At 39.9% G+C, this 69,588-nt stretch overlaps 1 protein-coding gene across 1 annotated transcript; it reads left to right on the top strand.

Annotated features, from left to right (window-relative positions):
- Positions 1-12,974: 12,974 nt before the first annotated feature.
- On the top strand, positions 12,975-46,468 carry TIPARP (TCDD inducible poly(ADP-ribose) polymerase). Its single transcript, XM_053599941.1, has 6 exons — positions 12,975-13,172; positions 16,046-17,006; positions 33,263-33,431; positions 35,425-35,585; positions 43,547-43,825; positions 44,508-46,468. The coding sequence occupies exons 2-6, from the start codon at positions 16,087-16,089 to the stop codon at positions 44,953-44,955; spliced, it is 1,977 nt and encodes a 658-aa protein (XP_053455916.1). The 5' UTR covers positions 12,975-13,172; positions 16,046-16,086; the 3' UTR covers positions 44,956-46,468.
- The last annotated feature ends 23,120 nt before the right edge of the window (positions 46,469-69,588 follow it).

Below are 69,588 nucleotides of genomic sequence, written 5' to 3' on the forward strand. Positions count from 1 at the left end.
GCTCCAGTTATGTGTCTGGTGCCCCAGCGGCTGAGCTACAGGCGCGGAACCTATTTCTTTAGTTTTTTTTTTTTTTTTTTTAATGAGTCAGGGGTTTCACTCTTGCTCAGGCGAGTCTCGAACTCCTGAGCTCAAGCAATTATCTCTCCTCAGACTCCCACAGTGCTGGGATTATAGGCGTGAGCCACTGCACCCAGCAACATGGTTATTTTTCATTGAGTGTTAGGTATACAATGAAATTTGGATCATTGCATAGTTTGAGACCAAGAAGAATGTTATGTTTCTCAAAAAAATATTTACATAAGCTTTTAGCAGGAGTTTAAGGCTAATGGCAAATTCTATATCACCTTTATCCAGTCAGTAGGAGGTTGGCCTATTCTCAGTTTACCCTTACTCCCAGTGTAATCCTCAGTGCCCTGGAGCTTCCTGAAATTTCAGTTTTATACCCCTATCCCTGCTAGTCTGTTAAAAATTCTGTTCAGATGCTCAGCCACCCCTTTGGGAAAGGTAGTTCTAAGTACTTTTCTCATCTCTACAAGTTTTCTTCTTCCAGATCTTGTTCCCTTAATTCTTCCTCGTCATGTTAGCTTTCCGAATGACTTTACAAATATTTTGTCCAACTTTTGTGGTTGTTCTTGGTGGGACTGTTAGCCGGTATTACCTAATCCATTACTGGAAGTTCCCTTTACTGTAGATTGACTTTTTTTTTTTTTTTTGAGACAAAGAGTCTCACTATGTCACCCTCGGTAGAGTGCTGTAGCATCATAGCTTGCAGCAACCTGAAACTCTTGGGTTTAAGTTTTCTCTTGCCTCAGCCTCCCCAGGAACTGGGACTATAGGGGTCCGCCATAACGCCCAGCTATTTTTTGGTTGTAGTTGCCATTGCTGTTTTAGCAGGCCAGGGCTGGGCTTGAACCCACCAGCTTTCGTGTATTTAGCCAGCACCCTACTCACTGAGCTACAGAAGCCAATGTAGATTGACTTTTATTTTTTTATTTTTATTTTTTAGAGACAGAGTCTCACTTTGTCACCCTCGGTAGAGTGTTGAGGCATCACAGCTTACAGCAACCTCCAGCTCTTGGGCCCAGGCAATTCTCTTGCCTCAGCCTCCCGAGTAGCTGGGACTACAGGTGCCTGCCACAACGCCTGGCTATTTTTTTGTTGCAGTTTGCCAGGGCCAGGTTTGAACCCACCACCCTCGGTATATGGGGCTGGTGCCCTACTCACTGAGCCTCAGTCGCCACCCAGATTGACTTTTAAATATCAAAATATAGTCATGTCCTTTTCCTGATTAAAATACCTCAATGACTTTCATTTTTTCTTTAGAATCTTTAATTAGGCCCGAAGGTGCACATTCTCACATCAACTCCAGCTGCTTTCCCTCTTGCTATTTTCCAGGCTCTCTTTTGCATGGTGCAGTCTCGCAATTCTGGCTTTGAGCTTGCCGCTCCAGCTCCCTGACCACTATGAACTGCTCCCACCCATTTTTCTTTCATCTAATAGATGCTTACAAAACATCAGAGCTCAGCCAGAGGTTTCTTCACCAGGAAAGCCTTCCTTGGGTCCCACAGTATAGGTCAGGTCTCAGTCATGCACCCTGAACTTCTTCAAAGTGCTTATTAAAGTTTATAGTTATATGTTGACTAGAGTGGTTATCTGTGCAACAGGCCTTCTTACATAAGCTACATGAAAGCAAGGATCTTGTCTGTTTTGCTCACCAATGGATTCCCAACAACTACTTGCAGCAGGCATTCAACAAAATAGAGGAATAAATAAAATTGTGTCAATCAGTAAGTTCTTTCTGGATTACTTATCTGTGTCACTATCCCATTTATTTCCACCACCAGGTCCATACCCAGGATTCTGTCAACATGGTTAAAATTTCCCGGCTTTTAACTTGGAAGCTGATAAAACAGTTTCGGTTTCCATTTCTCTAGTGGGCAAGTTGATTTCAATAGAGAGTTATTTTTAACCAGAGAAACATTGGTTTGGGTGACTTTGCAAAACTTTCAAATCAAGAGGTTACCATAGTTTTGATGTAAACACGTTGATACTTGAGAACAAGCCGTGCAGATCCTTGATTTCTACTTCAGCTAACTCTGGACAAAGTAAGAAATAACAGGCAAGAGACTCGGGCAGGTGATGAAGTCAAAATAATGCACACAGAACTCAATATTGGGAATATTTTCTTTTGCTTAATATAGATTTTCTTGGTAGTAAATTTCCATCTGTTTTGCATTTGAAAGAAAAAGACAGCTGCTTTTTTTAAAGTCTGCAGGCAAGAAGCCAATAAATAATGGGAACTCTAATTGATTCTATAAATTTTTGTTTGAAGGCCAAATTTAGGCTTACATCAGTAGAAACTGGCATGAGGCTGTACCAATTTATTATTTTCATTTTTTAATATGGTTGACCTGTCTATTTTTCTTTTTTTAGGCTTACACAAACATCAGCTGTTTCACTTCTTTAGCCTCAAAGTCATTTCTTATTCAGTCAACTTCCCTGAATGGGGTCATGAGTTCACAGTTGGTTAATGGGAACTTTAAATTAGTTTTTGTTTATAGAGATTACAGTTTACTTCTGCTAGAGAGATACGAAATGAATGGACACAATACGGGGCAACGCCTTCCTTCCAGACTTCGTGAAAATAAATCTCCTCTACAAACTCAGAATATGCCCTACTGTTCTTGTTTTAAAAGTATGTCTTTTCACTCCCTAATTAACCTGTATGTCAAGTGGAGGCACCGGTGTGTTTACTACGTAGGTTTAGAAGTGGGGACAATCTTTGATGTGATAGCAAGCAGCTGCAACGTCTCCCCTAAACTCTATACTTCATTACACTATCTGGCCACCTTTCCACTCAGATATCTAATATGTCTCAATTTCAACTTGTTCAAAACTATATTCTTCAGTGGCACCCGTAGCTCAGTGGGGAGGGCGCCAGCCACATGCACTGAAGCTGGCAGGTTTGAACCTAGCCCAGGCCAGCTAAAACAACAATGACAACTACAACAAAAAAAATAGCCGAGCGTTGTGGAGGGTGCCTAAATCACAGCTACTTGGGAGGCTGAGGCAAGAGAATCACTTAAGCCCAAGAGTTTGAGGTTGCTGTGAGCTGTGACGTCACAGCACTCTACCCAGGGGGACAGCTTGAGACACTGTCTCAAAAAACAAACAAACAAAACAACAACAACAAAAACTATATTCTTTTTTTTGTTTTTGAGACAGAGTCTCACTATGTCGTCCTTGGTAAGGTGCTGTAGTGGCACAGCTCACAGCAACCTCAAACTCTTGGGCTTTTTTTAAGCGATTCTCTTGCCTCAGCCTCCCAAGTAGCTGGGACTACAGGCACCTGCCACAACACCTGGTTATTTTGTTTGTTTGTTTGTTTGTTTGCAGTTGTCATTGTTGTTTAGCAGGCTGGGGCCAGTCTTGGTGTTTGTGGCTGGCACCCTACTCACTGAGCTACGGGTGCCACACCCAAAACTATATTCTTATTTCTGGTTGCTCCCCAATGCCTGTTGCTCCTATAATCTTCACCATTTCAATAAAGGACAACCCCATTCTTCTAGTTGCTCAAGCTAAAAACTGAGGTGTCATCCCTGGCCCTTCAGCTTCCCTCACACCCCATATTCAGTTCAACAGCAAATCCTCTCCGTTCCACCCTCTGCATGGGTCTGGAATCTACCTCTTACCATTGTCATAATCCAAGCCACCATAATTTGGGCCTCCGCTACCAACTAATCTTTCTGTTTTCAACCTTTTCGTCCTATAAGGCTCTTCTCCCCCAGCAGCCAGAGTGATCCTTTTAAAACATAAATTACATAGATTTCTGTCTCAAAGTATAGTCCAAAGTCTTTCCCATGGGCTTAAAAGGTGTTAGGAGATCTGGCCTCAGGCCCCTCCTGGACCTCATGAGCAGCACTGTCCTGTTCAGTCTACTCCACACTGGCTTCTGTGATTTCCCTGCCACATGGTGAGCTTGCCTCTACCTCAGAGGCTTCCCACGTGCTGTTCTATCTACCTGGGATGCTCTTCCCTTACTATCCTCATGGCACACGCCTTCATTTTCCTCAGGCTTCTGCTTAAATGTTTCCATCTTAGGGAGGCCTCCTCTGAACAGCACAGCAAAAAAGCACATCTCATTCCCTTTTTCACAGCACTCTCTAACATCTTATGTGTAGTGACCACACATCTCGGTTTATACAGGACAGTCCTGGTTTCATCCGTATTGTCCTGACACAATTGTGAATGATTATTCTCCAAGTGTCCTTGTCTAACAAGGTATGTGGTTGTCCTATCCTTAGCCATGTTTATTTTACAGCTTTCATCACCACCTGACACCCCCTCTCTCATCCCATTAGGATGTTGGTAAGAGTTGATCATTTATTTTATTCTATGCTGTATCCCTATCACTTAGAAGTTCCTTGAATATAAATGCTTAATAAATATGTGTTGAATGAATAGATGAGATCATTGATTACCTGATACATGTCAAGGACTCTACTGGGAATCAAGGAGGAAAAGACAAATAAAACACACTTCCTATTCAGTGCACAGCCCACACCCCTGCCGCCAGATGGATCTTGTGTAGAGACTGAAAATATATATATATATATTTTAAAGTGGCTTAAGTGATTCTCACATATAGGTCAATTTAAAACCCTATGACCTAGGATCTATCTGCCTAGTGGAGGAATCAGAGATAAAAGGCAGGTGAGCTTGAGAACAATCTCCAGGATATTCTAGGATGTTCATCAACTAGGATGTTAAGTCTGCCAAAATCACCATACTCAATTTACACACCAACATGAAACTTTATGTTATGTACATGAGCCTGGGCACGGTGGCCTGGCCAGGGCTACAAACGAATTCAATTCCTAAATTCTATTACTGTGCTGGGAAAAAGTTTTACTGTAGAATATTGGCTTTGTACCACCTGAACAGCAAAAATGAGGCTCGACACCCACAGGTCAGTGGTTAGGGTGCCGGCCACATACATTGGGGCTGGCGGGTTCAAACCCAGCCCCAGCCTGCTGTGATGCCACAGCACTCTACCCAGGGTGACATAGTGAAACTCTGTCTCAAAAAAAAAAAAAAAATGAGAACTATTTATGGCCCAGAATGTTTCATGACAATATGAGAAGCAGGAAAAGGAAAGTCGTTCCACAGAGAACTGGGTCTGGGAGTGGATAAAAATGAGCTCTCAGACACAATTTATTTTCTTTAGGGAAGAGCTTTGTAACCAAATCCCTGCACATAAACTCTAATTATATCCTTAGGATAAATTCACACAAGTAAAATGCTGTTAACTCTATGATCTCTGCATATGATTATCAAGATCTTTAACTTTACTTGGGAATTGACTTTTTTTCAAAGTACACGTTTTTATTATTTTTGAGGCTTTTTCTATCTATTAGATTTTAGATGTGGCTCAGACGGTAAGGCGCCGGCCCCATATACCGAGGGTGGCAGGTTCAAACCCGGCCCCGTCCAAACTGCAACCAAAAAATAGCCGGGCATTGTGGCGGGCGCCTGTAGTCCCGCTACTTGGGAGGCTGAGGCAAGAGAATTGCTTAAGCCTAGGAGTTGGAGGTTGCTGTAAGCTGTGTGAGGCCATGGCACTCTACCAAGGGCCATAAAATGAGACTCTGTCTCTACAAAAAAAAAAAATATAATGATAATAATAATCGTAAAAAGATTTTAGATGTACTCCAAGTAGAAACAACTGAGTTTCTTAACATTCCAATCAATACTACTTGTAGATACTTTAAGAAATTTGCTACCAGTAATCCTCTCCTCTGAACATATAGCCCCTTCTCTACACAATGATCCCTTGGTATTATCAGAGGATTAGACTCAGCGGCTCCCAGAATACCAAAATCTATGACACTCAAGTCCCTTATATAAAATGGTATAGTATTTTTGCATAATCTGCACACATCCTCCTGTACATTTAAAATTATCTCTAAATTACTTATACTACTTAACACAATGAGGCTGCTATGTAAATAGTTGTTGTAGCACAACTTTATTTTGTGTTATTTATTATTGTTGTATTAATTTTTATTTTTTCTCCCAAATATTTTCCATCTGTAATTGGTTGAATTCACAGGTCGGTGGAACCCTGGGAGACTGGGGCTGACTGTGCTCTTGGCACTTTGCATATATACCTCTATTTGGACATTTACCATGCTGTGGTGTGTTCATTGTTTTCCTCTTTGGCCACACACCTAAGCCACTTCCCATCTCCTGTTGTTTTAAAAGACTATGAGCTCTTAAAGCAGCAGTACCTAAGGAATTTCTTCAAAGTGCACAATCTCTTGCCCTGTTTTCTGAGATGCTGATTCAAGAAGCCTATGGTGGGGCTGGGGAATTGGCACAAGGCTTTCCCAGGTGATTCTGGATAGTCAGTTTACATACTTTACCATAAGAAACTGACAGAGAATGGAAACTGTCTTAGTCACCATTGCATAACTAGTGCCAGATAAATACGTATTGAATCAATTGAATGAATAGTCAGCATAACATCTGGGACTTCTCTGAGGGAATCATCTCACAGAGAGCCAAAACCAGTTAGATCAGACAGCACTTTCAGTACGTGTTATGAGAATTGCTCAGAAGGCCTAAAGCTGAAGGGGATTAAAGAGGATACTTGGCTGTCATGAATTCTGTGAAAACAAGAACAGTTCAGCAGATAATTAGGAAATTTGTGAATGCAAATCTTAGATGACTGGCATCGTTTGTGATCTAGCTTCAGCATTTTAGAAGTCACCCTATTCATACTTTGTTTAGTTTTCTTGTAGGTCTTGTAGCCTCACCTTTTCCAGACAGAGGCTCTCTGCTAACTCATGAGAGGCAGAGAAAAAAGTGAATTTCAAGAGGGAGGAGATTATAATCAAGAAATAGTTTTTAAACTTGGAAATAGTCTGCAAGTGAATATTCCATTACCTTATGGAATTTCAAGTTTACATTTATCAAAATATGTTCATGACAAGCTCTAAACCAACTTACCTCTGAGCGTTGAATTAATTTATTCTTAATTCATACTGATTAAATTCCCCACCTTTAGCTGCTCTCATGTATTTTCTAGAGACCTTTTCCAATCTTCTTTTACCAACACCATATTTAAAACCTACTTGAAGAAAATAAATTACAACCAAAATCTTATCTAGCTGTAGAATCCCAAGAGTGCAGAACTCTTTCTCAGGGAACTACAAGGTCTTTCTTCAGGTTGGTTCCAGGAACAGGCTCATTAGTGACAACATCAAGACAGCATTTTCAATAATAGGTTCTATATGTTTAAAAAACAACAGTAATTCGGTTGCCTAATTAACAGTTTGACTTTTCTTTCACTATAGATATGAGATACGCATTGCATATATGAACTTTTGAATTAAAAGAATAAACTACCCTTAGATACACAGTGCAGCTTGGACTTAGCACTCATAGATAAGAACTTGTCATTCTGCCATTCATGCAAGTTGGTTGGAGTCCCCATGTCATCTCAGCACGGTATTGCTAAAAGACAGAGTCTTTATTTTCAAATCTCAAGTCTTTCATTGTGCTCTCTGAGTTTTATTAGTTACTGTTTTCTTCTTGGTATAGCAACCAAAAATGATTATCTTTTACCAGAGGCTATTAGGAAATTAACTAATAATTATGAAAATAAAAAGCAACAGAATATTGATATGTACACTTGGTATCATTACTGTTAATGAAAATGAAAAGTGGAGGCCTCAGATCACTTGAAATTTATATATATACACACACACTATACACACACACACACACGTTGTTGTTGTCGTTGTTGTTAGAGACAAAATCCTGCTCTGTCACTCAGGCTGGAGTGAAATGGCTCTATCATAGTCTATCACAGCTCATTGTAACCTCAAACTGGCTTTTATATTAATAAATTAATCCTTGAACTTATCAGTCATGTTAAGGCAAATCTTAGCAGACAAGAATAACAGAAATTACCAATAAGTGGTAACTGGTAATTAATTACCAATTAATTATCATTTGATAATTAAAATATCTCCACCCTATGTCATATTTAAAAAGTATAAAATGGGCTCGGTGCCTATAGCTCAGTGGCTAGGGCACCAGCCACATACACCGGAGCAGGAGGGTTAGAACCCTGCCCGGGCCTGCCAAACAACAATGACAACTACAACCAAAAAATAGTTGGACGCTGTGGCAGGTGCCTGTAGTCCTAGCTACTTGTGAGGCTGAGGCAAGAGAATTGCTTCAGCCCAAGAGTTTGAGGTTGCTTGATGCAACAGCACTCTACTGAGGGTGACATAGTGAGACTCTGTCTCAAAAAAAAAAAAGAGTATAAAATCGCTGAGGGCCATATATAAAAGTATACACATGCATATACCATATATATTGTAAGTATATATGTCTTCTGTAGTTTTGAAGAGTGTTCAGGAAGGAGCCACATCTTATTTACCTATGTGTATTTATAATATTTAACCCAGTGACTTTTTTTTTTTTTTTAAAGAGACAAGGTCTCTCTCTCTGTCACCTGTGCTGGAATACAGTAGCTCACTGCAGCCTTAAACTTAAGGGCTCAAATGTTCATCCTACCTTAGATTTCAGAGCAGCTAGAATTACAGCCTTGAACGACAGTGCCCAGCTTAATCCAGTGACTTGAAAGTAGTATTCAGTGAATAAATTATGGGGAAGAAAAGTGAATTGACATGTCCAATGACAATGAACTAGATAAGCAAAATATATTATAGTACTTGGAATATTCAACATCTATTTCAGGCCAGATGTGGTGACTCAGGCTTACAATACTAACTTTGGGAGACTGAAACAGGGGAAATAACTGAGGGCAGGAGTTCAAGACCAGCCTGGGTAACACAGCAAGTCCCCATCTTTACAAAAAATTTTTGAAAAGAATTAGCCAAAGGTGGTGGCATGCACATGTATTTGCAGTTGCTTGGGAGACTGAGGTGGGAGGATTATATAATCCCATGAGTTTAAAGCTTCAGTGAGCTGTGATTAAGCCTCTGTACACCAACCTGGGCAACAGAGCAAGACCTTGTCTCTATTTAAAAACAAAAAACCCAGCTATTTGTTTAAAAGACTATATTTTGTTGGGTTTTGTTCTGTTTTGTTTTGAGAGTCTTACTTTGTCGCCCTCTGTAGAGTGCTATAACGTGACAGCTCACAGCAACCTCAGACTCTTGGACTCAAGCAGTTCTCTTGCCTCAGCCTCCAAGTAGCTGGGACTACAGGTGCCCGCCACAACGCCTGGCTATGTTTTAGAGACAGGGTCTTTTTCTTGATCAGGCTGGTCTTGAACTCTTGAGCTCAGGCAATCCACCCGCCTTAGCCTCCCAGAATGCTAGAATTACAGGCGTGAACCACCGCTCCAGGCCTAAAAGACTACATTAACATGGAAAGCTGTTTGTGATACAATATTAGGTAAAATAATATGAATGTACAATATTATAATGATAGAAAAAACTTTTAATAAGCCAGAATATAAGGGGTGTTATTTTTTCTCTCTACTTCCTATTTTTTAATAAACACGTTTTTAAATCTTATAATAATTTGGTATATCAATGGAACTAGTAGGAAATCTTATAATAATTGGTACATCAATGGAACTAGTAGGAAATGCTATAAAGTTGATATATTGCTTTGTCACAGCTCTTGTATTTTGAACATACCAAAAAATGTTACCTGGTAGAGCCTACAGGTAAGACTAGTTAGGAGAAAATTTACGATAGTTTATGCATTAGCCAAGAAAATGTTCAGCTAACGGAAAACAGCTTAACAAAACTGGGGCTTATTTTTTCAGACACAGTAAGTCCAGAGGCAGCCAGTCTAGGACAATGTCATGAATGGCCCATGTTCCTTTGATCTTGCTTCCCTAGCACCCATAGCTTTTGGTTTCCATCTTCATATTTATCACAACATGTTCAGCTTTGTTTTGTCATGAGATTCTATCTCCATGGAAGGAAAAAAAAAAGGAAGAAAAGAAAGGGGTGGCTGTATATTATTAAAGGAAATGCTTTTCTAGAAATTTTGAGCACATATCTAGAACTATATCCCATGGCCACTCGTAATTGCTTGGGATCTAGGGAAATGAATTTTTCAGCTAGGTACATTGCCACCTCTCTTTCAAAAAAAGATAGGTCATATCTGAGATGGACAATGAGAAAGGTATCTTTTCTGGAGCAATAAAACGCAGGCAGTCTGAGGGGCCTAAAGCCAAGTGCTATTTTCCCCTTTGAGGCAATTAACACTGAAAGCAGTAGTGGAGAGGGTTGAGAAACTACCTAAAGTTTTAAACCACCTCCAGGGGACTGGGTGGGGGGTAAAATATTTGAGTTCAGCACCTGAAGAGGAAATTTTTTTTTTTTTTTTGCTGGGGCTGGGTTTGAACCCACCACCTCTGGCATATGGGGCCCGCAACCTACCCCTTTGAGCCACAGGCGCCGCCCAGGAAAGTTTTTTTTTTTTTTAGAGACAGAGTGAGACTCTGTCACCCTCGGTAGAGCGCTGTGGCATCACAGCTCACAGCAACTTCCAGCTCTTGGGCTTAGGCGATTCTCTTGCCTCAGCCTCCCAAGTGGCTGGAATTACAGACGCCTGCCACAACGCCTGGCTACGGACAAGAAAGATTTTAAGGTGGAACTCTGAAGAGCTATCCTGTGGAAGTAAATTTTAATTATTCCCTAATTGGATTCAAGTGATAGGCCCCTAATCTAAGTAACCTCTCAATGAACCACAATTCCCAATGTGTAGTTCTTCCCATACTGACTCTGAGCTTGGCCATGTGACTTGCTTTGGCCAGTGGTATGCTACTAGGCATGATGCAAGTAAAGGCTTGCACAATGACGCTCGTACTCTTGGAATGTCCCCTCTTGCAACTTCAAGATTACCATGTTGTGAAGAAACCTAAATTAGCCATGTGGAGAAGCCATGCAGCCCACAGCCTTCTATCATTGTGCTCCAGCCTTCTTAGCTATGGCTTCCATCTTCATATTTTCCACATTATCTTCACCTTCATTTTGTCATGAAACTCCATCTCCACCCTCAAGTCCCAAGACATATGGCCCTAATTGAGCCAGGCCCCCCTCTGCTCAGCCACCCTATCTGAAGCCCCAAACATCATGCTGCAGAGATGAGCTACCTCCAATACATCCTGAGTGAATACCTGAGCCAGAAGATCTGGAATCATGAGCAAATAAAATAATTATTGCTTTAAGTCATTATATTTTAGGGTGATACATACACAGCAATAAATAACTGAAACACTACTAAAAGAATAAAGAATGTATAACAAATAATTGGAAGAGAATAGTATTAAAAAAATAATAAGGCCAGGCACAGTGGCTCAAACCTGCCTGTAATCCTAGCACTTTGGAGGCCAAGCCAGGACTGCTTAAGGCCAGGAATTCGAGACCACCCTGAGCAAGAGCAAGCCAGTATGTCTACAAAATATAGGAAAATTAGCAGGACACAGTGGTTCTTGCCTGTCGTCCAAGCTACTAGGGAGGTTGAGGCAGAATCGCCTATGCCCAGCAGTTTAAGGCTGCAGTGAGCTACCATCACATAACTGTACTCTAGCTCAGGTGGCAGAGCTAGATCCAGACTCAAAAAAAAAAAAAATCTAAAAGAATGAATGGACAAAGAACAGACTAGATATGACAAATACAAAGCAAACACTAAGATGGTAGATTTAAACTGAAATATTTAGATGTAGGCAGTTCTATGTGTGAGAAGATATAGACCACGATCTTGTCTCAATATAATTGTTTTTTTTATTATATTTTTTATTTCACATTAATGTGAGGGGAAAACTAGGTTACAATGTTCGCATTTGTTAGGTATGGTCTATCTTGTTCAATATAATTTTTAAATGTGAAGATTCTTGTCTTTTACCTATTGTTTTCTGAATTCCACCCTTATCATTCCCACCTTAGTTTAAAGGCCCTGCCTTGATGAAATTTGAAATAAGCCTTCTGGGGAGACACCACCTTTAATCTATTCGTTGCTGGTGTGAGCACCCAGTCTGGTTTAAAACAATTTAATAAATGGTTAGGACCATAATGTCTATTTTACCATCACTTCTCTATTTCTACAGGCTTCCATGTCTGGAATACCAGGAGCCCCCCCCCACCCCCCACCCCCACATATATGTAGGGATTATATGAACCACTGAAAATCTATTCAACATACCGAATTACAATTCAAGGCATTTTGCATTCCAGAAAATGTCAATTTCACATGTGGTGTATATTTTAGAGGTGAGTCTACGGTACTCGTCCGGGCTGACGGAAGGCTGTAGCCCTACGTCTAGTACATGCCTGGCACGTAACAGGCGCTCTCTAACACATTTGCTGAATGAATAAATTAGTCACTGTCTTGTCTGTGGGCTTTAAATCACGTGCACACACACTTCTCTCGTTAAACCCCCTAAGCTACGGTTCCCGTCCGCACAGAGGCGGCGGCGCAGGTGCGCACCGTCCCCCATCCAGCTCGGCAGGCGACCGCGTCTGGCGGCCACGGCGGAGGCAGCCGTTTGCCTTCTCGCTGGGACTTGGGGCGTCCGGGGCTGGAGGCGTCGCCGAGGAGGCAAATAAACAAAGCCAACCGCACCGAAACGGGTCGTTCCGTTTCACATCCTCCCTCGGGTGCCTAGGTCTTCTCGGAACAAAGTGACCCTCCAGCTGTCCCAAGGCAGATGGAGACCGCTCCACGCAGCGCGCGCCCCGAGACCCGCGTAGACCCGGACCTCTCGGGGACCGGCCGGCGGCCAAAGGACACGCCCCCTCGTGGGAGCACACGGCCACCGCACGCACAGCCCGCGCGCCTCCCCGCGAGCCAGCGCGCACGCGCACGAGGTGGGTGGGCCTCCTTCCCGGCACCCACTGAGCGCCCAGCCTCCTCACCCCACCCCACCCCCCTCCGCCCAGGCTCCGCCTCCGGAGGCGACCGGAAGCCACTTAAAGCAGAGCTTGAGGTGACAGGCGAGCTAGCTGGAGCTGGAGCGCGGTCGAGGTTTTCTGCACTCGGGCGGCGGAGTGGTCCGGGTAGCCGCGTCGCCGGCCCCCTAGATGCCGGAGCCCGCCTTCGGCGCCGAGCTCCGGCGCGGACGCTGCCCACGACGCGGCTCCCACGGTCGGGTCTCCAGGGCTTTCGTTCAGGTAAAGGGTCCGGGTGGGCGCTGAGGGGATGGCGGGAGCCGGCCTCGCGGCCCCGGCCCCGGCCCCGTACCGGACCGTGCTGGGCACTTGCGGATAATAAGGGCGATTGGTTTTGAGACGGCCGTTTCGCGCTCGGGTCACTCGGACCCCGTCCACTGCAGGGTGGGATCGGGGTGGGCGCCTCAGTCACTTAGCGCCTCCGGCAGGTGTGTAAGTCACACCGGACGCTGAAGGACTCGCTGGGGTCGCCGGCGTCCGCCCCTTCCCTGCCGGCCGGGGCGGGGCAGAGCGGGGCGCTCGGAGGCGCGGGGCAGCCCTGCCCGGCCAGGAGGAGGGCGCGGCGGCTGCGGGAGCCTCCTGGCCGGCTCCGCGCCCGCTGCAGCGAGAAGTTTGCGGGCTGTTTGCTCCTGAACTTTAAGGGCGCGGAAGTTTTCGCCTCCCCGCCGCCGGGTCTCCCCGCGCTTCGCCGCTCGGCTCCGGGAGCCGCCGGACGCCCCTCGGGAGGTGGCCGAGGAGGCAGAGACGGAGTGAAATGGAGACGGCTCCGCGAGGGCGTGCGATTGGTCCTAGGAAGGCCGGGCCGCGGGCTTGGGGGCGCCGGGCGCCCGCGGAGGGGGCGGGAATGCCCGGGAAAGCTCGGGATCGCCCGGCCGGGCGGCGCCGCGGCGGCGCTTTGCCAGGTCGGCGCGGCTGGGGGCTCGGAGCCGCGCAAACCGCCACGGCCGGCAGGAGGCGTCGCTCGGACCCCGGCGGGCGCGCGGTTGGGGCGGGCCGTTTCCACCGAGGATGCGATTGTCCGGGAGCGCCGGAGAGGTCGCGGGTCGCGAGGTGAGCGGTCTCGCACGGGGTCGCCTGCAGCCGTGGACCGGAGGAAGTGTCCTTCCAGTCTTTATTTTCCTGCTGTGCCAACTGATAGGGGAAGTAGGTTCTGATGGGTTCGCCGCTTCTCTAGTTTTCTGCTGCTTCCTCCCAGTTTTGTTTCCGAGTTTGATGAAGGGTAATGACAATAGGGAAAGTTGCACGCGCGTCTGTGTGTGTACACACACTGATAAGTAACATTGGCTTGGTGTCTGTTTTGCCTGGATTGGTGTGATAGGAGTGGTTGGTGTGTATGTGCGTGGGGGAAGGCACAGGCCGGTTTGGTGTGGTGGAGAGGGAATACCACAATCTGTGCCAGTTCTGCCCTGAGGCAATAGCACTGAATGATGAATAATAACGCCTGGCTTGGCTGCTTTCCACTTGATTTATGTCTCATGTCAGGTCCCTCCTTCGTGAAGCTTTCCCTAACACAATGCCAGCTCAAACTGAACTCTTTTTTTTCTATCTTTTTCTTTTGTGCTTACGTATACACTTTGTTATATGCCCTGCTTTGTATTTTATTTCTCTGAGTGATTATTATACACTTTTTTTGAAGTTCAGATATATATATTTTTATGAAGTCATTTTTACATACATCATAAATACATTTATGCCATTATGGGATTCGATGTGTTGATTATTTGTACAAATTGGAGTGCTCACATCCTACTAATCAACATAGCTTTCACCCTATTTACCCAATTACAGCATTAAGACATTTGTGTTCTACACCTGATAGATCCAACTTGTACTTGCAATGTTATTCACTTTTTACACATAGATTTATGACTTTCTCCAGTTATGTCTTTAATATTCATTATGGAAGAGGGACTCAATTTTAGCTTTTTTTGTTGCTTCATAAACAACAAAGAACTAAGCATTTAATGTGCATTTAACCTTCAATAATTTAGCCAACAAAATATTTTTGGGACACCTACAGTATGCATTGTGTGTGGCACTGTACTGAACACCTAGGATGCATACTTAACTAAGTGATGGGCTCTTTTGGTCAACTGAACAAGACAGAAGAGAATTAATTAATTGCTTATCACCATTCCTTTCTCACCTGATACAACCTGAGTAAATAAGTTGCAATTTTTTCAAGGAGTCAGATTCTTGAAAGCGCTTTTCCTGTCTCTTTCAGTAGTTCATTAGGAATCTGAAGTTTGGCATGAGTTTTATATTCTTGTGTTATTTTTTTATACATGCCTTCATTTGCCTTTGTAAACATTTCTTATGTATCACTTCTGAAGATGGACTTGGAGGCCCTTTCTGTGTTAGGGAGTTGTGTTTGGTTTCTAACACAGTGTGTAGTAGTTGTTGCTGATGTGGCTTCTGTTGCTAAACACACCCTGGTTTTTCTTAAGTGGTGGTAATTTTTCTGGGGATATCAAAAGTAGACCCTTAACATTCTTGAGGAACATATTAAAACTTATGGAATATAGAAATGCTTAATAATAGACTTCTCTGGCTTTCTCTCATATAATATTTCAATTCAGAGCCCCTGTTTCCTATCCCTACACCCTTCACTCACCATTTAACTTTGAAGTTTAACTTTCGTTTGATAAACCTTCCCCCCCCCACACACAAAGAGACTGTTTTTGTCAACTCATGAGACAGGTGGTACGTAAACAACTGTGATGAGAACCACAAAGCTGAGTAGAGATGTGGTTTCCTCACTGTCATCATCTAGACACAGTTATTTCCACCCTACCACCCCCCCCCCCACTTAAGCCTTACAGTGAAAATTCATACCCCAGCAGAATTAGACTCTTTATACATATTAAGGTCACAAATAAGTGCCAAAGACATTTTCTTTCTTCTTCCTTTACCTGCTGTAGCCTTGGTTAGTTGGAGCCTTGATTTCTCAATAAAATTTAAAATTGACCTGGAAAGACTAAATACAGCAGAAGAGGAATGATTTCAGGGCCAAAACAGACCAAAACAAAACATTTTAATGAATGATCTCGTTGTTGTCAGTTTGTAAATGAACATCTTCCTTCCTTTCCTACTAGGATTTTTAGACTCTGAAGAGCAATTGGAGCTAATCCACATCATGGAAATGGAGACCACAGAATCTGAGCCAGACTGTGTAGTGCAGCCTCCCTCTCCTCCTGATGACTTTTCGTGCCAGATGAGACTTTCTGAGAAGATTGCTCCATTGAAGACTTGTTTTAAGAAAAAGCAGGATCAGAAAAGATTGGGAAATGGAACCCTGAGGTCTTTGAGGCCGATATTAAACACTTTGCTAGAATCTGGCTCACTTGATGGAGTCTTTAGATCTAGGAACCAGAGTTCAGATGAGAACAGCTTACATGAACCTATGGTGAAAACAGCCCTGGAAATCAATACATCATGCCCACCAGCAGAAGACAATATGTCTGTCCTTATTCCTGATGAGACAAATGTTGGGGGCCAAATACGAGAAGCCCATCCTTCCACTGATGCTCCAGAACAAGTGGTTCCAATCCAGGATCACAGCTTTTCACCAGAAACCATCACAGGGACAGTGGCAGATTCTACACCAGCGCACTTCCAGGCTGACCTTTTGCACCCAGTTTCAGGTGATGTTCCTACTAGTCCTGACTGCATAGACAAAGCCATGGATTATGTTCCAGGGGTTTTCCAAGATAACAGTTTTACAATCCAGTACATTTTGGACACCAGTGATAAGTTGAGTACTGAACTCTTCCAGGACAAAAGTGAGGAGGCTTCCCTTGACCTGGTGTTTGAGCTGGTGAATCAGCTACAGTACCACACTCACCAAGAAAATGGAATTGAAATCTGCATGGACTTTCTGCAAGGCACTTGTATTTATGGCAGGGATTGTTTAAAGCACCATACAGTCTTGCCATATCATTGGCAGATCAAAAGGACGACTACTCAAAAGTGGCAGAGTGTATCCAATGATTCTCAGGAGCACTTGGAAAGATTTTACTGTAACCCAGAAAATGACAGAATGAGAATGAAGTATGGGTATGTATTTATAACAACTTGTAAAACTTTTTAAGTGCTGTAGAGAAGAGAAAGTAAAGCTAAAAGCTTAATGTGGAGTAGTTTCTTTCAGGACTAACAGGTTTTATTCTTTTTTCCACTGTAATTCTTTTGGCTTTATGCTATCCTGATTTTTCATGGTGGTTGAATGCAGGCTATTTACCCAATCAAACAATGAAGGTTTTATGATTTGAACAATTCAGATGTCACTCTGTTCAATACGCCTGTGACTGAGAAGTTGCACATATATTGAATGTTGTGAATCAAATATTAATCACATATGAGAAGAAAGTTCGTAGTGAATCTCATTGTAACATAAATAATGAATACCTAATTTTTCTGATTTTAAAATTCTGCATATTGAGTAGCTGCTATTTTTAAAAGGAGAATAGTCTTGTTGGAGATTTTTGTGGCTGTTTTCATTTTGAATGGTGTAAACACTTTGTGGATGATTCACAAGTTCTTCCCATACTTCTGAATCTTTTATTAGTTTCCTTGAAACTTTTTGCCATTAAGTTTATTTTATTGATAAAATAAATAGTTCTACAATTCAGAGTATTTTTTTAAAAACCTGGAAGAATCTTTTAACAATGAGTGAAGGGAGGATTTATGTTAATGGGTATGTTTATCATAAAAACAATTTACCCTCAACTTTCAAAAATATGTATACATATAATTCAAATCTCTTAGTATGGGTGTCTTAGCAATATTCACTGACAGAATTTTCTTTAATTGAACTTTAAAATGAAAATAATAGTTGCCACGTGTAAAGTTAATGCAAAAATGACTAGATAATAAGTTTTAATCTTTATATTACTGTAGTGTATATGTGGTATTAACCAAGAGTGAGGATTAAAATTACATGGAAGAGAAGAACATTGTTTCTTTCTATGCTATTTGATTTGGAAGACCATGAGGTCAACCTGATAGCTTTACAGATAATGAATTGCCTGGTATAGTACCAAGATGCATGACACATATGTGGGGGAAAATACAGACTATATAGCAACACAAAAGGACAGGAGAAGAACTTCTTGAGAGTCATCTTTGTGCGTAGATAGTTGGTTTACAGTACCCAGATGCCTGGAGAGTCAGCAAATGTGATTATAAACCAGTTGCAGGTCATCTTATTCTATGAGTCTTGATATTGACCCATATTCTGACTAATGCCAGTGCACTTTTTAAACTTCTCTTGCTTCCTTTTAGTACTGGATAAGTGGTTTCCTTTCAGCATTTCAATATTTCAGTTATTTAGTACATAGGTCCACAAGTATTTTTAGTAACGTAATTATCATGAGACTAGAATTTTGCATCTTGTGTTTTGAAGGGGAAGTGTGGAACATGAAGAGAAACAGTATAAAGCCCGAGTTCAAGGGTATTACATAGGAAACCCCCTGGTGTAAAAGTAAGGTCATATCAAGAACTATAAATGTGTTATCTTGATAATAGAATCTTGAATGCATTATATCTTGCTTGCGTAGCAAAAGTTTTATAATAAAACTCAGTGCTCTTATTTTTTTTTTAAACCAGCATTGGAAGAGGGAAAAAATGTTTTCCATTTTATTTTACAAATCCTTTTAATAAGATGTTGTCCAGAATTTTTTTTTTTGCTCATGAGCTAGCAATTGTAATTGCTGTGTCAAGGGTAATTAATTTTATATACTCTCAAAGCCACTCTAATCCCTCCAACTCCAGATTGCAAAATTCTGCAGAACCGTGGCCTTATACTTCACTCTTATGAAGCAAATTTCCAGTCTGCTGAGTACTTCAGCATCTTGGTACATTAAGTTTCTATCTGTTTGAATTGGTCAAGAAGAAACTAGCAGGATTATTGCCTAACACATTACATTCTGTTATTATGAGCAAGGCAAGCCAGTCATTTTAATCCTAGAAACTGCAAGAACTCTTAGGTCAGCAGCATATTGGGTATTTTATCCTTCGGTAAGATTATTTTGCTGAAGAATAAACAGATACAAGCTCATAAGCATACATTGTTGGATCAATTATAAAGTAGTTGCAGTGAGTGTTTGATTTCTATATCAGTTTTAATGAAGTAAACTAATGTTTACCTGACATTTGGGAGAAGAAAAGTATGAGTGAGTTATTATAATTACTATTGCTGCCACTACATCATTAGTAGTAATAAGTGATCCTGGCCTGATAAGATATCACAAAGTATTGACTGTTAAATTAGTACTAAAATGAACTTCTCTCAGGACTACAGGAAGAAATGTTGCAATGTTATAGATAGCTAAGTGTCAAAAATTAGGCTTTTGGAAAGTTGACCTGTGGTCATTGCAACCTGGTTTTCCTTGTATTCCAAAGCGATGTTGTGTTTCCTGGCAACAAGATGCAGATAACGGCATGTTGAGCCTTGCTCAGAGATTCACAAACAAGCTGGAGCAGCCCAGGTTCACATGGTTACCACATTATTTGGCTAAAGCTATTAATCTCTGTGGTCAGGCCTGTAAAGCTGGTCTATCTGTGCAGATTGCACATAACCAGGAAGTGTGTGTTCAGCTGTGTATATGTCCAAGTCAGACCCAGCAATCTTTGGATTCAGGAATAATGAATGGCAGTTGTTTATCCCAGTGTTCTCATAGTTTATATGACTTGACAAATTATTATATTCCATGTCTCTAACATCTTCATTGTGTGGGAGTTGGGGAAAGTTCATAGTTCTAGGTCTATGGCACAGACAAAAGCATAGTTTCAGATTGTGCAGATAAAATTTGTTATTTTGCTTTGCAAATCTATTGGATTTAACATCTAAATTAGATGTGTATTATTCATTTTGTACTCAGGAATGGATTTGGAAAGGAAATTGAGCTAGATGAGTTCACAGGTCCTTTCCAACACTTTAGTTATGATGCTAAGATACTAAAACCACATTGCAGTTTGACTGTGGCTGGGTTTGAACCCGCCACCCTCGGTATATGGGGCTGGCGCCCTACTCACTGAGGCACAGGCGGGCGGGTTTGAACCCGCCACCCTCGGTATATGGGGCTGGCACCCTACTCACTGAGCCACAGGCGCTGCCCTCTAAAACCACATTAAAAAAATTTTTTTTTTCATTAATAATGCTTATTTGGTTCATTGTAATGAAATTATGATATAATCTCACTTTGCTTTCTCATTCTGCTTTTGTACATCTACAAATGTTCATTGCCAACATCAACTGGATACTAGTTGTGTGTCTGAACTCCCAAGATAGAGATACTGAGGCTTCTTTTCTGAACATGGGATGGGCTTGGAGAATTTCCAAATTCCAAATATGCACTTGAGAAAACAACATTGAATGTTGTGCTTTCGGTTAAGAAAACAAAGTCTCCAACATTAGGCACTCATCCTTAATAGAAGATGATATTGGATGGCAGAACTAAGCACTTTTAACAGAGCCTCACTTACTAGTGGAATATTATTGTGGATAATTGAAATTATGGCGGCTGTGCAAATCTCTCTTTAGCAACCAAGATCACCATTGGTTTCATATTACATTTGTACATTCGTTTTAAAGTGTGCCAACGGTCTACTAGTTATTGCCACCCATCAAGAAAAGACACTCTGCAAACCTTATTTTGGAGATTATTACAGATGACACTATGACTAATGATTATTTCTAATTCTGAATTTATAGAGAGTGCAGTTGAAAAACCTTGGATCTATGGTTAAATTTTTTCCAGAGGACATGTTCTCTCTTCTTGTGGAATTAATCCTTACTGATAAAAGAGGGAGCTTACTTAAGGCTTAAGCCTAGAGTATTATCATAGTCTTAGTTGCTGAATGATTTTTGATTTTGATTGCCAATTACTCTAAGTCTCTCTCTCTCTCTTTTTTTTTTTTTTTTTTCCAATCGGTCCAAGGGACAATGCCATTAGATAATTAACAGAAACTCGTGTGTAAGAAGGTAAGGAGAAACTGATAACTAATGATAATAAGAAAGCGTATATCATTATATTCTATATGACTTGGAGAGTGAATTATTTTAACTAGACCAAAATCCTGACTGAACTCTCCTGGAATAGTTAAATTAGCCAAGTTAGCGCTGGCCTGCACAGCTGTGATGATGTATGAACTAACTCATTATGTGTTATTGATAACACTGGAGAGAGGCGAACAGCTGAAACTTACTATGCCTTGAGACTTTTTGGTATTTCTTGAATATACACAGCTGGATGAGTTTGAATGTATTTAAAAAATTCCTGCCTAAGAGAAAGAGAGAGCTCCATAAGCAAGAACTATATTTGAAGTGACTTTCAAAATGTGTTTCTTGTTCTTTAGGATAAAGCAATCCAGTGAATTATTTTTTTGGTACCTCTTTATGCTGCTATTTACATATGAAATAAAACTAATTGGCTTCTGTCTGTACTAACCCAGAGAAGTGACTGAGTCTGTGTAGAGTTGTCATGGGAATCAATAGCAATCATTCATTTATTCCCTTTCTGGTTTTTCATCAATAAGCAGAATATACTTTCTGAAGCAGCTGTCACCTGGCTTTAGGTTAGGGTTAATCTTTTCCTGATGTACGTATGGTAATGAAAATGAACCTTGCCAAAAAGCAAAGATTTGTAACTTTTAAATCAGACAATTGGAGGAAATAGTTTATATGGTTATCTGGCAATCCCTAAAAATAATTGCATGACACATTATGTCTTTTATCATTAAAGTGAATCCAAAACTTTTACTTTTTATTATAAATAAGACCAAAATAAGAAATAGAGATTTTTGTATTCCTTATCCAAAATGCTTCAGAAATAGAAATGTTTTAGAGTTCAAATTTTTTTTTTCAAATTTTGAAATATTTGAATTGTACCAACTAAGCCTCCAAAATCCAAACTGATTACTTTAAACATCATCTCAGTGCTCAAAAATTTTGAATTTTGGAGCGTTTTTGATTTTTGGATTAGGCATGCTCAACCTGTAGTCACAACTTCTGCACATAATGGGCATGTTAAAAAGACTGCTTTTGACTAGATAATGCTTCTGTGTCCCTATAAATCTATTTCCTGTTGCACTATAATTTTTAGATTCTAGATTTATTATCTTCCATAAAGCAAAGGTAAATTTCATAAATTCTTCTGTGTATTTTTAATCATGGTCAGTGATCCTCAGTTTTATTCTGGCCTTGGGGGCTGTTTCTAAAGGTAAAAAGTATATAGCCTATTCAAGCCCTGGCTATTGTAGAAATGCTGCTGAAATCCAGCCTTTTGAGACTGTAATTTTAACATGCCCTCTTTTATTATCACCTGATTTGATGATGATTCTGGATCCTCTTAACTTAGGTCAGTGATCTTTAATAATAACCAATCTCCTAGTTGTGAGTTGCAGTTACCTTTTTGTGGAAAGAAAACAAAGTACATGTGCCTATGTTTTTTTGCAAAGGAAAAAACAAATATATTTCAAATTGAAAGATGATAATTCAGCTTTTTAAAAGCTAGTTCAGATTGAACACGAAATGAAAGAAACTTTTTACCGTAAAAGTAGTAGAATGTCTTTTATAGTAACTCTGGGAATCTTAAGATAAAGTGGGTATGAATGACTTTGTATCTTTACAAAACACCAGAGTGCTGAAAGTTGAGCCATTTTCTGTTTCATTCTGGGTTTAAAATTATTAGGTATTAGCCTAGGATCGTGGGTTGAACTCTACTTTTTGCAGGCCTGTAACCACGAACTGTACAAAGAAATAAAGTACTTCTGAAGTTCACCATATCTAAGAGGAAACAAGCCGCATTTTGGATGTGAGGAATTTTTTTAAACAAAACCAAGTATTAAAACTAAGTATTGCTTATTTTTATATTTATGGATTATTTATGGCAGTGTTTTCTAGGGACCAGGAATTATGCTGCACACAAACTCACCCTTGTTTAAAATTTCTCCCTGCAAATGTTAACCCTAATCTAATCCAGTCTGACACATTAACTGAAAGCCTCCAATTTTTAATATAGATAATTCCTTGTGTTTTTTTTTTTTTTGTTGTTGTTGTTTTGTTTTGTTTTTGTTTTTTGAGACAGAGCCTCAAGCTGTCACCCTGGGTAGAGTGCTGTGGCATCACAGCTCACAGCAACCTCCAACTCGGGCTTAAGCAATTGATTCTCTTGCCTCAGCCTCCCAAGTAGCTAGGCGCCAGCCACAACGCCCAGCTACTTTTTCGTTGTAGTTGTTATTTGGCAGGCCCAGGCTGGATTCGATCCTGCCAGCTCTGGTGTATGTGGCTGGCGCCTTAGCTACTTGAGCTACAGGTGCCAAGCCTAGATAATTCCTTGTTAATCAGGGAATATGAAATTATAAGTGGTAGGTTTTGAAATACATTTTGAAATTTTTGAAAATTAAGGATTTTATGTAAAATAAATTCCACTTATTTAACTTGGTATCTTGTAAAGATTTATATTCAGTCTGTGAAAAGGACCGTATTGTAGACAAGGTAAATGTAACCATCAAGTCAGGTCAGAAACTCAAATTTTAGAAGTTGATGACATTAATAAACTTCTAATTGTCACGTAATTAAATTTACAGTTTTCCTTACTGACCTACCCGGTACTGTTGCTAAGACAAGCATTAAAAGACACTTAACTAGGCATTCCTATTTGCTGTTTCCACACAACAAAATGTGTCTGTCTCCTTGATCTTTCTCTACTCTGTGGTGTTTACTTGTAACACCCACTTGACCAGTAAAGAACCTTTGCATGGTCATTACAATGAGAGGGATAAGCTCTTACAAGAGTGAAAATACTAGAGTGACTGTTCTTTCATGTTCTACAGAAACCAGTGGTATATGTACCACAAAAAATTGTGTAAGAAATGTATTAGAATTATGTGACTAAGTAGTCTGAGGAGTTCAGTAAATTTGTATTCTTTATGCAAATGAAAGTCCCGTTTTGGTTCTGTTGCTTCTGAGGAGAAGGAAGGATTTGTGAATAGTCTTAGGTTGAAACATAGCACTTCTTGTAATGATTAGAAAATGTCTAGTTTAGGCTACACTTACAGAAATTTCTATTACATTAGCTTTTTTTCTTTTTGGATTAATTAATGGTTTCTTAAATTCTCCCTTCTCACTTGATGTATAGTCATTGGGGGACCTTTTTGGATCTAAAATTTTGCCAGCACTGAATAGTCAGTGAAGAATGGCATGAGTGGAGGCCCCAAGGGTGAACTTTGCTTGCAGTAGTGAATGTGCTTTCAGAACCTTGTCTGCACTCTGTGATCTTCACAGTTCCTGCAGCTGATCAGGGTGTAGAGAGGGCAAATAGTATAAAGTACTCTAAATAATTTCCTGCTGTGTTTGGTCTTTGGTTTCTGACTGTCACCTGGCTTAGCTCTTTCATTCCAGGCATTTCGTGAGTAAAAATAAGCACAAGAGAAATACTAGGTTTGCCTTCTCCAGGGTTTAATTACTCATCCTAATAAAAGAAAGACATCCTTGAATCCGGGTAGAGTATGTAAAACAGAAAAAACTTTTCTTGCTTGCTTTCTGATGTTTGGATTATCCTAGCTGCCAGACATCAAAAGCAGTGTGTAAAGTGTTCTGCAGTTAATTTGTAACTAAAAAATAATTTAGACTATCTTAATCGACAAAATTGAATCTATGGGAGAAACTTGGCTTTGTAGAATCCATCTCTCCCAGAAAAAGTTACTGATTTAAGACTCCTGAAAGATTTTGTGATCATAGTTTACAAAATATAGACCAAAAAAAAATTCTTAGTGCCTTTTCTGTAGAAAATCTTTTTTTCCAGAAATCTGTTCAAAGAACTATCAGGTTGATGAATTCTCTATGTAGTGTGTATGCAATCAAATCTCTAGTTTGTTTGAAAGCTGCTTACTCATCTCTGAGTTCTTAGCCATCAAAGAGTATATTTCTAATTCTTCCATTGATCGGTTAGTTCATCCGGGCTAATTGGGGGGGAAAGCCAGGGCTAAATAAAAGAAAATGTTTAATAAAAATCTTCTTAAGGGAGTCATTTGTAATTTAAAAGTCAAACCAGAAATAAATGAAGCTAATAGGTTATATTTTAGTAGGGATTATTACAGAGTATTTTTATGATAATTATTTACAATTAATATTTCATTTATATATAAATGAGTCCTGAATTGTATGAGGTTATTTGAAAGCAATTTATTTAAGTAATTTTAGGATTTACATGTAGTATTGATTTTATATTTACATAGAAAGCTTAATGAACAAATTTATTTTAGCCCTTGGGTATATGTGAAACTTAGTAAATGTGGAATGTAAATGTCTTAGCACAATAACTAAGAAAATGCCAGGTAGGCTATGTTAACCAGTGTGATGAAAATCTGTCAAACGGTCTATGAAACTAGTGTATGGTGCCCCATGATCACATTAATGTACACAGCTATGATTTAATAAAAAAAAAAAAAGTAATCAGTATTTGTGCCTTGAATGCATGGCAGATATTTTTTATTGTCTACTTTAAAGTATTATAGAATCTTAAGTTTTAAAAATATTTCACTTAACAGAAGGGTTATTTACTCGTCTTTGTAAAAAGTCATTAATTGCATGCTACGAAGTTTTAAAAAAACTGGTCTGTGCTTTCTGTCCCAGCTGTTCTTATAGAAATTTAATTTCACTTCCTCATCAGGTCATGATTGAGAAGGACAGTTACCTTCTATGAGTCTCAGGACATCTGACTCAACTTGCATCAAAGTTAAGGCTGTGTGACATTTTGGGTACCTTCAGGGTATAAAATTTAATCCCATGCCTCCATAAATAGATAACAGTGAGATCTTTTGATCTCATAAGTATAGTTTATATTTATGAAAGATTTTAGATGTATCCACATTTTACTAGGAAGTTTTATTGTGTTCTTTGTAGTGTGTAATAAAAAACAAAAAGTCAGCATAACTGTTTTAGTAGATTCTTTTCCTTAAGTGAATATTATGATTGGCTTTTAGTGATTGCACTGGGGGCAGGGGATGTCAATGTATGGTATTATTTATTAGCAGTCATTTAGATACATTCATGTGGACATATCTTAATGTCAAAGCTTTTCAAGAGTAAGCTTTGTGGTATGGGTTTGTTTAGTTCCCCTACAGACTTTTGGAGAATATACCATTACAAAAGCTTAAAAATTATTATGTTTTCATTTAGATAACTTACTTGACTCCCTTTCCTCTCCTGTCTCTTATTCTGTTTTTCATTTCACCATGTTCACTTATTGAATAACTTAAAGACCGCAGATTAGATGTCTAACAATATGTAATTTAGACATGGGGTTTGGCATGTGATTCCATACAGCATCTCTCTAACTAATTTGCTGCCTTCTCTGAAATTCACCTTTTCCCAGAATGCTCTAGAAGGGACCAAAGAAATGGCACATACACAATTTTGCCTGATGATCACTTTTTAAGAGTTGATCCCAAGAAGTGCATCGTATCTTAAAATGGGGAACATTTTTACTTACCCAAAATTCTTTGGAAGTATTTAGAACCATTAAATAAGTCCATGTCCAATTGTTTTTTTTTTTTTTGGTAGAGACAGAGTTTCACTTTATTGCCCTCGGTAGGGTGCCGTGTCGTCACACAGCTCACAGCAACCTCCAACTCCTGGGCTTAGGCGATTCTTCTGCCTCAGCCTCCCCAGTAGCTGGGACTACAGGCGCCCGCCACAACGCCCGGCTATTTTTTGTTGCAGTTTGGCCGGGGCCGGGTTTGAACCCGCCACCCTCGGTATATGGGGCCGGCGCCCTGCTCACTGTGTCACAGGCGCCGCCCATGATCCAATTTTTATATTAGTAGTTTTACAGAGTGATCCTAGCCTTTGTAATCCAGCCTTGATTAGGTCGGGATCTCTTTAGAGGTGGGCAAATTTAATTCAGTCAATATTTGGTACTTTGTGTGTAACTATGGAGGGCCATATGTGTAATAATGTAAACTCTTAATTTTGTTTTCTGAGCGTATTTTTCTATAGCTACTTAACGGATACAAAGCGAAAAATTGTTTGTTACCATGACCAGTGTCATAGTCTGGAATTTAAGTGTAGAATTTTAACTTCTGGTGAATATTAAAAGATGTTGCTTTGATCGTAAGCATTTTATAGATAGGTTTTATTGCCTCCCCCAACAGTTCTATGCTATTTTATTTGTGGCAATGTTGGCACAAATCTTAATTAGTAACAGAATAAATGATAGTTACCGTGCTTCTAAAGCAGAAAGTTATACTAGTTTTCTGAAGTTTAATAACTATACTACTTTCACGAAATAATGTTAATTTTGTGTATGCCATGGTTTGGATTCTTATCACCTTGTAACATATTTGAAGGCATATAAGCTGCCAGATACTCAGCATTGCTAAATGAGTTCCTGGAAACATCAAAGCCAGGTATCAGAAGCCAGCTATATTTTGTGCGCCTGTGAAATTTCTTTAGCAGCAGCAGACATATCTCATCTGTCATGCCTGTCTCAAGCTAGTAGCAGAAGAGCCTAAATACTCTCCCAATTGCACTTAATCTTTTTTTTTTTTTTTTTTTTTTTGAGGCAGAGTCTATGTCACCCTCGGTAGAGTGCTATGGCGTCACAGCTCACAGCAACCTGAAACTCATGGGCTTAAGCAACTCTCCTGCCTCAGCCTTCCAAGTAGCTGGGACTACAGGCGCCCACCACAACACCCAGCTATTTTTTGTTACTGTCATTGTTTAGCAGGCCTGGTGCATGTGGCTGGAGCCATAACCACTGAGCGATGGGTGCCAAGCCATGCACTTAATCTTTGTCCTTCTATCATTATGACCCTCACTTTGGGAGTTATTTTCACTTTACATCATAATAATGAAATAAAAGTGCCTACTAATTGTGTGTGGTTAGTCTAGCCAATTAGGGTGGTGTTAATTAGTTTTGAGGTTATAGGTTTATCCTTGTAGAAACCAGTTAACTCTGAGAAGCAGGAAGACAAGGCTCCAAGGTCTATCTGATCTGTTAAAACTGTACAGAGTAGGGCTCAAAAAACTTTATGCTTAATTGATCTTTGCTAAAGTCTTAGTTTTTTATTTTATTTATAACCTCCTATTCCTATTTACATCCCACTTAAACATGTTTCACCTCTTACAATTTCTGTCTCTTTAAAGATTGAAAAATGGGACACATCCTGACTTCTTTCTGACCCACACATAATCATCCTTCATGCAATTAAATCTCACATTATTCTTACTGTGCTTCCTTAGTCCTCTGTAATGGCTATTGACAGTTATAAATAGAATAATAAATATTGATAAGTATGCTACTAAATACTTAGCAAATGAATCCTTGTTTCCACTCCTCCCCCACCTTTCCCTGGCCTCCTCTGCCCAAAATAAATAAGTAAATTATTCCTCTAAACTGGTACTATTGAGAGGCCTTTGTAGAGGAAGGTCTGAACATTGACAATCCACTGGTGAGTCCTGTTGCCTTCTTGCAGAGTCAAGTCCTAACCTCTTAACCTGGCATACAAAGCACTTCATTATCTGGCCCCAGCCAGCCTTTCCAGTCCAGTCTTATACCTTGTCATCTCTCAGAAACACATACACCCTGGCCTCCCACATGAGCTGCATGTGCTGCTTCCGTATTCTCCTCGTGCCTTGCTTGTTTAGCTTAACACATGCAGGCACTCTGCATGTGGTGTCCTGCCTCCTGTGTCTGCTTGGTGGCTGACTGGACTTGCCTTGCATTTCATCCACCCAGGAACACCTCCCTTGACCACTTTTCCTGACACCTTTCCCAACAGAGGTAGGCCATTTGCTTTGCTTCTGAGTTGTTCTCTAATCACCTTTGTGCCACATTTCACACTGTACCACAAAGTCGTCTTTCCCCACTCGATTGGTTCTCTGTGGCATTTAGCCTTTTTCATCTACTTATCCCCAAAGCAGAGCCCGATACCTAATTCATATATGCCTACTTAATATTACTTGTTTTCTTTCTTTCTTTTTTTTTTTTTTTGAGACACAGTCTCAAGCTGTTGCCCTGGGTAGAATGCTGTGGGCTTACAGCAACCTCAAATTTTTGGGCTTAAGCAATTCTCTTGCTTCAGGCTTCCAAGTAGCTGGGACTGACTATAGGCACCTGCCGCAATGCCCTGCTATTTGGGGGGTTGTATTTGTTGTTTGGCAAGCCTGGGCTGGATTCAAACCCGCCAGTTCTGTTGTATGTGGCTGGCGCCCTAGCCCTTGAGCTACAGGTGCTGAGCCTTGTTTTCTTTTTTTGGTCAAATTACCTTCCTAGAAATGTGTAAATAGAGAAATTAACCTAGAATGGTTACTGTTTTTCCTGTATTTACTCTCAAATACATAAACTAAAGAGCTATTTCCCTAGAAATAAATCATGTTACTAATTTCTATTTCATTTCAGCATCTGTTTCTATGTTAGTTTTAGTTTTCATTCCCGTTCTGATTATTGCTCATGTCATAGGTCTTTTTCACATTCTTTTTAGTATCTGAAATATGCTAAGATATTACTAAGTTTATAATGTAGAAGAAATAATGTATCAGGCATATTTTCTGACTTAGTGTGGGTGTTGGTGCTTGCTAATAACATGTCAGAAAATGTTGGCTTAATTGGTATGTATAGATACTAAGAAGAGAACCATTGTTATAAAGCATCTAAATTATGAGAATGGGTATTCTTTTCAGAATTTTAAATTTGTTTTCTGTCTAGATGCTTATACTGCTATGTGTGGTAGTGTGTTTGTTGCTGAAACACATTAAATACAATTGTTAGTATTTCAGCAGTTCAAATTGATCCTTTTAAGCAAAAATCAGCAACCTGTTCACAAGTTGTTTTTTTTTTTTATTGTTGGGGATTCATTGAGGGTACAATAAGCCAGGTGTTCACAAGTTTTTAATTTTTTTGGCTTATGGTAGGGTTCTATCTTAGATAAGACAATACTGATGGATCTACCATTTGATATAGTTAGCAAAATATAAATCCTGAAACAGTAGCTAGCTCTCATACTCCTTCCTGGCCATCCCTCAGTAGGGATACCCTTAATCTAGATAGGGTTCTCATCCACAAGGATTATTGTACTCTGCTTTCACAAAGACACTCCCCAAGTCCTAAGTCTCAAGCACTGTCTCTCTTTCTCAGTTTTCACACATCTGGTATTAACTTAAGGCTCTGAGATTCTGGTCTTAACATCATTAGCTCATAGCCTGACAGCTCTCATGCCTGTTGTTCCTGGTCCATGTTTTCTCTTCTCTCGTATACCTCTGTTTTGAAGGTCTCCTTTTCCAACCACTTCTACACTTCTGCTCCACCCTTCTTCCAAGAAGCAAAGCATTAGAGGCCCCTTTTTCCTTATTTTTTACATACGATTCTTTATACTTACCAGTGATATTTCTTATTACAGTATTTAAACTGTTCATTACATGCTTTTTCTCTTACAGAAAGCTATCTAGGATCAATAGAGTAAAGCCTCTTACTTTTTCCTCACCTTCATCTATTGTTGAATGCCAATAACCACCTCCTCTTCCATAATGCTGCATGTCTATTATATGTCTTGTTTACTAAATGTGCTTGCCACTGATGAATTTAGATGGGCAGATGTCCTGCTTCTTTGGTTCTATATTTTATTAGTTATTCCTCTCTTGAAGCCCCTGGAAGACAGGGACTGCTATGCTACATCTGTTTAATTCTTTGTGTATTGCTTCATACAGCCCACCATCACCATTACCACACACAGATGACTCATAACTGCTTTCTGATAATGGGAAACAATAGTTTGATAAAGAAGAGCAGTGGATATTGAACATTTGGCATCCGTATTGCACACATTCATACTGATGCAGATTGTGGAGAAAAAAAACTCTTGGCTTTGGATTTTTAAAGCATTCCCTGTTTAAGGGAGAGCAGGTGGTAAAATTAATTTTATAAAAAGATAATTTCATGTTTTTCAAATTTGTTATTTTGTCTCTGTCAAGTCTAGACAAGCATATTGAAAATCAAATAGAGCTAAAACAGTACTTTGATAGATCAGTTCAAAGAATAGTTGATTGTAGTAAATTAGAATTTGTCATAGAAATTTCATAATGCTCCAAGGACTGAAATGCACAGAGATTGTAGCAAAAGCTGGGCTGCAATTGTAGCCCTCTTTCTCATGCAAATCATTATAAAGTCTCAGTTATACAGGCTTAAACAGAAATTGCTAGAGTGATGTCCAAAATAAAATGTGGCATTTAAGCAGCAAAAAGCATTAACTGTTTATTCTATAATGCATGTTAACGTAATGACTTCTGTTCTAAGAACTCCTTAAAAAAATACTGAAGATTTGTTAATTCATAATTTGGAACAGTTCCTGAGAAATAAACTTAAAGGGGGGAAAATATGTTTAGAAACTTGAAGTAGTGTAGGTTTGTATCTCCCTTCCTAATAATAACATCAGAGTTTTCTAATTTAAGTGAAAATTCTCTAATGCAACTTAGTTTAATTTAGGCATAGAAGTTCTAATTGTCAGGTTTTTTTTTCCTTTTTCAAAAGGAAAACATTTTTTCAAACATTTTTTCTTTTGAATTAAATATTTCTATTTAGCATAAATTATTTTGAACAAAAGAGTTACCAAATAAGATTTTAAACTGTATTAAATCTTGTTCAAACCAAAAAAAAAAAAAAAAAAAAAAGATTTTAAACTGTATCTTACTATCTTATTTCCTTTTAATGGCAAATTAAAATTATTTTTATTTATTTATTTTTTTTCACATGAAAAGTCTTTATTAATCCTCTTGTGAAAAATCTATACAATGGCTCCCACTACTAGCAAGACATTTGGATTTGGGGGGAAGATCTATTGGGAATTTTAAAAGAACATACTGCTTTTTATAAGTTATATGCTTCTTGGCACCAGCAATTGACTTCAGTTTTTTTCAAAGAATAGAACCTAATGCACAAATTGCAAACATCAGGATGGAGGATGGGAAGTAGATTTTTCTTTTCCTGACATTTGCCAGAGTTTTGTATTGAGAGATGTAAGTTGGTATTCCTGGGGGAACGCTTTGGAAAGCAGTTGTTTTAGGTTTGTTTAGTAGGATACTTTAAAGCCCTCATCAGGGTAATTGATATCTACCTTAGCATATTAAAGAGACTGGTAAGAGGCTGTAGTAGGTGAATTATTTAACTTTGTATGGCCCAGTGATTAACCCAGTTAAATGATTCAAACATTTGACTGTAGAATCTTTTGTCCACAGGGTACTTATTGACAGTCCTTAAAACAAGTGTTCTAAGAACAGAATTTGGAAAATGTTGCACTAACCATCAGAACTCATGAAGTAAAACTAATACCCTTTACAAAAAGGAAATAAGTCAGTTATTGGGAAAGTCTGTCCCAGTATCTGGATTTCACATGTATCAGTCTTTCAAAATTGCCATTGGATCTGGAGTAGTCCATATGCTGTAAACATCAATTTGAAAATACATTGTGGTAGAAAAGGTGGGAAATATTGAGGAATGTATTCAGAAACTTAGTTATTCTGTAATATGTGTGATGTTATTTTATGATATAATTTTCTATACATCCACAGAAAAGAGAGAATATAGTGAACATATCATACTAGATGATATTCCATTGAAAAGGAAACATTAAGTATTTCAATTGGACCACAAATGAGTCTGATTTATTTAGTGGGACTCCTGCCCCAAATGGTATGGAGATGTTTGTAAGGTGCTGATTCAGCACCAGTAGACCACGTAACAAAATGACAATAATACTCTCATAGATAAACCTCGTAATAATTCAAACGATTTTTCTCATTTTTTCACCCACAGATTAAAGACAATATTGATTTGGGGTAGATTAGTACTGGCGTTGTCTGAGGTCATTTTATTTTTCCTTTTTTTTTTTTGTCTTTCATCAGACCATATTGTATATTCCTGTGTTGGCTGAGGTAAACTGTTGCTTCTGGAAAAGGGTTAAGCTTCAAGAGAACTTTTTCTTTTGTTTCTCTCTGGTTTCTAGCTTCATTTTAAAACTTAACTCCATGATTGGCTAAGACCCTGAGTTTGGGATTATATTGACTGGGTTTAGGCCATTGGTACTGTGGGGTTACGTCAATCCTATAACTCCTGCCAAGAAATTTTGTTCTCGGTAAAAAAGGGCACATAGAGGATGGATGCTATGGAAATAACCAGTAATATTCTTTTACTCTAAGTAAAGCAGATTTTGAAAATTCTACCATAGTCTATACTATTTTTAATGTCCAATAAGATGTTTGGATATTTTATTTTGCAAATATACTAACAGGTGTTTTTGGGGGGGTGGGGTCTTTCTAGAGGACAAGAATTTTGGGCAGATTTGAATGCCATGAACGTGTATGAAACAACGGAATTTGACCAATTACGAAGGCTGTCCACACCACCTTCTAGCAATGTCAACTCTATATACCACACGGTCTGGAAATTCTTCTGTAGAGACCACTTTGGATGGAGAGAGTATCCTGAGGTACTTGCAGGTTGTTTTTTTTTTCTTTCAGCAAATTTGCTTTTCAAATATACTTTTTCTTTTTTGAAAAAGTACATTTGAAGTTTTTTTACCTGTTCTTTCATTTGACCTTTCCAATAGTGACTGGGCAAAAATACTAATATTATCAAAGACCTTATGAGTCTAAAATTCAGTCTTGTTGATGTAAGTAAAATTTTTCTCTTTATTTTTCTAAAAGTTATTTCTTTTCATTGATTTGAAATCCATACATAGAATACCAGCTGAGGTGAAGATACTGTTTTTATTTTCCTACTTTTTTTTTTTTTTATAGAGATAGAGTCTTACTTTATTGCCCTCGGTAGAGTGCTGTGGCATCAGCTCACAGCAACCTCCAACTCTTGGGCTTAGGCAATTCTCTTGCTTCAGCCTCCCACGTAGGTGGGTGCCCAGCTATTTTTTTGTTGCAGTTTGGCCGGGGCAGGGTTTGAACCCACCACCCTTGGTATATGGGGCCGGTGCCCTACTCACTGAGCCATAGGCACCGCCCTTTCCTACTGTTTTTATATTCAGTTTTTATCTTAAGCCCAAACCATATTTTCCCAAGTCATTATAACACAATCTTCAGAGAAATAAATCTCATTGAGATGTTGCCACCTTTGGAATAATTTTAATGAGATGAAAACTAGTGTAACTTTTGGTTTTATCTGGCTCCTGGACTTACGGAGATTGAGAACGTGTGTTACTCTTAGCATTTCAGAAGCTTAACAAAAACAGTCACTGTCCGGTCCCCCAGAAAGAGTATCTGAGAATGTTTATTGAGCTGTTACCAGGCAAATCAGTTATTTAAAATTTTTTCTTGTATGCACTTGCATCCTTAATTTGAGATAGTAAAAAAAGCAAGGTTTTAAAAATGATGATGGCTTAACTTTGTCTCTGAATGACAATCCTGAGTCAGGTTTAAACACTCAGAAATGGACATTAGAAATTAATTTCTTTGTTATTTCTCTCAGTAATATATATATAAGAAAATCTTTGAAATAATCCAGTTTTGAAATATTTTTCATTTTATTTTGAAAGATATTAAAAGTTAAAGCTAAAAACAAACAAAAAAAATAAATTTCACATTCCAAAAGTCTGACTTCTTTAATTTGATTAAATTCATTTCTAACATTACAAAAAGGGGAGAACTAACTTACCTTCCTTATTTCAATTAAGGATAGTAGCAAAATAAGAAACAACTTAGTCTCAATTTTGATATGAGGACAATTAATGACAATTAAGGTTATGGGGGGGGAAGGAAAAGTAGAGAGAGGGAAGGAGGGAGGGGGGTGGGGCCTTGGTGTGTGCCACACCTTCTGGGGGCAAGACATGATTGCAAGAGGGACTTTACCTGACAAATGCAATCAGTGTAACCTGGCTTATTGACCCTCAATGAATCCCCAACAATTAAAAAAAAAAAAAAACAACTTAGTATATTGATTTCTGTAAAACAATGTTAAATTAAAATTTCTTGCTCTCTTTTAATTAATCACTAGTATCTATCTTTCAAGGAAAGTAAAAGTCTGTTTAAAACGTATTCTCAGGCTACTTAGACTGTTCCTGTGTTTCTCCTCTGAGAGGTTTCTTGGTTTTGGAACTTACTTGGTTTATTTGAACTTTATATACCACCATCCTTAATTTCTCTTCTGAAAATTTCTTTAAGAAATACAAACCAAAAAAAAAAAAAAAAAATCTCTAGGACAACATAGAATAGAGTAATTCCCTGGGCCTCACATGTTTCATAAGATAGAAATCCGTGTTCTTCTCAACAGGCAGCATCTTCCCACTCTAAATCTTTAGAAGGGGAAAAAATTTTAAACATTAAAGAAATTAATTTTATTCACTGTACTTTATTGCAATTCCTCTGATGTTAACTGTGAGATTATTATTGACTTTACATTTTAATATTTCATAGTGATTATTATTGACTTGCTTTTTTTTTTAACTTGCTATTTTTCTGTTTTCTTCTCTATAGTCTGTCATTCGGTTGATTGAAGAAGCCAACTCTCGGGGTCTGAAAGAGGTTCGATTTATGATGTGGAATAACCACTACATTCTCCACAATTCATTCTTCAGGAGAGAAATAAAAAGGAGACCACTTTTCCGCTCCTGTTTTATACTGCTTCCATATTTACAGTAAGTGTCCAGTGGAAAGTCTCTTCTTTACTCTCTTTTTATGTAAATGCACTATTGAATGCCAGAGAGAAAAAAGATTTTAAGTTAAGGGACTGTCCTGATTATTAACTCTAGAAGAATGTGAAATGCAGATTTATTCTTTGGATTAAATTCTTCAACAAATGAATTCAAATAAACTACAATTAACCCAACACTAAAAAGTACCTTAATTGACTTTTTTGAACTGAAAAGCAGAGTTAACATTTTTCCATAGCTAAAAGTAATTGTGTTTGGAATAAGGTGCAGAGTTTGCATTTGCTTCCTCTTTTGGGAAATAGTTTCTCCCTTCACTGAGATGGGCTTAAAGAGTAGTCCCATTCTGTTATGGGACTACTTCTCAGCACAGGGAAATTGCCAGGGCCAGTGAGGAGAGTTAGATAGACAAGGTATGTTCTCCATTCTTTTTCCTTGAGTGAAAGTGAATGAGAAAAATCACCTTTTCAAGTAATTTATGTTTTCATTTGCTAAGCCATCTCTTCTTATGATAACGAAATTACTTGTCATACTTGCTAAAAATACAGTTTCTTTTTCTTTCTTTTTTTTTGAGACAGTTTCACTGTGTTGCCCTCGGTAGTGTGCTGTGGCGTCACAGCTCACAGCAACCTCCAACTCTTGGACTTAAGCGATTCTCTTGCCTCAGTCTCCCAAGTAGCTGAAAAATCGTTTCTTAATAAAAGGTTAAGTCTCAGCTCACCCTTCTGAATTGTTGTTTTGCTGAGCTTTTCCATTTTTTCCCAAGACCCATTTCTTCTTTCCCTCTCCAAAGAACCACTGGCACATGTTTATAGCTATGCATACCAAAAAGTGGGGCACATTACCATTAGAGTTAGTATCTCTAGGGAAATTATTATATTATATAATTATTATATACTCTAGTCAGGTATATCATTTTTAGAGCCTAATATTGAAAATACTAGGTTTACTTGGTTTAATGAGCTTGGGAAGTCTAGAGTACTGGTTGGTCTCTTTTGTTTTGAGGTGAACATACTGTTTTCATTTTCCTACTACTTTTATATTCAGCATCCAGTAGTTAGGAGTATATTCACTTTTTATTTTAAGCCCAAACCTGTGTTTTCCCAAGTCATTATAACAGAATCTTCATGATTCTAATTCTAAAATAACAAGGAGGACATGAAAAACAAAATACAAATAAAAATCTATGAAATGATCAGTATCCAGAGGGACTTTACCTAACAATTGCAATCAGTGTAACCTGGCTTATTGTACCCTCAATGAATCCCCAACAATAAAAAAAAAAAAAAAAAAAAAAAAAAAGAAATGATCAGTATCCAAAATAAATCTGTAGTAAGGCCAATTTTAGAAATATCTCTTGGCTTAGGTTAAGGGTGTATTTTCTTCCAAGTCCAAATGTTAGTGTAAAAAAAAAAAATCTACCTTATAGAGCTTTTTTAAAATTAGAACTAATGAAAATACCATTTCTGTGATTTTACTAGCCCAGCTGGAGATAGTGTCAGCATCCAGTAGTTAGAAGTGTATTATCCTCCTGGTGAGACAGTAGAACTCATTAGTGAGACCAGCAGCTTGGCATGCTGAGCCAATCAAGCAAGATGTAGCTTCTGTGTGAGAGTAAGAATGCTCATTTGAGTGCTATATTGCTGAGAAAGCACAAATGAATGGTGAAAATCAATTTGTGTCAAGCCAAGACAAGTATGAAATACCCTCCTCTTGTTTTTCTTTTTAAACTTAGATTTGTTTTTAAAAGTCGGAACTATAAAAAGAATACCAGTAGTACTGGATTTAATGCCACAATATTACTTTATACTATATAGGCATACCTTGTTTTGATTCAATTGACAGATACTGTATTTTTTACAAATTTGAAGGTTTGTGGCAACTCTACTTTGAACAAGTTTGTGAGCATTATTTTTCCTACAGCATGTGCTTACCTTGTGTGATTCTCAAAATATCTCAAACTTTTTCATTATTATATCTGCTGTGGTGATCTGTGACCAGTGAATTTTGTTGCTCTTGTAATTGTTTTGCAATGCCTCAAGGCATATAGGATGGGGAACTTAATAAATGACTAGTTCACCAACTGGCCATTTCTCTTTCTCCTCCTTGAGCCTCTGCGTTCCCAAAAATACAACAGTATTGAAATTAGGCCAATTAATAACAGTAACCTACAATAGCCTCAAGCATGTTCACATGAAAGGAAGAGTCACACATTACTCATTTTAATCAAAAAACTAGAAATGATAAAGCTTAGTGAAGAAGACATGTTGAAAGTAGAACTGGGCCTAAAGATAGATCTCTTGCACCAAACACTTAGCCAGGTTGTAAATGCAAAGGAAAAGTTCTTGAGGGAAATTAAAAGTACCACTCTAATGAACACACAGATAATAAGAAAACAGCCTATTACAGCTATAAATTTTGAGTGGCCTGGACAGCAGATTAAGCCAGTCACGGTATTGCCGTAAGCCAAAGCCGTCATGACCCAGAACAAGGCCCTAACTCTCTTCAATTCTGGAAGCTGAGAGAGATAAAGAAGCTGTAGAAGAAAAGTTTGAAGTTAGCAGAATAGGTTCATGAGATTTAAGAAGCCATCTCCATAACAAAGTACAAGGTGAAGCAGCAGATGCAAGCTGCAACAAGTTATCCAGAAAAATCTAAGATAACTGATGAAAGGGGCTACACTAAAAAACACATTTTCAGTGTAGTTGAAACAGCCTTCTATCGGAAGACGATGCCATCTTGGACTTTTATAGCTAGAGAGAAGTCAGGTCTGGCTTCAAAGGACAGGCTTATTCTCTCATTAGGGACTAATACAGCTGGTAACTTTTAAGTTGAAGCCAGTGTTCATTTACCATTCCCAAAATTCTAGGAACCTTAAATTATGCTAAATCTACTCTGTCCATGTTCTAATAAATGGAATAAATGGAATCCTGGATGACAGCAGATCTGTTTACAGCATAGGATACTGAATATTTTAAGCTTGTTGTTGAGACCTACTGCTCAGCAAAATTCCTTTCACAATATTACTGCTTATTGACAATGCACCTGGTCACCAAGGAACTCTTGGTATAGCTATGCAAGGAGATTTTTTTTTTTTCATATCCACTTTCACAACATCCATTCTGCTGCCCAGGGATCAAGGAGTAATTTTGATTTTCAGGTCTTCTTATTTAATAAATACACTTCATAAGGCTATAGCTGCTATACATAGTTAGTCCTCTGATGGATTTGGGCAAAGTGAATTGAAAATCTGGGAAGGATTCATCATCCTAGATGCCATGAAGAGCTTTGTGATTCATGGGAGAAGGTCAGAATATCTACATTAACAGGAGTTTAGAGAAAGCTGTTTCCAAGTCTCCTAGTTGATTTCGAAGAGTTTAAGACTTGAGTGAAAGAAGTAACTGCAGATAGGTGGAAATAGTGAGCAAACTAGAATTAGAAATGGAGCCTGAAGATGTGATTGACGTGCTACAACCTCATGATAAAACTTGAACAGATGAGGAGTTGTTTCTTAAGGATGAGCAAAGGAAGTGGTTTCTTGAGATGGAATCTGCTCCTTGTAAAGATGCTGTGAACATTGTTGAAATGACAAGGGGTTTATAATATTACATAAACTTAACTGATAAAATAGTAGCAGGGTTTGAGAGATTGATTCCAAATTTGAAGGAATTCCTATTGTGGATATGTGGGTAAAATGCTATCCAACAGCACCCCATGCTACAGAGAAATATTTTGTGAAAGAAAGTCAATCAATGTGGCAAACTTCCATATTACCTTATTTTAAGAAATTGCCACAGCCACCCCAACCTTCAGCAACCACCACCCTTAATTAGTCAGCAGCCATAAACACACACAGGCAAAACCCTCCACCAGCAAAAAGATTACAACTTGATGAAGGCTCAGATGATGGTTAGCATTTTTTAGCAATAAAATATTTTTAATTAAGGTATGAATATTGTTTTTTTAGACATAATACTGTTGCAACTTATACTATAGTGTAAACAACTTTTGTGTTCACTGGGAAACCAAAAAATTTGTGTGACTTGGCTTTCTGCTATATTTGCTTTATTGCAGTGGTCTGGAACTGAACCTGTAATATCTAGAAGGTATACCTTATAATATAGGCTTATAAGCAAACAAAAATACTTTCTTTCTTTTTCTTTTTTTTTTTTTAATTTTTCTGTATTTTTATAGACACAGGCTCTTTCTGTGTGTTACCTAGGCTGATCTTAAAACTCTTTGCCTCAAGTGATCCTCCTCCCTCAGCTTCCCAAAGTGCTGGGATTACAGGCATGAGCCACCACACCCAACCCCTTTTTCTTTTTAAAATTTTCTATTTTAGTCCTATCTGGAAATAATAATGAGATATAAAGTAAGAAGGCACCAAATCAAAGAGATTAGGGAGATAATTCAGCCAGTTCACCAGGGCAGAAGGGGTAAATGCAGTGATCCCATCTACCCTAGAGACTGGGGTTGAAGGATACTTGGACGGGCATAGTAAGGAGAAAGAGGAAGGGAATTGGTTTCAAAAAAGCACCTTTCTGCTCGGCGCCTGTAGCATAGTGGTTACAGTACCAGCTACATGCACCAAGGCTGACAGGTTTAAACCTGGGCTTGGCCAGCTAGACAACAATGACAACTACAACAACAACAACAAAATAGCCGGGCATTGTGGCTGGCAACTGTAGTTCCAGCTACTGGGAGGCTAAGGCAAGAGAATCGCTTAAGCTCAAGAGTTTAAAGTTGCTGTGAGCTGTCATGCCATGGCACTCTACTGAGGGCGACATAGACTGTCTCAAAAAAAAAAAAAAAAACATTTCATAAGTAGATTCCCTAGAACATGATCTTAGCCAGGGAGAAAGTTTTATTTTGAAGTGTTATTAAATGCAGAGCGTCAAAGAAAAACGTAGGTGTCATGGAGCCCACAATTCTTAGGGAATCAGATGTCTTAAGAATTGGGAGTGCTAAGGATAGAAGTCAGGGATGAGCCTGACTTAATTCATGAACTTCCTGAACATTTAGCTGTTTCTAATTGGCTTTCCCTGTTTTTAATGGAACTGATAAAAAAAGGAGCTTATTCTTTAATTTTAAAATGCTTGAGCTGTGGTTGCATTATCCATTTTTCAGAGATCCTTGAGTACAATTACTTTTGTACCTTTCGACTTTGCCTCTCTAAAGAAAGCTGGTACAGCACTGTGAAACACGCCGTTTGCCATTGGATTAGCCATGAGCTGAATATAAACTCAGCATTCTCGGAAAATAAAGGCACATTTAGAATGGCATACTTAGAATATTTACACACATATATATATTAACCCATGGCAACTAGAATGAACTTCATCACACAGAAGTCTATATGCATTTTTATGTTTTAGTCCTTTTAGGGTGCTGGCTTGTTAAAGTAAACATCTATGAGTAGGAATGGATGCTAACCATATACACTATGTATACTCTAATGTCCTAGAATGGATAAGATTTACTTACCTAAGCTCATTTTCAAGCACATGTTAGTAAATAAAAAACCTCCATCCCCTGCTGAAAAGGAAATATGTTAGAAGCTTTCATTTTATGTAACTAGTTCTTAGGCAGGAGTGGTATCAGGAATAAAAGGAGTGGAATGTTAGCTGTTGTCAGTTCTAGGTTTTCAGTATACGGTGAGGCAGAACCTGTTTGGGGTAGAGAGGAGAGAATTTTAGTTTCCTTCCTCAACCCAGGAACCTTTGTTGGTAACTTCGATCTCTGATAATAATGGAAAGTTGGGACTTACCCTTTTTCTTTGTAGAGTAGAGATAGAGGGAAGAGCTAAAAGTAAAGAACTCACATTCTCTACTTTCCTACCATTCCTTCAGAATAGCACTGGCTTTTTAAGGAATGATAGACTTCTGAGAATTTGAGTAAAGCAGTGGGGCCTCTCTTTAGAAAAATGTACCATTGAACCAGAAAAATGTACCAGTGCTAAAGTTCCAAAGGAAATCTGTCAGAGCTCTAAGAAAATGCTCTAGGACAAGAACCTCTTGTGCCTTCTGTCACGAAGGTTAGAGAAACCAGTACCACTTTGAGTCTGCCCCTGATCTTAAAAACACCTGGGAAATTTAGTAAGCCCTGGATGCACTCATCCAGGACTCTGTGTCTCATAAAAGGACTTTGAGGCCCATTAGATTGAAGGCATAGCCACTTGAAGGAGGTGGGGTGATAGAAAGCAATTGCTCTTCCATAGCTTTTTAGCTTCTTATGAAGCTATCTGAGAAAGACTTATTATTGTTGGAGGAGTAGGAGGAGTGGGAGGAGTGGGAGGTGGGAGACTTGGGTGAACATGCTTCAAATCCCGGTATCCCATCTATCACTTTCTAGCCTTGTTTAAAAAAAAAAAAAAAAGCATAAATTGTAAAATATACAGAAATGCAAAGGGTAAGAGTTTAGAAACTTACCTTGATGGGCCTGTATTTAAATGCTATCTCTGATCTTTGCTAGCTGTGCTAGGGAAGATCACTTAAATCTGTCTGAACTTCAGTTTCTTTATTGGAAAGTGGGGATAACGAAGCCATCTTACAGGGTTATTGTGACGATTAGTGATACTGTGTATAAAATGCCTAGCCCATAATATGTGTCTGGTATTAGGTGGCTATGATTAGGATGAGGGTGATGGTAAGATAGGATCTTTGAAGATGAGATGCATGTTCACACATAGTTACAACCTCTGTGTCACAAAGCTCTTTCAAAAATTTCAGTTTCTTAATCCCTTTTGGCAGACATTATTATTACTTCCTTGTGACTGCTACGTGCTGATGAGTGTTACAGTACCTTGGCACTAAAACTGGGTCTTAGGGTCAGGATTTCCTTATTGTCTGCCTCTTCCCTTTTTCTCCATTTTGAAAATGGCCAGGAAATATAATTTAAATATAAACATTTAACCAGACAGAAGAAGTAACTTACCAAAGCTGCTGCTTATCTAAATTAATCCTTCATTACAGACCTGAATTTAAAGGCTCAAGGACATGCATTCTGACTTCTAGAGTTTATAGTAATAGCTCCATTTTAAACACTCCCAAAGCTGTAAAAATCGAAATAGTATCTGTGGTTTTGTTACTGATATGTGATCTTGGGAAATGAAGCAAATGTCAGATATTTGAAGGCTTTTAAAGCCTTCTCCATGTTTTATTATTATTATTTATTTATTTAATTTTTTTGAGACAGAGCCTCAAGCTGTCGCCCTGTACTGTGGCATCACAGCTCACAGTAACCTCCAACTCCTGGGCTCAAGCGATTCTTCTCCCACCACCTCCCATGTAGCTGGGACTACAGGCTCCTGCCACAATGCCTGGCTATTTTTTGGTTGCAGCCATCATTGTTGTTTGGCAGGCCTGGGCTGGATTAAAACCCGCCAGCTCAGGTGTATGTGTCTGGCTTCTTAGCCACTTGAGCCACAGGTGCCGAGCCCATGTTTTATTTTTATACAGAAATTAAAATAAGCTTTTTAATTTTTCTCTCCAAGCTCCCTTCTTGCCAGCTGCCCTACTTTGTCTCTCATACCATAGCCTTTTAAAGATGATATCTTTTCTGCTTAGTGTCAGCAAAGATAGGAAAGAAAGCTTATAAATTACCATTTCTCCCTTGAAACAAAGTTTCTTTAATTATATGCATAAAAAATGGAATCTAGGATTTAAAAGTAGAGATATTTATGAATTGGCTCTTGCCTGTTTGCTTTGCAGCAGTACATTCCAGAGCTTTCTCTAGGAAGGAGGCCAGGAGGAAGCTAATAATAGGTTATCTATGTACAGACTGTGTTTGCTCTAAGACTTAAGTAGCATTTTTCATTTTTTAAACAAGCATTTAAACTATACAAATTATAATACTAGACACTGCTCTACAGAGCACTATAATAACATGAAAGTTATAATAATACTTATTTCTGAGTGTTTTGCATTGATGTTCCTTCTTCTCTGTTTTAGGACACTTGGTGGGATTCCCACACAGGCTCCTTCATCTCTTGAAGCAACTTCATCATCACAAATCATCTGCCCAGATGGGGTCACCTCAGCAAACTTTTACCCTGAAACTTGGATTTATATGCATCCATCTCAGGACTTCATCCAAGTGCCTGTTTCTTCAGATGACAAAAGTTACCGCATCATTTATAATCTTTTTCATAAGACTGTACCTGAGTTTAAATATAGAATTTTGCAAATACTGAGAGTCCAAAACCAGTTTCTTTGGGAGAAATATAAAAGGTGAGTCAGTGATGTAAAAAGTTCTAGAGCTTTCTTAATGTCGCTAATATCAATTGGGGAATATAATAGTAAGCACTTGTGTAGAATTCAATAGGTTCGTATTTTTTGTATATTACTTCACATATAATACAACAGAGCTATGAATAGGATAATTCTAGTATTTTACAAAGGGAAAACTCATTTGCAAAAAAGTTGCTTGCTTGCTACAGGTCATGCAACTAAAGTTATAAGATATGGTGCTAGAAACTGAACTCACGCAGTCTAGCACCAGAGCCCTTGCTCTCAATCACTCTACTATGCTGCCTGTCAGGTCAACAAACTAACATAGTACACAGTGAATACTTGCAGATTTGAGGAATCTGAGAATTAAAGGACACCCAGATTGGAGGAATGAGACTAGGAAGGCATCATGAGGAAGAAAAGACATGAGAACTAGATTTAAGATTTTTCGAAAGAGAAAGCAAGCAAATGATTGTTAGAGAAAGACAGAAAAGGCTTTTCTCCTCCAGTGGAAAAGATACGTTTAAACTTTTAATGTGATCTTTGATGGCATTTTGCCCTTGGTAGCTACTTTACTATTTCCTTCCACTGAAACCATAAAGAGAAGTTTATGACTATATCATGCCTGTTATATTGATCCATATTTTCTCCTTCTGAATTTTCTACTCACTCTTTGCATTAGGAAAAAAGAATATATGAACAGGAAAATGTTGGGCCGTGACAGAATAATAAATGAGAGACATTTATTTCATGGAACATCCCAGGATGTGGTAGATGGAATCTGCAAGCACAACTTTGACCCTCGAGTCTGTGGAAAGCATGCCACAATGTTTGGACAAGGCAGTTACTTTGCAAAGAAGGCAAGCTACTCTCATAACTTTTCTAAGAAGTCCTCCAAAGGAGTCCATTTCATGTTTCTGGCCAAAGTGCTGACTGGCAGATACACAATGGGCAGTCATGGCATGAGAAGGCCCCCTCCAGTCAATCCTGGCAGTGTCACCAGTGACTTGTATGACTCTTGTGTGGATAATTTCTTTGAGCCTCAGATTTTTGTCATTTTTAATGATGACCAGAGTTACCCTTATTTTGTTATTCAATATGAAGAAGTCAGTAACACTGTTTCCATTTGAAAAATCTTGGTACTGCTAAATTATTTGATATGAACTCAATCCAGCATTTGTAGCAGGTTTTGAATGGGTGGGCTTGGGTGGGGAACAGCATTGGACATTAATAGGGGCACTTTTCAGACCCATTTTTTAAAGTGCTAGAAAGTGTACTTTTTTTAAGAAAAATGCAAGTTTAAAAATGACCACTTATTCTTTATTTACTAATTATATTGTTAGTGTACTCAGTGTGAAAAGATTACAGATTGCATACTCCTTTCATCTACACTTATACATATAGGCAGCAATGTTATTAGAAGCATTAAAAAAAAAAACCCCAAACTGAACAGCCTAACTGATTAGATGTGACTTGGGCCTGGTAGAAGTTTGGCCAGACAAAAAGGAGGCTTATGAGCAAAGCGAGAATTCTGTTTATTTACATTAATAAAACTGACTGGCACATGCTTATTCCTTGTCCAAAGAATCACTGCTTTAGTGTAGTATAAGTTCATGAAATTCTGGTGGGTAAAGAAATTTATCAGCAGGACTGAAATTTATCACCCAAGTAGAGAATCTCAATGACTTTATTCTATAGAGTTTGCCTGAGAATTCAGGGTTCTATTAGAGGAAGTTTTAAAAAATGTAAAGAACGTAACTCAGTCTTTTCCATTATCCTACACCCTAACTTGAAGGCATTGAGCAGCTAATTTGGTTAAAGCCAGACTTGAAGATTTAGAATTATTACTTTCTTTGGGATTCCAGACCTAGCCCATAAGTGAAGGTTTTAGAGAAAAGAAGAAGATCTACAGCTGGAGTGACAAAGTTTATTATAGTGCTTTGCACAAACTAGATTCTCACAAATATTTGCTGGAATTATTGGTAGATGGTGACCCTACCTCTGTACGTGCTTTGCCTGATGCAGGTGGGTTTCCTGACCATGTACGTTACTTACACTACTTACTTAATAGAAACACAAACTTGGAAGTTGTGCCACTGGCCCAGCTGGAGTAGGTGACTATGCTGTGCCTCAGTTCGGAGAGAAAGCAGCTAGATTACTTTTCCTTAAACAAAGCAAATACCTGGAATTACAAAGTGAAAGTGGTTGTTCACAAAAGAATTCACCATAGAATTCCTTCAGATATCAAGCTCTCCTGGTATGTTTGTGGTTATTTCATTTACACAAAGCTTTTCAGGAACTTCTGTGTTGTTTAAAGCAAGACATATATATGTCTCAGTGAATCAGTCCATTTTAGCACTTATCAGGGCTTCCACACAGTTATTTATTTTGCCCTAGTTGATCCTGTTGTTTGCTGCCATTGGCGTGAAGCAGTCAGCTGTGGCTGTTACAGTTCTTTCATCCAATTACAACTTATAAACCAGTGATTCCCAATCTTTTTCAAGTTAAGATACCATACCATTGCTTATTTGATTTTATGAAACTTGTTCCTTTTTTCTCCCTAAAGAAAAAGAAAGCTTTATGGACATATTTATTTTTTTAATAAAACTAAGCAAAAATAAAAGTTATGGTAATACTTTAAAACTTTTGTTGTTGTTTCGGTTCCATTTAAGATAACTGAATTCAGCATATAGTTGATTATCTATAAATGCTTGCCGGTTGGTTGGATGAGCGTATGATTGAATGAACAAATCTAACTAGAACATGCTGCTTAAACTTTCGTACCCAGGAAATACACAGAGAGTATGTTATCTACCCCGTTTCCCCGAAAATAAGACATCCTCCGAAAATAAGACCTACTTGCAGGAAAGATAAGATGTCCCCTGAAAATAAGACCTAGCACGTCTTTGAGAGCACACCTTAAAATAAGACACTGTCTTATTTTCGGGGAAACAGGGTAGCAGTCAACTTTAAGTTACAGTAGAAGAGTGCATCTTTTGTTTTTCAGATAAGTATTTGGGGGGGAGGGGCATTATTATACAGATTTGAGTATCCCTAATCTGAAAATCCAAAATATTCTAAAATCTGAGACTTTTTCGGCACCAACTTGATGCTCAAAGGATGTGCTTATTACAGCATTTCATATTTTTGAATTAGGGATACTCAAGTGTTAAGTATAATACAAATATTCCAAAATGTGAAAAATCCAAAATCTGAATTTCTGGTCCCAATGCTTCTGATAAGAGATACTCAGCTTGTATCAGCAAACACAGAGAGATAGAGAAAAAATGAGCCAATTGTCATAATTGTGAAGGAAATATAAATAGGAATTGTGAAGTCTTACCAGTAATCAAGCACCTTAGATTTCAGCCAACTAAATGTCATCTGACTAGTATATACGAGCATGTCTAACAGTTCTTTGCCCCTACTCATGATTTTTAAATCCCTGTAAAAGTATATTTTAACTAACCAATAACTATAGAGTCAGTCTAAAATTTATAATAGTTCCATGGATTAAAAATATACTAAGAGGCATTTAGTAACTTTCTTCCTGTAGCCATAATGTACACCTTTTCAGAAAGCTGGAACTTTTAAACTGTGATTAAGATTTCCAGACTCCTTGAGATATTTAAATGTCATCCTACAGACAGGAAGTTTTTTTTTATATGTGCAAATTTTATATAAATATTGGATTCCTTGGAATTAAGAATCAAATACTCAGTACCTTTGTTACAGATTGGTTTATTTTTACAACTAAATTGTTTACTAGAACAATCTCTAGTGCCTGAAATACTAAACTTTAAAGAAAAAATTTTATTATACAAGATTGGAAGATTACTAAATTAAAAAGCTTGTATTCAACATCCAATACTGTACTGTCAGATTAAATCAGAGATTTTTTCCTCTACATTTAAGGAAAGTAAAATGACTATAAAATGTTTCTAGTTTTCCTCAATCAGAATCCAATAATAAATTCATTTTAGGAAATTCTTCACAGCACTCTAGGATCTAATCCTTACCATGTACGGTGTTGCTGTTACTCTGTGTTTTTTTTTTGTTTGTTTGTTTTTTTAAGAAAATAATAAGCTTTTCTGTTATAACTATAATCTTGGACAAATCTCTTAATCTTTCAGATGATTAGTTTTCTCATCATTGAAATACACTTTTTTAAAGACTACAAATGAGAATATTCCAACTTTGAAACCCTATAACAAAAATTTTTATAGAGTGCTATGCAACTTACAGCATTTACTTGAAAATTAAAAGCCATATACATATTTCTTAAGAAAAAAATAGTGTGTTTTTTTTTTGCAGTTTTTTTTGGCCGGGGCTGGGTTTGAACCCGCCACCTCTGGCATATGGGGCTGGTGCCCTACCCCTTTGAGCCACAGGCGCCGCCCAATAGTGTTGTTTTTTTAAAAATAGTCTCATGGATTTTATTAAGTACTCTTATTACAGATAAAGAAATGAAATTAAACAGTGCTTTTTACCATTAACTTGCTGACCTTACTCATAAGCTATCATTGTAGAAAGAAAAACATGCTTTTGAAAAGTTTCATTAGCATTAACTAGTATTATTTTATTGCTTAACTCACTGCATCCCATGTCTTTTGGAAGACTTAACTTTTGTATTGAATTGTCAGCTAGTAGCTCTTTGGAAGCTTTAATTTTACACTTATGGAGTTGTTCGTCAGAAGTGTTTCATGGACACTTGCTAAATTCTTCAGGCTAGAGGGAGTGGTTCCCAACCATTTTAAGTATGTCAGAATTTCATGGACTCTCATGATAGTACTTAATTATTTTAGGTACCTACTCATTTACGAAAGGCAGAATGACCAAAACTAGGAATTCAACGATTGTAAGTAAACTTGCATTACTCATCACTGTCATATCTATCTATATTCGATATGTAGGATATACTTAATCTACAGAGATGTATTTGGTGCTCAAATGAAATAATAGATTCCTTATGATTCACATGTGCTTCTGGGGTTTGTATTAGTCAGGGAAACACTGGGCTAGACTATTTCTATATTTAAGTTTAAATAATTTCCTTTTATAACTAGGTGTATCTCTTTAATTATATCCAATCTTAAAATGGCTTTAATCAAGTCAGATAGCCAACAGGCTCTTGAACACTAGGTTCAGGCCTGTGTTCAAGAACCTCTAACCCTTGTAATGCTTATCAAGTCTTAGGTGCCAAATTGTCATTTGATGGGCCTTGTGTTAGATGCATCAGAGCTGCATTGTACAGTATATTAAGGACTGCTTTTGACAGATTGAGTGGCAAGTATACACTAACCAGGTGCTTCTCAACTACATGATACTTTAAGAAATTCTTATTGCAGCCATCAGTTTATAAATTGTTCGTGAGCACCAGTGATGGATTTGGGCCACTAGCCTATGCTTTCCTGACAAAGGTCTCACTTGAAAGTTATACATTTTATATTATCTTGGTCAAGGATTTAAGTCATAGTTTCTAAGCTATCTATAATTAAACCAATTTAGGGGTAGCAACCACAAATCTAATTAGCACTGTGCTCAGCTAATTGATCTAATGTAATCAGACCCAGTGTTCATTATAAGCTTTAGTTCTAACCACTTGTAAATGTAGCTGGATTTCTTATAAATGCTAATTTCTGCACATCTGACTATAGATTTATGACTACATTTTTCTAAAGTTTGCAGGACTTGTAGGCATATGCAAGTCAGTGCTCCACAGAAGTGGGAATATAGTGGTACTGCGAATTATTACTCAAATTTGCAATTACTATTATTTTACTTATCAGAAAGCAATGTCTTGGTCACAAGCCTACCTCTTCACTACACAATTTTTTTGTGTGTGATTTTTGGCCGGGGCTGGGTTTGAACCCACCACCTCCGGCATATGGGACCGGCACCCTACTCCTTGAGCCACAGGCGCCGCCCTCTACACAATTTTGGTATGTGGCTTGTGGACTAATTGAGATAAAGAGTGTAAAGCAGTTAGAATGGTGCCTGGCTCATGGTATAAAATCAAATTTTAGCCTATGGTAGCAATAGTAGCAGTAGCAGCAGGAATAGGAAATAATGTGATAGGCTGAATAATCACCCCTAAAGGTATTCTAATTGCAAGAATCTGTTTACATTAACTTATATGACAAGAAAGACCTTATATTCTGATTAAATTAAGAATTCTGAGAAAGGAACGTTATCCTGGATTATCCTAGTGGACCACAAATAAGCATGAGGATCCTTATAAAAAGAAGACAGAGAGATCGAAAGATGTTAGCACATAATACTACTGGCTTCAAGACGGAGGTTGAGCCCATGAGCCCAAGGAATGCAGGTGGCCTCTAAAAGCTAAGGAGAGGTAAGGAAACTTTCTCTCCTAGAGCCTCCAGAAGGAATGCAGCCCAGCCTCTCATTGATTTAGGACTTTGAGCTCCAGAACTATAGGAATAAATTTGTGTTATTTTAAGTCACTATATACATCTGTGATAATTTGTACCTATAGCAATAGGAAACTAATAAAAGTAGTAAAAATAATAGTAATGAGATGATAGAATCATCAGAAAACCGTTCCAATATAAATTAGTATAAATAGACCCCTCTAAATGTGAAAATTTTCCAATGCTTGTTGAAAATTTAAAAGATTGGAATTTAAATTCCAAGAGAGTAAATTACCAATGGCTTTTCAAGAGTGGTGTCTCTACACACTAAAGACAAACTTCACTTAAAGTTTCTTCAAAGGATTTAAATACTGAATAATGTTAGATAGTTAGCTAGCCCAGCCCAATAGATCACTCAAGAAAGATTGGGGAGAGTAAACAGCTATTGAGAAAAGCATTTATTGATTAGCTCCTAGAACTCAGGGAATTCATTTCTTCTTGAAAGGGCATTGTGTTCCAGGATATAAAGTAGCTTCCTTACTCTTAACAAACTACAGGGTTTTCTTCAGCCCCGTGTTAAAGAATATTATCTTGTTAACATCTCAAATCTTATTAAGAATAACTCCAGCCCTAAGCAGCTTCTTACTGTTCATAATTAGGAACTTGCTAGAAGACCTCCTTTGGAGCTTTGCTTTGAAGAATGGGACATCGCAGCTTTGTGGGTTTTTTTTTTTTGGAGACAAGAGTCTCACTATGTCACCCTTGGTAGAGTGCTGTGGCATCACAGCTCACAGCAACCTCCAACTCCTGGGCTTAGGCGATTCTTTTGCCTCAGCCTCCTAAGTAGCTGGGATTACAGGCACCGGCCACAATGCCCAGCTATTTTTTTGTTGCAGTTTAGCCAGGGCTGGGTTCAAACCCACCACCCTCAGTATATGGGGCTGGCACCCTACCCACTGAGCCACAGGCTCCACTCAGCTTTGTGTTCTTCTCTGTTGTACCTTCCTCCAAAGAGTTTTGGGGAGATGGTCAAAGTATTAAGATTGTTTTGGTAAAGGTACGTGAAAGTGTCTTAAATTATAATATAATGAATTCTTTCTCATAACAGAAACCCAGGGGTTATCTCAAGATTGAGTGGTTCACAGGTGCAGCATTCCCAAGGATTCTGTATCATTCTCTTGGCTCTCCCCTCATGATAGCAAGATGACTTTACTGGCCCCAAATTCCTTATCTCATTTGCAACATCCAACTGTAGGAAGGGATGATCCTCACGTAATACCTTTTTTTCCTTACAAGAGTTAGAAAATCTTACAATAACTCCTACCTAGTATGTCTGGCTGTCCTGGGTTGCATCATATGACCATTGTAAACCAATCTCTGGCAAGGGAGACAGAATCGTAACAAGTGCTTTGAACTAACCAACATTCACTCTAGGGCATGGAGGTGATCCACTAAGCAAGCGGTCACCTATACCTGACAAAATTGGGATTCTGTTAGCAAGGAAAAAAGAAAAGACAATAGTTTTGCTTATAAGCCCTCATTTGCCATCTCTTAACTACTCTGGCATAGCAGTTAACAGCTTCCCTGGGCCACCTCTGACCACCTGGGAGTGTGTGAAAAACACAGATTCATGTCCCTTTGTCACACCTTAATTTTGACACAAATTAAGGACACTGTTCCCTATACGGCCTATGTAAGTCCCTCAGAATGTGAAGAAAAGGCTAGAGAAGGCCTCCACAAAGAGGAGGCAGACCTGGGCTCATAAGAACATTCTTGCTGCGACAGGTCTGTAAAGCCAAGTGGGATAACTGAAACAATTGGGTACTAGAATTCATAGGCACCAGATGCTGTCCTAAGGATTGTTCATTCATTGTTTTAAGCCTCATTCATAACTTTGTGTACTGTTATTGTTTCCACTTTACACATGGACAAATTAAGGTTCTCAGCGGTTAAGGAACTTAACCAAGGCCACACAATAAGTAAATAGAGGAACCAGGCATTTTGGTTCTGGAATTTATACTTAGAATCACTAGAGCTTGCTGCCACCTATACTGTGCATATACCACTTTTGTTCAATCTGGATTATCGAACCGAAAGTTTGATTTGTTACATGAGAGTACAGGTACTGATTGAAAGTTTTGCTTCTGGTTCCTACTATAGTGGGGCTCCTAACTCTAGGAAAAGCATTATTAGTTTTTAAAGTATGATTTCCTTTTCCTCTCTCTCCTATATTAGACCGTATACAGTTCAAAGAGAAAATTAAAAGCCTTTAGGAAGGCTGTGCCTTTGCTGCCAATGTTATCTGTGAAGATGTGCCACAAAGTTTCCATTCTGGGGAGTAGTGGGGGATCAGGAAGCTCCTGTGAAGAAGCTTCAACCATTGCAGTGACGCACCCTCAGTAGAAACCTACCAGCAGGAAGTAGAGTAGATGGAAACCAACTGGCTCCAAGAGTGATAGACGGCTAGTCTCTTCATGGGGGGCCAAGTGGATAGAAAACTAATGACTTTAGAGTTTTCTGTGCCAGGATACCCAAGGAGCTACAAGAGCCAATAAAGGCAAGGGGTCACTTCCCATAATTCCATGCCTCCTTTTCAAGAGTTAGAGTTGTCTGGACCAGGCTAGATCCAGGAAACGAGCAGAGAGTTGTCTCTGGAAACAAGAAGGCAAGAAGACAGAGGGGGTGAACAATATTACAGAAGCATGACCGCATACTTGAGTCTCAGAACAGTTCCCAATCTGGTCACTGTCAGAGCCTAATAGTTAGGCTGTGTGGACACAGAGATCAGGACTAGGACATGGGCTGTAATAAACTTCTCTCTAGAAAAGCGGGGAAAAGGCCTCTGGTGAGAGAGAAAAAAAGTTGTAAGTAGACAGCTGGCAAACATGCCTGTAGAATTCCCAAGATAAAGAACTCTAGAGTGCTTGGCAGCTTTTCATGAATTGCCGTAGGGCCTCAGAAAAGCCAAGAAGCAGGAGGTGGTGACAGCCATGGTGATCGTGGTCTTTTATTACCGGGGTGATGATAGTGGTCCTTTATGTTGACAGTGACTGTGGTGATGATGATGGTAGTAATGGTGATACAGCTGACTCTTGAAGAACATGAGGAGTAGGGGTGCCAACCCCCTATGCAGTCTCTCAAAATTTGTATGTGGAAACGTAAGCTCCTGTACGACAGTATTTGGAGGTAGGGTCTTTGGGAGGTGATAAGGTCATAAAGGCCCAGCACTCATTAATAGCATTAGCGTCCTTATAAAGGAGAGCCCCAGAGAGCTCCTTTGTCTCCTCTGCTGTGGAGGGCACAGAAAGTCTATGGCTGTCCTACAGACTAGGAAGTAGACCCTCACCACATCTGCCAGCACCACAATCTTGTATTTCCCAACCTCTAGAACTATGAGGGGTCACTTGACAAACAAATTCCTATTGTTTATAAACAACCAGTCTGTGGTAATTTGTTACAGCAGCTTGAGTGGACTACAACAGCACTTCCCATAAACAGGTAGGTTGGCAGTTTCACTGAAATACACATATTAAAGAAAAAAGGTGACCTTGGAAGGCTGAAAAATAGCTATTTAGGTACAGTAAAACAAAGCATTGTAGTATATTTTCATACAAAGTTATTTTCTTTTTAATTTTTTTAATTTTACATATACATGTGTTTATTAGGTTTCCATTTTTTGCCTTCACAAAATTAAAGAGGCTTAAAATTGTTATTGTTAATAACAATGTTTAGGATAAGGATTAGAAACAAAAACCTCGTAAAGAATGAACGAACATAAATACATTCAGAAAAGAAATCAGAGAATTGCTGCATTGAAATATTAAGCAATAATAATGTGAAGAAAGTAACATTCACATTGTCAAATAAGAGTATGTCTATTATAGAATGCTTGGACTCTGAGATTCAGTGTGGAGTCATCAGTTAACTTCATACAAAGTTATTTTCATGTGTGCTTACATTTTTCCTCACACTCCAGATAAGTGGTACAAAAATTCACAGTAAAACACATACAATGTAAGGAATTCCCAACACAATCTAAAATGTCACAGCCTGTTAATCAAATGGAGTTTTCATTTAACAGCCACTTCTCCTCACCATCTAGCACATACATTGGGATTCTCTTTACATGGATTCTCTTTACTCTGAAAAAGTTCCAGAGTTTTTCCCAGGGTACTTTGAGAGTGTACTTCCTTATGTTGCAGCAAGGCTCACAAATAGACAGTACAGGGGTTCCTTGACGCAACATGCCAGGGCCTATCAGACAAGTGGGAATCCAAAGAGGACAAACCCACTCGAAGTGGCACCTCAGATAGCGCCTCAAATGCCCAATCACAGGGCTAGAAGGCACATAAATGGGAATCCAGGGGATAAATGTCACCCCAAACGGCAATGGAAATTCAAAGGGAATAAATGCAGTGCTGCCCTCAAATGACTGGAGAGTTCAAAATCCTCCCCCATTCAGGTGGCCTATTCACCCCATTCTCTGGGCCTCAAATGGGTGGCTTAACCCCCACATTCCTTGGGAAACCTTCCCCAAATAATGACCTGGGCCCCCCATTTCCTGGAAACCTCAAATGAGCTTCAAATTCAAACCAGCTACCCTCATGATTGCTACCCTCAAAAGATGCCTCAAAACAAACAAAACTCAACAGGTCTGAACCCCTCACCCCCATGTGGGTGGAATCGGGGTCTCAGAGGGCATTCTGGGGAACTTAACAAAAGGCCTGGCATTTGGGAATTTTCCAAATCCATTTCCTTCTCTTCAACACAGTTGAGGTTGCGGGGAGCTATGTTTCCTTTGAGCAGACAGAGATGGCAGTTCCCCAGAACTAAAACAGGCTTGAGCAGCTGCTGGGGTTGTCCCTTGCTCTCTCACATCGAAAAGAAGTTGCTTCTACCTATGAAGACCATGGCTGTGACCCGGGGCTTCTCCCTGCCTCTTCCAGAAGTTGTGGGGTACCATTTCACCAGGGTGCTGATGGGCTTTCCCAGGGACACCTCTGGGACAAGCTCCACACTTGGCCCATAGGCCGCATCAAAAGAACAAGTGGTTTGAGGAAAATGAAAGAGAAGTTTATTGATTTGCTGTCAAATGAGAAGACTGGAAGACTCCCATCTCAGTACCAGTGCCCTCAAGTTTTGACAAATATTTTCTTCCATGGGTTTGATTGTAAATATGTTAGGTTTTTCAGAACACACCGTCTCTGTCGCAACTACTCAACTCTACCGTTGTAGTCTGAAAGCAGCCACAGACAAAATACAAATGAGTTAGCATGGCTGTGTTCCAACAAAATTTATTTGCAAAAACATGCAGCAAGCCAGATTTGGCTCATGTGCCATAGTTTGCCAACCCCTGATTTAGGATGATAACACATGCAAACCTAAATTCACCCAACCAAGGACAAATAAACTGCAATGTGTTACAATTCCTGGAAAGGGAAAAGAGTGTAGACACCTCCCTTTGCTCTCGAAACCTCTCATCATTTCCTGAATGTACCATGCCTACCTGATTTGATAAGTGCACACCCAACAGAGAGCCCTAATGAGGGTGCCCGTGTTAAACGTTGGGGAAACAACATTTTTTGTTAATTTTTTAGATAAAAATGAATGCATATAGATGCTGCAGTATTTCTGTCCTTCATCTCAATTGATCATCGTCTGCACGCCATTTTGAGACACTGGCTTAAAGCTACTGTGCCTCCTGCCTGTCATTGGGATAAAAATGGAGGAGTGGGCATGTGGGATCTTTACTGTCTTTCACACCTAGCCAACTTTAAGACGCAGGGCACCAGTGTGATGGCTGTCTTCAAGGGTGAAGTTCAAGGGGTACAGAGATGAATTAATGAAAGAAGTAACAGAAAATGACTTGTGGCTCTTGGACAGACTTTCCGATCGCTATCCAAGTCTATCACGTTCTCACTACCCAGCACATTATCATTTATTTAAAACTATGTCTTCACAGTTAGACTGTGGGCTCCTTAAGGGGGTATCTTTGTGTCTTCAGTGTCTTTTTTAGAAAGCAAATATTTCTGAAAAATAGTAAATAATGTTTCCTGTGTGACTGCAGTGCATTCTTAAGGAATAAGATTAATTTAAGATTAATTAAGATACGTCCAACAAAGCAGTATATATCCCCTGAAAGTGTCTCTGTGCATCACAGACCCACCCCAAGGAGGGAGGAAATGACTCTGACTCAGCAGAGTCGTTTAATTTACCATCACCCTGAGATGTCTTATAGAGGAAGTTGTAAGTTAAGACACCAGATTTTTTCTAATTGTGTTTTTTTGCAGATAGAGTGGTTTGATCAAGATACACTGCCAAACTGGAAAATTCTGGTAGAACATATTCTACTTTATACCAAATTATATGATTTGTTTAGATTTATTGAATTGGAAAATGCCCAATTTCTCTTCCCTTGGTGTCGCATGAGTATTGCCTGCATTGATTAAGTGCAGAATCCCAGGCCAAATCAAGACACCAGCTGGCTAAGGAAGCACAGTCCTTAAGAAGCCACGGCTTTCCCTGAAGACAAAAGCTAACTCTGTCCTCTGTATTTCATATGATTGAGCCAGGCTCAGTTTATGTTTCAAGCGTTTGTAAATCTGGACATTATTTGTCAATTAATATTTCCTTGATCTTAATTGCCAGTGTAGGCCCTTATATACAGCCAGTCTCTGTCTCTACTGCCTGCCCTCCTTTCTTTCCTTCCCTTTCTCTTCTCTGGAAATTCCTGCTGAGTCAACATATTCATGGCCAGGGAAATGGACCACACAATTTGAAACAAAATGAATAGAAGTGTGAGCAGCATATAAAAGTGAAAAATTAATATTACTTTTCAAGTAGCAAAGGACTCTACCAGGAAAAAGAAAGTTTGAATTCTTATCCTGGCTTTTCTAAGAGGTTTAACCAAGTCACTTAACCCCCTTAGGTCTCAGTTTCCTCATCTGTAAAATAAACGGGTCAGATATTTACTGTTCCTTCCATCTCTATGATTCTAAGACATATTAAGAAATAGTAAATCTATAGCTTGAATCATTAACAGTAAAGATGTTGACCTTCGAGACATAATAAGCTTCTCGAAAAAAGTCACCTGATTCCAACTGATTCCAAAAGGGTTCTCAAAAATAGAAGGTGGAAAATACAAGTCAAAACCCAAGATTATTCATAACTTGTCACACTGATCTTCACAGGACTCTCAGACGTATTTGCTGCCTCTAACAGACTGCTTCCCTCTGCAATGAAGCCACTTGAGTCTTGAGTTCCAGAGTTCTCTCTCTCTCAGGTTTTTCTCTTCCCACTTTTATCACCCATGCTCACACTGCACCCCTTTCTCTCTGTCCCCCAAGAATATCAGAGAGTGTGTGTTATCAAGGGCCTCAAAAACAAAAGCCTTGCCTGAAATCTGATGACAAAGACAAGAGACCCTGGTCTGGATGGAGTCAGCACAGCCCACTCCGATGACCCACTTTTTAATACCATCCCTCCCTAAGATCAGCTTCTGTCTGCACAGATAACAAGCATGTGCTTGGAAAGGCCTCCTGCAGTGTTGACTCTGATTCTCCCCTGGGGCTCGGGTTGCAGTGGGAGGCCAATGGCCCCTGAGCCACCTCTCAGAAATACCTCTCTACTGCACTGGCTTCACAGAGTGGGTAGACTCTGACAACAACCAATGGCATTCAGTTCTCAAATGGAGTGTTCAGAGGGACTATCCGTGGGCTAGTGATGGACAATCTCTGTCCTCTTTGCCCCTCCATGGTCAGATGGTGCTCTCTGACTCAGCTCCACATGAAAGTGTTCTCTGGGGTATCACCACGGCATTTTCTAATGAGCCATCTCTCTTTACTGCAGCCCCACGGGGACCCAACCCAGAGGCTGCTCTGCCAATTCCCTAAGCTCTGCCCCTGCCTGAATTCTCACATCCACATCCACCTGATGGAAATTTTGACTACAAGAAGTTAATTCTTCACAATTCCACTAGATACATATTTAACGCATTTTAAAAATAGTTACTGAATATCATTTCCAAGGTTATTTCTGTTTGTTGATGGCAAATTTTCTTTTAAATAAAAAAAATTTTTTTTTTTTTGCAGTTTCTGCCTGGGGCTGGGCTTGAACCTGCCACCTCTGGCATATGGGGCCGGCATCCTACTCCTTTGAGCCACAGGTGCCGCCCTTAAATAAAATTTTTATACGCATGAATGCTTTATTTAACATGGGACAGATTTTATTTCCATGAGGAGTAGAGATCGTAAATATTATTTGCTGTCCTTCCCTGGCATGGCATTGTAAGAAACCACAGAGGCTGTGCTTAAAAAATACAGACATCTGAAAAACATTTGATTTCCATCCTATTTTTTAAAATTTTAGTGGTAGCTGAAAGCTCTTATCAGTTCATAATCATAAATGGTCCAGCACATAAAATAGCTGTGAGAATTGAGAAAAACATTTCTGCTGGAACGAATTCATTCTTAGAAACCAAGGCCTAGTCCAACCAGGAAGAGGGAAAATGTTAATAGCGTATATGCATTGGAAAGTATTTTTCAAGAAAAGTCATCCTTTTTCGATTCTTTGTCTGAACATTGGTCATACGAGTTGTTTGAATCTTTCAGTGGATTAGAAATGAGCGCGCTGTCTTCCAAAGAGGATAGCCTTCCTGAGAGGAAATGCCTTTCCTGAAACATTTCCTAAACTCTACCTTATAAGGATCATACTCAAGCGCTGGCTGAAAAACGCCCACGTTCCAGCTAAGAAGGTGACTGCACAGCTGATTCAAGGAGCTTTTCTACTTGTGATATTTAAAATCCTTTCCAGCTGGAACTGTCATGTAAAAGGACACATGAAAATAACTTTGTATGAAAATTACATAATTGCACCACAATGCCTTGTTTTTCAAAACATTTGTTTTGAATATTTAAGTAGATAAGACACAAGTAAAAAATATATAAGTTGCAAAGAATATATAGGGTTTTTCTCATTGTCCCTTCATCCCTGCTTATTCAAAAACTATTATTAGTTTTTTATATATCCTTCCAAGGTATGTGTATGTGTGTTTTCAAAGATGATAGCATATTAAGAACATAAATATTTATGTTTTTTTGCACTTAACATTTATCTTGGCCCTCAACCTCATTCTTTTAACAGCTTCAAAGTGTTCTCACATACGGATATTCCATAATTTACTTAAGTAATCCCTCATTGATCTGTTTTGGGGTTGTTTCCAGTATATGGTTATTATAAGCTATGCTTGGTGAATATCCTTGTACGTGTATCTTCATGAATATGTACCATTATTGCTGGACTGCGGTAGGACTATTGGATCAAAGGATTGTGCATTTTAAGTAGATATATAATGCACTGTTCCCACCTTAGGGCCTGAACCAATTTACCAGCATTTTTTTTATTTCCTCTGTGCTCCCCTCTAAAATAGTGCGAGAGGACAATGATGTCTCCTAATCAACCTTTTTGCTTTATTTATGTCTTTGTGAGACTGCTTTAAAAGTAGAAAAGTATACGAGGTCTGACAATTAAGTTCAGGAACTCATACTAAAAAAAGTGCTCTATACCTCGTTGCTGAATATCGCTATGGTTGTCTTTTAAGTGCTCTCCTTGAGAAGCTGTGCACTGACACCAGTGCCTAGTCCCCCATTCAAAGCAATTTGGGAACCTTTGTGGAACGTCCATCAGAACTGTCATCATCTTACCCGCGATGTCCTGAATGTCATCAAAACGTCTTCCTTTTGGGTAAGGAAAAAAGTCCTTGGGGCCAGATCAAGTGACTAGGAAGGGTGCTCCAACATGGAGACTTGTTTACGGCTAAAAACTCCCTCACGGGGCCATGGGAGCTCTTTGCTTTTGTTATTGGTGAGCTCCTTTGGGACCATTTTTGCACATACCTTTCTCATGCCAAGATTTCCAGTTCAGATTTTCCTAACTGTTTCTCTATCAGCGTTTACTTGGTCTGCTATGTTTCTAACAGTGGATGATTTTGGTGCACAATTAGGTGAATTTTTGCAAGGTTTTCATAACTTCTACTTGTTACTGGCCCCTCTGACCTCTCTTCCGCAGCAACACTTTCTCTCCCCTCAGAAAAATGCTTAATCCACTGGCATGCTGCTGTTTTCTTCATGGCATTATCCCCAGAAACTTGGACGACCAACATAATCCCGATTTCACTTCCATTCTTGCCAAGTCTAATAAGAAATTGACAAATATTTGTTTGTTGCTCTAATTCAACCTCCAATATTCTCTCAATGGCACCCCAAAACACACAACAATAATAAACGCCACTCAGCAAGACACTTCCACTCCCCCTGCTCCCCGCCCTGTGGTGCTAGGACCACTCACCACCTTCCCCCAGCCTCCTGGCCCCTGCACATTGCCCGCCTCATCATTCTCTTCCTCCAGGATTCTCAACTCTAACATTATCAGTTGTCTCCTAGCCTCAGAAACCAGTGTTGAAGCAATAAGATTATTTTTGCTTGAATCTTTTTCTAAGAGAAGGAAAAGAGTTGGCATTGTGGGAATCTTTCTTTTTATGCTATTGGCTGTTTACCTTGTTTTTTTTTTTTTAGAAGAAAGAGCTTATTAGGATAGATGTCTAGATGATCTTTTGGAAACCTGGGAATGCAAGAGTCAGGCTGCTACCCCTATGGAGGAGTCCTTGGCTCTGCCCTTGCCTGGCTCCATACCACCCCCTCCAGCGCTGTCCATCAGGTGCACTGCCTACCATCAGTCATCCCAACCCCCTCCTTCTCCCACAGCTCAGATTACCCCTCTCCTTGACTCTTTTTCCCCTTCTTGGGCCTGGCTGGCAGCCCCTAGGCAGACACAGCTGTTGGGAGTCTCCTAGGGCTTGACAACCTCACAATAGCCAAACTGGCATTATTCAGCTCTTCAGGCCACTGGGTTTTAGAGGCAGAAAGCCAGAGGTATTAGCTCTGCCATCCTCCCACACTGGGCTGTAGCACAGCCTCTGAGACAGCACAGGCCCACCTCTTACCCTGCTTGCTTGAGCTCTGAGCACCTGGGGCTCCCGTCTGGAGAGATGAATCCACTACCAGTGGTTGCTCAGCGGTCCCCTAAGATGTCAAGGGTATCAGAAGGGAGGATCACCCATGTGTTTTTCCAGGAGAGGCCACGGGAGAAAGGGAGCCTATTTGGGGATATTCAAAGCAATCTTTTGTGCCCCGGGGCTTCTTGCCATCTAAGCAGGGAAGTATATTTCACTGACTTCTTAAACTTTCATGTGGTACAGACTTGAGTGTGAGGGAGGTTTTAAGCCAGGCACAAAGTTAGTTTCAAATACTAGTTAATAAATCCATTTTTCTTTATTTCTTTTTCTTTTTTTTTTTTGTACAAAAGCTGGTAATCTAGGACCTACATGTGAACAACTTTATATGAATACTTTTTGTACTTGGTTTACTTGGGTTGGTATGAGACATTATATTTAAGTTCCTTGTACACTATGGATCCCCCTAATATGTATGCATGACTGAGGGTTTGTAAATTAAGGGATGTTTGTGTGAATAAAGTAATTTGATGGGATCAAAGAAGCCACAAAAAAAAAAGAAAGAAAGAAAAAGAACATGCACAGCCGTGAGATGCTGATACACCAAGGTTATGAAACCTCACTGAGTTGTTTACACAGTGCTGCCAATGTGAGTGCACAGTGCTAAGTTCTTGAACTTAGTTGTCGGACCTTGTATCTAATTAGATAATATTATCATTTAGGTCTTAATTCAAAGGCAGAGCTTCCCTGACCAGCTCAACACACACATTCCAGTCACTCTACCAGGGGTCCTCAAACTGTGGCCCGTGGGCCACATAAGGCTGTGTGATTGTATTTGTTCCCGTTTTGTTTTTTACTTCAAAATAAGATATGTGCAGTGTGCATAGGAATTTGTTCATAGTTGTTTTTTAACTATAGTCCCGCCCTCCAATGGTCTGAGGGACAGTGAATTGGCCCCCTGTTTAAAAAGTTTGAGACGCCTGCTCTAGGCCATTATCCTCGGTGTTGTCTCAATATCAATTGTGATTATCATTAGTTACTGTGGTTCTTTGTTTATTACTTATTTTCTCCCCCTCCCCAGCCACCCTCCACTGGAAGGTAAACCTCAGGAAAGCTGGAAGCATTTATAGTGTTACCCAGCATGTTGAACAATACTCACCATTAATCTGCACTCAGTAAATAAATGTGAGTTGAATGAAACTCTGGGTCCAAAGGTCACCTCAGTACCCAAAGATGTGCATTTGCTCTTTAATAACCTTCCAGAGCCCTCCAAGGAGGGAATAAAGCTGTGGGCTCAGAGGAGTTTCTGATTCAGGGATGATTCTCCAGGCTTTGGGGAGAAAATAAGGCCTATGTCTATTTCAAGAAAAACAAATGGGGCTGGTAGAAACAATCCAGTTCTTTGATTTGGGCCTGAAGAAAAATAAACTGCATTATTCTTGGTTTGAGCAAACCATGGCTCAAAGTGAAATATAAATTAATATTTGTAAGGTGGTTTGAAGAGCAACGTTTTAAAATGAAAAACGAACAGAGGTCTCTGACTTTTGGTCTAGGAAGCACTGTGTTTTGTGAAAGTTCTGTCAGGTGGTATCTGCAGCCCAGTGATTCACTAAATACAGGTCATGATAAATGAGTGTTTGTTGAAGGGGTGTTTCTAAGTCCTACAAGGGTCATTCTGCCGGGTCCTGGGTGTGGCTGGCAGGTTTGGCTGGGCCTGATTAATTGGATTCAGCCCTGTGGGAAACTTCAGTAATGACTGTTGGTAGAAACATTTCATGCTGCCCATCCACTGGCTTGGCACCTAGGAAGACATAAACATGTCATTTGAACTTTCTACACATTACATATTCTGGGAAGTAATAGGTGACGCCATGTGCCTTTCCCATTAGAATATATTTTTCAGTCTTGATTAAATACCTGAAGCAGATTCCTCTTAGTTACCAGAGAACGTGCATTTCTCAGAATTGTTAAGGAGTCTGCTGCTCAGGTTCTTATGCAGAAATTGCATCTAGGCTTTTATGCGTCAGTGGCCATTCCAAGAGGTGGCTTTGGGACCTGCTTTATCCCCCAGCAGGGGCAGGGGCACCTTCTCCAATTCTTTATATGAACAGTTGGTGTGTTCTCAAGCTTATAGAAAATGCAGAGAAAGCGCATCTTCCCACATCCAGCTGTGTTGCCATCCTAAACACGCCTATGAGTCGCCCCTGGGCATGGTATCTAGATTTGAAGGCTCAGGAGAAGGCAGCCAGCACAGGGCCAGCCTCATCTGCCAGTACTCTGCTTGCTGCCTGTCAGACCACCTGTCGGGAGTCCATCCTGAGCAGCCTTGCATAGAGTTTTCTGCTTGAACCTCAGCAAGCCTGAGACCTATGTGAACTTCTGACTCTGTGGAAGAATGTGGCAGGACTGGGTTATCCTGTATGGTACAGACCAGCAGCACCTGGTTCAGGAGAACTTCTCAGAGGCTGCTGAGCTGTTTCTTCTCAGGCCCAGCCTCTACAAGTAGAAACTTCCAAATACTAACCCTTAGCAGAAGAGTCTGTGCAAAGCTCTGACCACCCTGGACCCGGGCTCTTGAGCATATGCCTTTTCTAATGTTGGGAAGAAAATACAGTGCAGAATTGGGGGTGACCCGAGGCGTTCAGGGTTTGTTTGAATCACAGAATTTCTAAGCTATAAGGACTAAAGTTGATTGGAAGGGTTCCGGATACTCCTCCTTTTATAGCATATATTTTCCAGTCCTTTTGTAAATTTTCCAGTCCTTTTCCAGCACAGACCTACACATTTGCAAATGTCCAAGACTTTGCTCGAATTCTGTCCCATGTGAGTTTCCCCATCCTATCTCCTTACAGATAATCAGATTATCCTCTTATTTTTCCACAACTAACCTAAGTTGCCTGAATGAAAAGATAGAGACACATCCTTCCCAGCGTGTGGAATGAGGAGGGCTGTTATGATTCTCATTCATAAAATTGCCAGGATTCTTTCTGAAACAAACGCCCTTTAACTAAGAAAGCTGCCCCTTAGACTCATTTTGCCAAGCCTGGCTTAGCATAATGACTGCCCTGGAAATGAGGAAGCCGTGGAGCAACTCAGTTTGCCAGGGCTGAGGGCCCCCGGGTGAGGACAGGGCTTTCTCTGTAGTTTCTAAATCTTCTATATCTGTGGTCCAATCTCTGAGCCACAGACTGGTATCGGTCGGTGGCCTGTTAGGTCCTGGGCCGCACAGTACAAGGTGAGTGGTGGCAAGCAAGTGAAGCTTCATCTGCGTTTACAGCTGCCGTCCACCTCCGGCATCCTGGCATCCGGGCATCACCGCCGGAGCTCCACCCCGTCAGAGCCCTCCCCTCCCCTCATCCATGGAAAAATTGTTTTGCAGGAAACCAGTCCCTGGTGCCAAAAAGGTTGGGGACCATTGCTCTCCATAACTGCTCAGTGCAGAACCCATGGCTGGCCAGCGAGGCTACAGTGAGAGCCTAACCCCGAGGCAAAGCTGTATTAGAAGAGCTGGTGTAGGGTGTCAAGTCGGGGATCCAAGATTTGATCCAGTCACAGCAGTGTAGGGTGTCAAGTCGGGGATCCAAGATTTGATCCAGTCACAGCGGTGTAGGGTGTCAAGTTGGGGATCTGAGATTTCGTCCAGTGAAGAAAGCATGAACAATTCAGCTGACCTCTATCCATTTTTATTTCCTCATCTGTAGCACAGAGGCCATTCTGATCTTCTGTGATTTCTTCAGAGATGCTCAGTTTAGAAGCAGATTTTCTCACTGAGGGCAGGGAGGAGGGGTAAGAAGAGTGCAGGACTCACGGAGGCACCAGCTGGCAAGTCCTGGTGGTCAGCCCCAAAGCTAACAGAATGCAGTCAAGATCCATTTGTCATTCACCAGTATTTTTGAGTCCCCACTGGCCTGAACCAGGCACGGGTCTGGGCACAGGGACACAGAAGCCAATGAAACATCAGTGCTCCCCACCCACCCTTAGGAAGCCCTGCTTGCACATCGCCCTGAAGGGTTGGCCCTCAGGGATTCTCATACAGAGCTGGAGCCTTTGGGAAGCTCAGGTGTTAGCATCCAAGCAGTGCTGCATTTTTCAAATGTGTATTGATGTTTTTTCCCTGTCAAGCTTGCATAAATATCCCAGAGCCACCCAGGGTGGGAGCAGAGGAATGTTAGCCTAGCCCAGGCATACCCGTTGGCCCTGATGACTGACGCTGGGTATGTGGCCGTGAACCAGGAGCTTTCACCTGGTGTCCATTTCACTGTTGACAGAGTAGGGATGATGCTATGTGACTGTCTCCTGAGAATGCATGTGAGTCGTCCACCAGTCAGTGTGGGCAAAGTCCATTTTGGATGGAAGGGTAAGTCAATGAAAAATGAGTTTTGCAACCTGCCTCCACGCCGCTAACTTGCTGCTCACCTTTCAGGAGCCCCGTGTGTAAACACAGGACTGTGTAGTTAACCTGATGTCAACACCAGCTGTACAAAGGCACAAGGCTAAGGGGGAGCCAGGTGGCCTGGGAGCCAGATAATCGTCAGGCTTTAGGCCAGAAGGAGCCCTTTTCTCTGACTCCCTGTTCAGACCCCTTCAAGGGAAGAATGACCTACCAAACGTGGGCACACAGTTTCCAGGACTGGTGAGTTTAATTCACACAGAAGTGAATTAAAAAAGTTACCCCGGAAGGCTTTTCTTTTCTGAGAAGCCACAGGCAGCCAGAGGCTGTGGGCACTGTTCCAGGAACTTCAGGTGGAAGCCTGAATTGCCCCCAGCAAATTATTTGATTCGATGATGTCTGCTGGGCTAAGTAGGGCGTGGAAGACACAGTGGGTTGGATCTTGGTGGCTGCTGACACAGTGGCGGAAAGATGGAATTTAAGGGATTCTTCCATTTTGCTCAACATTTTTCTTCCCTTGGGAAAAATTTAGATATTTTGATGGGATGATTTATCATGAATAAAGTGACTTTAAAACTGAAGGAGTAAGAGAAAGCCTTGTTGTCATCACAGTAACGAAAAGTGTAAAAGTTACCTCAACAGAAAGAGCTTCAAAGACTATCAGGGCAGAGTGTGGCGGTGCTGAGGGATTCTCATTTTCACAAAGAAAACTTCTTAAAATCAACTTCTTACTGCTCTCAGGAGAATTGAAAAGCTTTTCCTAAGAAAAGTAAAACATTTGAGCCAGGGAGGAAATGTTTTCCACTGGAGTTAATACGGACTGGGAGCTGAGCCTCTTGCTTCCCGGCGACTGTGCCCGCCCCCCGTGTGAGGCCCACCCTTCCTTTTTTCTCTCTTCCTCTCCTTTTCTCCCTCCCTTTTCCCGGCTCCCTCCCTCTAATTGCCATTAACAGGTTTTAGGGGGTCAAGTAAATGTTTCTGGGGAAAACCTTGAACTCTTCCTGTGAGGTGTTCAAGGGGGTCACACACCCAGTGTGACTGAAAGTGCCTGGTCGGCCCTAGAGAGAAGTCCCCCACTCTGCAGGGCTTCGTTTCAGGGGTGTCCTGGCAGGTATGCGAGTGTGTGGCCAAGGTGCTCTGAGCTGGTTCCACAGTTGGGTCCTGCGTATGGGAAAGCCACTTCTCCAGCCCTCCGTCCAGTGGCCCAGGGCAGGGTCAGGGGGGTCAGTGCTGCCCTAGTCACCTGGGACCTAATCTGACTGCCAGGGGGAAATTTCCTTACTAGTTCTCTGGCAAATTCCTGAGGGCAAAAACAAAACAAGGAAACCAAACTCTTGACTGCGGTGAATTTGAGCTCTCAGCCTCCTTTTCCTTAGTCCCAGAGGGTGCCTAGGATCTGGCCCTGCCGGGTGCATTCCCAGCAGCTCAGCCCTGGAGGAAGGTCTGTAGGCTGGATTTACAGACTAAGAGCAGGATGGTAATGATAAGTCCTGCTTTCTCTTCCAAACACAGCTGAACTCTGAACTGCCCAGGCAGCCGGGCGGATCCCTCGCTTCCTCCTCCTTGGCTGTTTGGGTTGGGGTCCTTTCTGAGGCAGGGCTGTTTTCCATTCAGTGGTTAACTTATGAAAAAACAAACATGGGAGCTCTCACTGGGGTTATTAGTACAGCACAGTGATGATTCGAAAACAATGAGCCTTGGAAACAGCTCCGGACAAGGACCACATGTCACCTGGTCAGCGTGCGGACACTCACAGGGTCTGTTGGGAGGGAGAAGTCAGAATGCAGGTGGTTCATTCTCTGCAGCCACGGGCCTTTGAGCGAGCAGTCAGGCTGGGGTCTCTGCTCAGCGTTGTCTCCTTCACTCTGGGGGCTTCTCCACAGAAGGTGCAGTCGGATATAGGGACAGCTGGATATAAATCCACCATATGGATTATACACTGCTCCTGCGCTTAGCCCAGCAAGGTCCTTCTGCCACTTTTGAAAACATCTGTTGGAGTTGGCATTAGCCCTATAGTGGCCCTGATAGTATAGTATCACAGCCATGAAGAGCCCTCTGGTCCAAGAGGTGGACCTGTCCGTGCAGATCTGAGGGACTGAGCTGGGATATATTTCCTTCAGTTAGAACTTTGTGAAGGGGCGGTGCCTGTGGCTCAAGGAGTAGGGCGGCGCCTGTGGCTCAAGGAGTAGGGTGCCTGTCTCATATGCCAGAGATGGCGGGTTCAAATCCAGCCCCGGCAAAAAAAAAAAAAGAACTTTGTGAGGGAGAAAGTCACTACTGCTTATTAGGGTGCTGATTTACACCAAGTTCTCTGACTGTATTTTTTTCCCCTTCCCCCCAAAAGGTAGCACCATCTTTCAGAAGATTTAAAAATTATCAAGCATAGATTACCACAGGAATTGTTATATTTCTTTTTTTTTTTTTTTGAGACAGAGTCTCGCTATGTCACCCTCAGTAGAGTGCTATGGTGCCATAGCTCACAGCAACCTCCAACTCTTGGGGTCAAGCAATTCTCCTGCCACAGCTTCCCAAGTAGCTGGGACTACAGGTGCTTGCCACAACACCTGGCTATTTTTTGTTGCAGTTGTCATTGTTGTTTAGCTGCCCAAGGCTGGGTTCTAACCCATCACCTTCAGTGTATGTGGATGGTGCAGTAACCACTGTGCAATGGATGCTGAGCCTGAATTGTTAAATTTCTTACCATTTAAAAATATTAGAACTGTGAGAAGGCAGAGCAATACCTTGATCCTTATAGAAGCTCGGTAATAGCTATGCAGATTATGCTACCTTCTATATTTTATGTATGCTTGAAACCACCTAAATAAGCTTTTCCTATACAAAAGGCTCTGAACACCAATTTGAAATGATATAAAGACAATTTATTAATTCCATTCAACTGTTACCAGGCCAAGGGTATGTGCCTGTAGTCCCAGCTACTCAAGAGGCTGAGGTGGGAGGATCACTTGAGCCCAGGAGTTCAAGGCTACAGGGCACTAGGTTGGTACTTGTGCACAGCCACTGCACTCCAGCCTGGCAACTTAGGGAGGCCCTCATCGCTTAAAAAGCATAAAAAAATTATTGTTAACTGAGCACATGGTGCCAGGCTTTTATAGACATGATTTCTCCTTTTTTCTTTTTTCTGAGACAGAATCTCACTATGTCACCCTCAGTAGAGTGCGGTGGCGTCACAGCTCACAGCAACCTCAAACTCTTGGGCTTAAGCGATTCTCTTGCCTCAGCCTCCCAAGTAGCTGGGACTACAGGCACCCACCACATGCTCAGCTATTTTTTGTTGCAGTTGTTGTTGTTCAGCTGGCCCAGTCTGGGTTCGAACCCACCACCCTCAGTGTATGTGGCTGGCGCCATAACGACTTAGCTATGGGCACCGAGCCTTAGATGTGATTTCTAAGCCTCATAACAAACCTACAAAATGGGACAATTAATCCTATTTATTCAACCTTGAGCTAAATGATTAGCTCAAGCCACTTTTCTGGTAACAGAGTCCAGGTCTGTCTTTCTAGAAGAAACACAACTTTGCACAACTCTACACCACCGTGGGCTCCATGTGGATACAGTAGCTGATCACCTAAATGAGTGATGTTAAGTGGGGCTGGTGCAAGAGTGATGCAGAGCGCAGATTCTAGGGCCCTCTCCCAGAGAGTGGAGGTTGGAGCAAAGTGGGGAGTGGAGAACTTAGGAAATACCTGCGCCCCAGTTCTCCTTGACTTGTGGACTCTCATACGTCCCCTTCCACCACCAGAAAAGAAACTTGCTCCTCCAAAGCATCCCCCTCTTTAGAAGTTGTCTTTTAAAATACATTGCTTCTGGACAACATAAAACATTACAACACAGTCCTACCTCTTTTCCTTTGAATTAATTTATTACATGGAGATTTTTTTCTCTCTTGGGAGAGGATATCCTAAGAGCATGGAACATCTGGTTCAAGGGAATCATTAAAAGGTAGTGAAAGATGGCAGAAAGGGAGGGTGGGGAA

This window comes from Nycticebus coucang, chromosome 8, assembly GCF_027406575.1.
Source record: "Nycticebus coucang isolate mNycCou1 chromosome 8, mNycCou1.pri, whole genome shotgun sequence".
In the NCBI taxonomy this organism is placed as follows: domain Eukaryota; kingdom Metazoa; phylum Chordata; class Mammalia; order Primates; family Lorisidae; genus Nycticebus; species Nycticebus coucang.

What these genes read in the sequence shown, in the direction of transcription:
- TIPARP (XM_053599941.1), top strand. Translation starts at nt 16,087, where the DNA reads ATGGAAATGGAGACCACAGAATCTGAGCCAGACTGTGTAGTGCAGCCT. An exon ending in AGAATGAGAATGAAGTATGG is followed by an intron (nt 17,007 to 33,262) that starts GTATGTATTTAT and finishes GGGTCTTTCTAG; the next exon opens with AGGACAAGAATTTTGGGCAG. An exon ending in GATGGAGAGAGTATCCTGAG is followed by an intron (nt 33,432 to 35,424) that starts GTACTTGCAGGT and finishes TCTTCTCTATAG; the next exon opens with TCTGTCATTCGGTTGATTGA.